This window comes from Thalassophryne amazonica, chromosome 13, assembly GCF_902500255.1.
Source record: "Thalassophryne amazonica chromosome 13, fThaAma1.1, whole genome shotgun sequence".
NCBI classification, from domain to species: domain Eukaryota; kingdom Metazoa; phylum Chordata; class Actinopteri; order Batrachoidiformes; family Batrachoididae; genus Thalassophryne; species Thalassophryne amazonica.
The window spans coordinates 65,639,737-65,711,825 of NC_047115.1; the positions used below are offsets into that span (position 1 = coordinate 65,639,737).

General features: G+C 45.1%; 1 long non-coding RNA gene across 1 annotated transcript; it reads right to left on the reverse strand.

Annotated features, from left to right (window-relative positions):
• Window positions 1-36,922: 36,922 nt before the first annotated feature.
• On the reverse strand, window positions 36,923-55,642 carry LOC117523415. Its single transcript, XR_004564500.1, has 3 exons — window positions 55,418-55,642; window positions 53,911-53,914; window positions 36,923-36,934 (listed from the first exon to the last, which is right to left on the reverse strand). It is a non-coding gene; the product is annotated as an uncharacterized LOC117523415 (long non-coding RNA).
• Window positions 55,643-72,089: the final 16,447 nt, after the last annotated feature.

Genomic DNA, 72,089 nt, shown 5'->3' on the forward strand with positions numbered 1-72,089 from the left:
ACAGAGTTATCCAGTAACATTCACATGCAAACTAGTGGAGCAATCCTCATAGTTACACACTCTTTGTTTGAGCATGTGAGCTTGTCATCAGAGGCTCTCCGTCTGCTCCGTGTGCTTTCAGTGATCGCTGTGCGTAATGGCGCAGGGCGCATTTGGAGCCCAATAGTATGTACTCATTGGAGCACCCAGGGGGCTATTCAGTAACACATCACTCCTGAAAACAATCTTTGGCTTTTCACGTGAGGGTTACCCTACGATTGGCTTTTGAAAACCATGTGACGGTGAACCAATTCCGATTGGACACTCACATTGCACACGTCATCACACAGCTTCTATGAGGAGTACAAAGATGGCCGATGGCTGGCTCGAAAGTCCGCGGAGTTAACTTTTCAGCAAAAAAAGTAACCTTCTATCTCATATCATTAAAAAGTTATTTATAATTTAGTAAAGCTTGGTCTTAGCCATTGTATACGACGGCGTCAGCCCCAGAGGGTTAATATGCAGTAGCCAACCTTGCGTTTCTGTTTCTACTGAGGTCAGCCTGTCAACTACTGGACAACATATGTAGTATGCTTGATTCCTGAGTATTTATCCTCTGTTAACATTGTTGGATTCTCCTTTTGCTGCTGTCCTCACAGACATTGTTGCATTTCTGACTGCTGAACTGGGTGCCAAATTATGCCTGTGTTGCCAGCCACATCAAATGTATCCCCCCCCCCCCCCCCCCCCACACACACACACCAAATGGACACAAATGTGAACAAACTGTTTACTGCCTGGTGTTTGTTCAGTTACAAATAAAGACTGTGTGAACTTGTTTCATCTGTGTTGTTTGTCCAGTTATGCTACAACCATTACACAAGATACTGCAAGGTTATGCAAGAGAAATTGGGCTGTTTTGGCTAACTTAGTAATATGCAGGTCAGAACACAATGTGGGCAGAGAGAGGGCACTACACTCATCAGTAAAAGCTTCCAACATGTTCCCAAAATGGACTGTTTTGGCATCCAAAGCCTTGGCCTCCCTGTATGCTTGCAGATACTCCTGGTTTCTATTAATTTTTAATTACAAGAAAATCTACTATAACAAGCCACACATAATTTCAGACATGCTCACCAATTTAACCCTGAACTGTCAAACAAAAAATCAGAAAATAAAAGCGGCCTGTTTTCTGATCAATTGTATCAGTAAAGTTGACTTTTGTGTTGTTGTTTTTTTCTTTTTTGCAGTGTTTCGAAGAGGCACTGGTGAAAACAATGCAATGTTCATAATTTGAATGGCAAAATTAAGGGTATTTCCTAACATTATTTCCCACATGAGTAATTTAAACGTGTGTTTAGAAGTCCAAATATTACAATGGAGATGGTCATCAGATGTCTGATGAATGAAACAATGGAATTTCTGGTCATTGGATTTCAGTTTCTGAAACAAGAATTGAAAACAAAAAAGACCAATAGTAATTATTTTGTTATTATTCAATTATATAGTTTTTTGTGTTGTTTCTTCTTCTTCTTCGCAGCATTTTCACTACAAATTCCTATGTCTAAAAAAAAAAAAAAATATATATATATATATATATATATATATATATATATATATATATATATATATATATATATATATATATATATATATATATAAAACATTTTAATCAGAGTGCAGCATCAAGTCAACACAATTTCTGAAATATTGATCTGGTCAGTTAAGTAGCAGAGGGGGTGGTAATCAGTTTCAGCTGCTTTGGTGTTAATTTGGTGTCGTCTCGTTGCGCTAGAGGGGCAACAATGAGACGACACCAAAAACAGGAATGATTTGACAGGTGGAGGCCACAGATCTTAACCCCCATATTTTTTACTAATTTTTCACAAGGTTTACATTTGACTCTAGAGGGTCAGTGTCACTACTGGTAGCATGGTGCAGTACCTCGATCCTACAGAGGTTGCACAGGTAGTCCACCTCTTCCAGGATGGCACATCAATATGTGCCATTGCTGGAAGGCTTGTTGTGTCTCTCAGCACAGTCTCAAGGGCATACAGGAGAATCTAGGAGACAGACATTTACTCTAGAAGAGCTGGATAGGGGAGCACATGTGACAGATGTGAAAGGGTTTGGAGATGCCATGGATAATGTTATAGTGCCTGCAACATCAGTCAGCATGACTGGTTTTTAGGTGGGTCAGTGGATGGTCTGGGGAGGCATAGCCATGGAAGGATGCACAGACCTCTACAGTATAGACAACGACACCCTGACTGCCATTAGGTATCAGAATGAAATCCTTGGATCCATTGTCAGAACCTAGACTGGTGCAGTGGGTCCTGGGTTCTTATTGGTTGTATTGATTAGTATTGTATTGTAAAGGACTACCTCAGAACAAGAACAAGAGACATATAAATGAAGCCATAGTGGCTTGTACGTTGCCGGGGTTAACAAGGTCTGCTTCAGTTGTTGAGGAACACTGAGGTTGACACATGGGAAATGGACTACTGGAACAAGACATACATGGACCTGAACTGGTAACATGGAAATGATGAAACTGACGGAGTGCTTCTATGACAGCATACCCAATGAGAGAAGTTACATGCAATGTATATGGGAACTATGAATAAACAAAAGACTGACCTCCACACTGAACAAGAATCAACTGATAGCTAACATCAATAAAAGGAAGCTACTACTGAAACTGGAGATCCAGAGGCTACAGCAGCATGGTACTGAGCAGTGTGAATGCAGGGAGCAGACCCTGGTAGGAAAGAGTAGTGTTAAGGAAGTAGATGAGACCCAAATACCTGCTATGACAGATGCATCGATTGTGCTGAGGATGAAGATTGTGGCCAGACTAAAGCAGACAGCAACACGACCAAGAGTATGGCTCACATACAAAGTCCAATCATAACAGATGCATCCAGACATTAACACAGTTCTACTCACTGTCCACACTACTTGCATTACAGACACCAGTGAGCTCATATACGCTACTGACACGGGATAAGATCAAGATTACCCCCCTGTGTAAATGTGTCCCAGAGACAGTCCAGTACATAGCAACGGGATGCAAGATGCAAGCTGTGACAGTGTACACTGAGAGGCACAGCCAAGTGAGGAATCGCGTATGCATCTGTGGAAGGCACCACCAAAGGTTGTTGAGAACAACAGGGCTAAGGTCCTATGGGATCTCAAATTCCAGACAGACAAGCAGCTGGTGGCCAACCAACCAGACATAGTGGTGGTTAACAAGGGAAGACCGCAGTTGTGATTGATGTGGCACTCCCAGCTGATAGCAACGTCAGAAAGAAGGAGCAAGATAAAATAGAGAAGTACCAAGAGCTGAAGAAGCAACTGGAACAGAGATGGAAGGCAAAGTCCAAAGTCCTAGTGATAATAGTCCTCGTGATAACAGGAGCACTAGGAGCTGTAACCCCCAAATTGGAAGAGTGGCTCCAGCAGATTCCAGGCAAAACATCAGAGGTCTCTGTCCAGAAGAGTGCAGTCCCAGGAACAGCTAAGATACTGCGATGAACGCTTAAACCCCCAGGCCTATGGAAGAGTACCAGAGCTTGAGGAACACACATACTACCATCCCCGGAGGAGGTGAGAGGGAGATTTTATATATATATATATATATATATATATATATATATATATATATATATATATATATATATATATATATATATATATATATATACACACACACACACACACACACACACATTAGGGTTAAAAAAGTATTTAGTCAGTCCCTGATTGTGCAACCTCTCCTACTTAGAAAGATGAGAGAGGTCTGTAATTTTCAACATAGGTACACTTCAATTATGAGAGACAAAATGAGAAAAAAAAAATCCAGAAAATCACATTGTAGGATATTAAAAGAATTTAATTGTAAATTATGGTGGAAAATAAGCATTTGGTCACCCACAAACAAGTAAGATTTCTGGCTCTGACAGACCTGTAACTTCTTCTTTAAGAAGCTCTTCTGTCCTCCACCTGTTACCTGTATTAATGGGATCTGTTTGAACTCATTATCTGTATAAAAGACACCTGTCCACAGCCTCAAACAATCAGACTCCAAACTCAACCATGGCCAAGACCAAAGAGCTGTCGAAGGACACCAGGAAGAAAATTGTAGATGTGCACCAGGATGGGAAGAGTGAATCTATAATAGTCAAGCAGGTTGGTGTGAATAAATCAACTGTGGGAGCAATCGTAAGAAAATGGAAGACATACAAGACAACTGACAATCTCCCTTGATCTAGGGCTCTACGCAAGATGTCATCCCGTGGGGTCAAAATGATCATGAGAACGGTGAACAAAAATCCCAGAACTACACGGAGGGACATGATGAATGACCTGCAGAGAGCTGGGACCAAAGTATCAAAGGCTACACACTACACAGAGAGGGACTCAAATCCTGCAGTGCCAGGCTTGTCCCCCTGTTTAAGCCAGTACATGTCCAGGCTCGTCTGAAGTTTGCCAGAGAGCATATGGGTGATCCAGAAGAGGATTGGGAGAATATCATGTGGTCAGATGAAACCAAAATAGAACATTTTGGTAAAAACTCAACTCGTCGTGTTTGGAGGAAGAAGAATGCTGAGCTGCATCCCAAGAACACCATATCTACTGTGAAGCATGGGGGTGGAAACATCATGCTTTGCAGCTGTTTTTCTACAAAGGGGACAGGACGACTGATCCGTGTTAAGGGAAGAATGAACATGCCACGTAGCATGAGATTTTAAGCCAAAACCTCCTTCCATCAGTGAGAGCACTGAAGATGCAATGTGGCTGGGTCTTCCAGCATGACAATGATCACAAACACATTGCTCAGGCAACAAAGAAGTGGTTTCGTAAAAAGCATTTCAAGGTCCTGGAATGGCCAAGCCAGTCTCCAGATGTCAACCCCATAGAAAATTTGTTGAGAGAGTTGAAAGTCCATGTTGCCCAGCGACAGCCCCAAAACATCACTGATCTAGAGGAGATCTGCATGAAGGAATGGGCCAAAATACCAGCTACAGTGTGTGCAAACCTGGTGAAGACTTACAGGAAACGTTTGACCTCTGTCATTGCCAACAAAGATTATGTTACAAAGTACTGAGTTGAACTTTTGTTATTGACCAAATACTTATTTTCCACCATAATTTACAAATAAATTCTTTAAAAATCCTACAATGTGATTTCCTGGATTTTTTTTTCTCATTTTGTCTCTCATAGTTGAAGTGTACCTATAATGAAAATTACAGACCTCTCTCATCTTTCTAAGCAGAAGAACTTACACAATCAGGGACTGACTAAATACTTTTTTACCCCACTGTGTATATATATATATATACAACTTCAGAATATGGTGGACTGTAACGATGAAGCTATTCTGCTACTGAACAAAGAACACACAAACAAAAGAAGAGGAGAAGCGTCATAATTTCTCTTTCTAGTGCTTCATCCTTTCTCAAACACAAATCATGAGCTCTCCAAAGAAAAAAGGTTGGGAATCACTGATTTTGTGGATGGTTTTGTCAGTAAAATTCTAAAGTCATGATGTTTTTGCTCTATACAACTGCCACACAACATTGGTTTGCCGTATATTGTCTTCTGTTGCCGTTTTACTTCAAAGTTATAAAAACAGTGTTGTAAAGAAAGAAAACTGAAACATAGAATATTTGAATCACATATCCACAAGTAATTTTATGGGTAAAAATGTGACATTTTCTTCTAGACAATAAAAGAAGTTTCAAAAGTGTTGTAAAATTGATTTTTTTTTTTTTTAGAAACATAAATTCAATAAACAGAAGGCTCTTGGACCTTCTTACAATCTGTCTTGCATGACGACTGACCGTGTACTTCTCGTCCTTCTGCACACATATACCATGAATAATAAAAATGAGCTGCAGTGAGGAGAATTTTTTTTTAAATGTTAGTGTTGAAAAGCTTGGAGCAACACATAAGTATTTGTCTACCTGAGATGGACAAAAGACAGATTAATAGTCAGTTATTGGAACGGATCACTTTTATATTGTGTTTAATTCCTTGCATTTAACTAGGCTTTACCATATCAGCTATACAAATAAAAGTGACAGAACAGTGAAACGTACAATGTTAAGTGATGCAGTGTTTCCACCATCTGTTTAACACTGTCACACTGTAACTGCCACAATCATTGTGAGTCTTTAAGTTCTCTTCATCTTTGCTTGTCAAAATGTAATCTGGAAAATTTTGTGTCATCATGCAGAAATTGTTTGCTTTTAGTTTTCTTAAGCCATTGTGACTTGAAATAAAAATGTAAGATACACATTAAAATGTCAGCCCATCTCCACAGTGTGAATGGGTTCAACTGTTTAAAATGTGCAAACTGTTCCTGGACATGTAGTGGTTGGACAATGTGCTATGCATGCATTCATCTAGTCAGAGATACTTTTGTTGTAGTGGGGTGTCACTCTTTTTAAAGTTCAAACTCTCTCCCCAAAGCATCTTCGATCTAAATTCATACAGTGGAAGAAATGAAGTTTTAAGCTTGTTTTTACAGACAAAAAATTCAACCTGCATACACGAAAAACTGGGATTACAACAAAATAGAAAGTTAGCAGGATAATAATGCAATAATAAAGTGATAAGTTTTAAACCCCAAAACCCGCTGGTGGGTTTGAAAGTCATGTTAAATATAAAAAAGAGGGAAAAAATTACACCATTTTTCAAAGCCAGAAACTCTAAAAATGTACATTCTAATTAACGAATAACCCTGTTGTGTCTGATGATTTGCAAACGTTCATGCTGGATATATTGACCTTTACTGGCGACGCGTTAAATGGATATTTGCGACCGTATAACAGCTTGAACATCCGCAAATCATCAGACCCAAGGGGGTTATTGCCATTGTAATTCAATTCCGTCGTTTGCATGGTTTATTTTTCTGTAGGTAATTCGGCCCGCGAGGTTTACCGTGAGGCAGCGTCGCTCCAACAGGGGTCAGGGCACGGAGTGATCCATCAAATGTGAAAATCAATGAAATCCATTAAATGTAAAACGGTAATTCTGTATCAGAATCCAAATCAATACTTTCGTATAGTAGCTTAAATTCACCCATTTTGGCGGCGGCGGCAGTATGCGACTTTCTCTCAGTGTCAGCTAACAGTGCTAACAGCTAACAGTACTAACAGCATGTGCAATATTGTTGCGTGGAAGGCTGGCCTGTCAACAGGAATGACAGCTCATCAGAACACCAGTCAAAATGGTCGAACGGTCAAATATTTTGCCACCGTTACCCCAATATTATAAAGTCTGAAATCCCACATGATTAACCAATCAGATTTGCAGAAAAAATGTATTGGATTAGAATTGTATTTTCACTTCTTTTTTTCTTTTTTTTTTGACAGTCTTTGAATGCTTCCAGCTGGAAAAATAATCAAATATAAGATTAGATATTTGTTTGTACCAGCAAATCTTGCCTTCTTCTTCTACCTAAACTTCTCTCTTATCACATACTTAACATTACTGACACCTAGTGGTGAGAAGTGAAAAACAAAAAAATCATCACAGCCCCTTTCTTTGAATTGAGTACTACTATAAAATAATAATAATTCACAAAGTAACAAGCAGCTCGAGTTGCAGGTAGGTTTTTGCCTTAATGCTTTCTCATGGTATAGGTAAGATTAAAACATTGCTCTTGTAGCACTTTGAGGTGACGTGCTGTGATCTGGTGCAGTATAAATCACATGAACTGAAATCAAATATCAAAGCTGTTCAACTGTCAAGCATATGGAATGGATTGGCAATAATGTATGTACCTGCAGTGTGTCCTTAGTAAGTTTATTAACTAAGAAAATACTAGTATTGGACAAGGACACTTTATTGACAGATAATCAATATTAACTTAGATTGTGATCAGGTCAAAAGATTGATCAGGACATCCCTTGATGACATAAAACTGAGCAAATACAAGTTATTATATTTAATACACTGCATGAGATTAAGGTGACAACTGGCTACACATTTGATGATTTTTTTTTTTTTTTTTTTTTTTTAGAACTAGTGAATGTAAATAAAACAAAATTGTGCAGTAATACATTATGCATTTGGCGACTGACATTCATGGTTCCTATTTGAACATTAGTTTAACTGCAGTACAATGACAGTGAATGTTACCATAATGACATGTAAATTTGTAAAATATTACAGTGACTACACAACATAAACAGGCAAACAGGCAGTGTGTGTGTTTTGTGTAAGTACAGCACATCTAGCCCATAATCCCTTCCCTGTATAAAAGGTTAATCACAGCGTCGAGTGAAGCACCAGAGGACAGTTTGTTCTCTCCATTTCTCTGACATCGACACAAATAAGTGCATATTAATCCAATCTCATCACAGTTCCTGCTCTGAGACTAAGCTCGTTGACAACACTGACTTTTTTTTTTACAAAACTAAGACATGAACTCAACTGCAAATACTTTTTCCACACACGCATTACAAATAATAATAATAATAATAAAAACAGCCTTGTCTGTCTTTGCGTTCATCCTTTTCAGTGTAGCAAAGCTGTTTGTCCCACAGAGTGGCACATTTTAACCATTGAAAACTGTATCTGTTGCTGTAATTAAACAAAAACTGGTCAGGCCACCAACCAATCAATAAAATCCTCTGATAATCGACTGCTGAATTACAGTGAAGGACATTAAAATTTATGCCTTTTCAGAAGTAATATCATCTGGACATCAGGGGCCTCATGTACAAAGAATTGCATTGAATTTCAACTAAAAGTTGGCGTACACCAAAACCCTGAATCAGGCATGAGCACAAATATATTCAGATGTGTCAAACTGTGCGTAGGCATGAATCCACGCACGTTTGGTTTATACATCCCACTGAACGTGGTATCAAGCATGTGTACACGCACCAAACTCCTCCCTGGCCATGCCTCAATCTGAATATGCAAATGTATTCAAATACTCTGGTTGTGTAATGCTGACGGTACAGATCAGGGCGAATCATGAAAACATCGAGCCGACGTCGGGAGGGACACGTGGTCGGGCAGGAATGAATGATCCCGCTGCACATTCGTGCACGAAAGCGTCACAGCGGGAACACAGTGCGAGCAGCTGGAGCATGTGTAACCACTTTGTGCAGGATCTGGGTAGATGGTAAGCAGGGTAGGGAGGGGGTGGGGGGGGTTCTCCTTGTCAAGTCATCAAGGATCAAATAAACATCATTAACAGTAACATGATTTACTTACATTTCAGCAGTTACATTCATTGTTCTTCTAATTTCTATATTCTGCCATGATTTTGTCCTTATATATTCTATGAAATTTATAGACATTTGTACAACATATAATTTCATTATTCAATGCATTCCAAAGCCTAACTCCATCAACAGAGGGACACTTCTGTTTCATAGTAGTACGTGCAAACATAGTCCAAAGATAAAATTTCCTTCTATAGCAAACAGCCTGTGTAAACTGTGGACATCATACTTATATAAGTATGCACTGATTACATGTAAGCCAGGGTACCCTGACTATCGCATCACTGTTATCATGTGTGATCAGAGTATTATGGACATCTGATCACCGACGTGCACACCCACAGCCATGATTACTGATAATAGCCATCAGTCCATGGGGCATTGCAGGGGACCCTGTATGACATACATCAGTCTATATATTCGACAAAATACAGAAACCAGAACTATACTGTACTATACATTCAGGCTGGCTGTGCGAATGTGCCCGACTGTTGAGAGTGCACTCAGACTGTTGACTTTTGACTGTGCCTCGACTTTGGCCAAATTCGGGCTCTAGTGTGACAGGGAGATGCGTCCTGGCATAATTGGGACATTTGGCCAGAATTCGACATGGCCGAATATTTCGTACTGCCCCTCAAACTTTCTCAGAATGGTTTGACTTGTGTTTCATGCTGTACAGATATAATGACTGCAGTCACACTGCGGAACAACTGCACTTCGGCAGCCATGCTGACTGCTCTCAGACTGCTGTCTGATGTTTTCAAATGCACCGCGACACTTCCCGACTGTGGGACAAATTTTCATTCGGACGCCATTTGGGCTCATTCAACCTCCAGTGTGATGGGGTATAAATAACTGCTCATTTGACGCAATCATTCCAGTGGTACCCAGCTTTATTAACTTAGATATAGGGAAAGAACTGCCAGTGTTTGAGGGAGGTTCAAATACTGGGGAAGCACACCCACAGCCAAGCTGGGAATTAAACCTTTGGTCTGAGTAAAAGAAAGAAGAAACACATTCCCCTTAGTAGATGGTGCATTCAACTTCCAGTGATACATCATAACAGCTAAGGTCAGTAAATTCCATTATTTTTAAGGCAAAAAAATTCATGCCCCTTTTTCAACCATTTTTTTGCACGTGTGGTTTTATTAGCCAAGAGTCGCATCACATGGGCTTTTGCCCCTGTCCATTGCCTGTAGAACGGAACAATATGCCATTTATTCTCTTTGCAGGTGGTGAGCCCACATGAAGGTGACACTATGTTGTTTCTTCGGACTGAACACTACCTAGCCCCTGGCTGCTCTAATCTGCTGCGAGCTAACTTTATCCACTGTTGTTTTAATCATCAAGGGATTTTTTTTTTTAATCGCCCATTGTCTAGGGTGGCCTAACCAGGATCTTTGCTCGAGGCAACCCATTTACCCCGATCACTGGATCACACACACCTCTCCACCACAATAAATTGTGACCCAGGTATGTGCCAATTATATGGGTCCATAACCTGGACCTGGATAAAGAACAGAAAATAAATGATTAAATGAATTAAATAGTATTCGTGCTTTCGTAGTTCACAATGTGGTTACTAAATTTTACACCAAATCAGTGTGTTTGCCCAATAATTACACCCACATTGGATGAAGAATTTTCTTTTAAAATTCTATTTTAGGGGAGATTAGAATTTGTGTATTTCCTCTGTAACCAAAACAGTGTCATTATTTTAATTAAAACAAACCATTGGCCACAGCACAATATCACAAGTAGTTTTTAGCCGGTCTAAACAACTCTTTTTCCCCTCATCCACCCCCCTCTGTCTCACTCTATCACTCTGAGCCTCCTGTAGCCTGCATTCCCTGGACTAATCTCCAACACTTCAATGTTTTCAATTAGATTCCAGTTGACATGCATTGGAAGGAGGCACTCCTCCTCGTAATTCAGCCCTCTTTATACCCAATCTATTTTTTAATAAAGGTTCAGAGGAAAACATTAAAGTATTGATCTTTATTTATCGACCAAGGCCCAAAGCATAGTTAAAGTTGACACAAATCAATCAAAATAAATTTAAAATGATGATAGCACATAGGAGGAGCCTCGCTGCCTCATTCACGAGGCAATTAGGATGGCTAGGCAGAAGGAACCCAAGGCAATAGGAGGAGCAGCAACACACTGCTACTGAACGAGCTGCAGAAGTGTTTAGCAGCCCACAGATTAGAGATTTTTGTATTAAATGAGACGACAGAGAGGCAAGGTTAATGAAAGGGCATGACACTTTGAAGCTGCTGTAATCCACTGAAAGCCTTGGTTCACTAAATCATGTGCGCACACTCGCACATGTGCACAACCCTGTGAGGCAGATTCTGGGACATCCTGTGCTCAGCAAAAACAATGAATATTGTTTTTTTTAAGTGACTCCATAATGACAAGTAGATCCTTCAGAGTGCATGAAGTGATTTTAATCTGCCTGATAAATACCAGTGGACACAAGGGGCAAAGGTGCAGGCAAAACAACTTACCTACTGTAGAGGACAGCATGGCATTGTGGGGCAAACCATCAGATGAATTTGCATCTGCTGCTCTTATGTGCACGGATGAGTGCACCTTAATTTAGTGGCATAATTATTTTCACTGTGGCAATTATGTTTTCACCAGCACTCATTGGCTAGTTTGTAAGTTTGCTTAAAATTTGTTTTCATGAATGTTGTTGAAAATGATGGCTGTGAAATGGGAAATAACCTATTTATTTGTTAAAGCGGTATTAAAACAGCAGTCATTTTAAAGATATGAGCTACACTGAAAAAAAATCTGGAGTGATATTTACTTGAAAAAAACCTAGCCAACTTTTTTTCACTCAGAAATTCCAAGTAAATTTTACAAGGAGAATTCTTAAGTGAATTTTACTTGCATATATTAGTTTATCTAAAAGAATAACTCAAGTAACATTTACAAGCAATTGTTAACTAAATATTTTCATTGAATTTTACTCTCTTTTATTCATAAAAAGTAAAACTTTTCAGTTGTTCCCACAGCAGATCCAATTTGCATCTGCATGTGGATTTGGCACAAATTCTACACTGGATGCCCTTTCTGACGCACCTCTACATTACATGGAGAAATGCGGCAGGGTTTGAACCGAGAACCGTTTGCACTGAAACCAAGTGCACTAACCACTTCTGCCTACTATGGATTATTAAAAATACTTAAATTTGTCAGGCAGTGAGACAAAAGAAATTCTGTTTAGAAAAAAGATGCATCAAGATGCATCAATGGTTGTTTTATAATAGACACATTCATGAACTAATGAGCCGAGTGAAAACAAGGGCAGCCAAAGGGACTTAAAACTCAGTGCAGGGGTGGTGGACAAGCGATTAGTGCACTTGGTTTTAGTGCAGATGGTTCTCAGTTCAAAGCCCACCCCTGCCACATTTCTCCATGTAATGTGGAGGTGCGTCAGGAAGGGCATCCAGTGTAGAATTTGTGCCAAACGACATGCAGATCCAAACTGGATCTGCTGTGGCAACCTTGAGTGAAAACAAGGGGAACATCTCAAAAGTTTTACTTTTTATGAATAAAGACAGAGTAAAATTCAATGAAAATATTCAATTGATAATTGCTAGTAAATGTTATTTGAGTTATTCTTTTAGAAAAACTAATATATGCAAGTAAAATTTACTTAAGAATTCTTGTAAAATTTACTTGGAATTTCTGAGTGAAAAAACTTTCCTAAGTTTTTCAAGTAAATATTGCTCCAAATTTTTCAGTGTATGTTAGCATGTAGTTATCAGACCTAGATACTAAAGGTACCTTGAGCCTTGCCCGAATTTGATCCGTGCACTAGTACGTAGTCTGCCATGCCAGAGAGTAAACTCATTATAATCTCATTCTAACCCATTGTAAACCATTGTAAACTGTGCGCGGTTTCATGCAAGTGTGCAAAGAAAATTTTGAAATGTCTAAAATCTCTGGCATGCATTAATTATGTGAACTTCACATGATCATTGCGCTAACAATTCAAAAACGCAGAGTGTCCGTGCAAGTCACTGCGTCAGCGCACCGCATCACAGCGCAGCTCATCTGAACGATTACAATGAGATATTAAAATTGTCATAAACATAATTTTACAGATAAAGTGGTCCCTCGCTATAACGCGGTTCATCTTTCACGGCCTCGCAGTTTCGCGAATTTTTTTAGTGCAATTTTGCATGCTTTTTATTTAACAGCGCATTGTGTTCTGCGTCCTTATCAGGCACCGGTCAGCATCACCGCGATTGCTCTCACTGCCTCTGATGCACTTACTGAGTCTGCAGGCTTGGTAAATGCAGCAGCGGGCCACTCACACCACCCTCCTGTCTGCTGTGCGGAGCTGCGCCAAATCTGGCAACAGGTCCAGAGACTATGCGGATGTTGACCGCAGCCGCAGAGCTCCGTGGCCACCTAGAGAGAGGACTTGGATTCTTTGTGGGTCCTGTATCCATACCTCTGGAGGTAGTGAGTGAAGGGGGAGTTCTGCGTGTGTCTGTTTAATCTTAATAATCTTCTTGCCCAGAAGAAAAATGAGAGAAAAGTAAGAAAATGTTACTGCCTGTTTGAGAAAAGTGTATAAAATGTGTAGTGAGGGGTTTTACAGCCTTAAAACATCTATAATAATTGCAAAAAATAGCGCTGACTACTTTGCGGATTTCGCTTATCGCGGGTTATTTTTAGAACGTAAATCCCGCGATAAACAAGAGACCACTGTACTCATAAGAAGAAATGAAAATGCAACTATTTTACCAAGCCATTACAATATAATATTATAAATACTTACCTTTCAGACGATTCCAAATGCGTTTTCCATGTCATGAAGTGCATGTGTGTACTGTAAAAAATGTCAAAAATTCCTCTGTAATTCTGGAAGCGATTAGAGGTAGTCTCATCAGTCAAATTCTGAGAGCAAATGATTAATCCGCTATGAAATAATTATTTTATATAATGCAGCGTCCAGCGGCACAAAGCACAGCATCCAGCGGAACACAACTGATCGCAGTGGCACGACAAATTGCGTGGCAGTGCGGGGGTTAAATTAAATGCATGCAAGTGTCAAGGTGCCTTAACCAGTTCCAGTAATGACAGAAGGTCTATGATACGAGTGGCCTGGTTTTGATGGTGGGCAACAGTGAGCTGCGCAGACAGAAAAAAAAAAAAAATCTATTTGGGGGGTGTCCAAGTGTACAAAGCAATTTAAGTGCAAAACCATGCACTGAGTGAAAAATGGTTAGATTTACCATCTTGAAAACCTACAAAACATTCCATAATTCTTAGTTGGGGTATTCAGGTGAATGGGCAAACTTTAAAGTCTCTAATTTATTTCACGGTAAGCACTTTGGATGGTGATATAGTCCAAACATAACAGCACCCAGTGAGAGTCACATTTGTCCTACCCTTTGAACCGGACAGTAAATGTGAGTGAAAGGATTTCTGGTGCATTAAAGGATTAGTGCCATAAGTTGATAGAGAGGTCCCTAGGACAATGGCCACCAAAGCATGCTGAGATCTGACCTGCAGCACGGTTGTTTTTGTTGTCCTTTTCATGTTTACTCTAATTTTGATTTATGGTTGTTTTCAGTTCACTTTCATCATGTGTTTTATGCATTTAATGTCACCTATCTCAGAAATGCAATCACTTTTTTTAAATCCCTCCTCCAGCTCAATGCCCCCCCCCCCCACCCCTCCTACTGAGAGGCTCAGTAGGAGGGGTCTGGTTAGGTTTAAAACTCCAGCTTTTGTTGACTTCTGTTCATTCTTCTCTACAAGAGTCAGACAGAAGTCAGACTTCCAGAGCAAGAATTTTAGCTGAGGAAGCTTCTGCGATTTGAAGCGAAACGTCCTCGCGTCAAGCAACCCAGTCTAGTCGAAGATTCAAGCTTCTCTACTAAAGTTTCCTGGCTTTTTTTTTTTTGTTTGTTTTTTGCTCATAGTTACGACAGTTGTTCTGGTGGAGGGTTGGCACAATCTTTACAACGAATGCCCTTTGTGATGCAGCTCTAGTTATACAGGGACAAATGAGCAGCTCCTACAGCTCCTAAGTGGTCTCCCAGTAAGTAATAATGAGGACTTATTCGGCCCAACTTCTGAGAGCTGATGGGATCAGGTGTGCACAGAATTGCATGTGTTCCCCTGGACTGGAGTTTTCCCCGGTGAAAGAGAGGGTTGTCTCAATGTGACTTTGTGTCCCAGAGAGGAGTCTGACTGTTTGTACATACGCACCAAACGGCAGTTCAGAGTACCCAGCCTTCTTGGAGACTTAATGGAATCCTGGAACAGATCCCTGATGGGGATTCCTTAGTTCTACTGGGAGAGTTTAGTGTTCAAATCATCAATGATGGTGAAAGTTGGAGGGGAGTGATTGGGAGGAACAGCTGCTGAGGGCTTCAGTGACTTTAGGGTTGGCATATTTTTGCTTCATTTCCATGTACTGAAAATGTAATGGAGATATAGGAAAGGGCAACTTCAGACAGAAGCACTGAAGTACACACTTTCCCATTCAACGGAATGGGAAACGTTTGACTGGTAATGATCCTGTAAAACATATATATATATATATATACGAGGTCTGTCAATAAAGTATCGTACCTTTTTACTTTTTTTTTAAACTATATGGATTTCATTCATATGTTTTTACGTCAGACAAGCTTGAACCCTCGTGCACATGCATGAGTTTTTCCATGCCTGTCGGTGACGTCATTCGCCTGTGAGCACTCCTTGTGGAAGGAGTGGTCCCGCCCCACTTGACAGACCTTGTATATACACACCAGGCCTTTATGTGGCACTGTAATTCTCCCACAAAAAACAAGAGAAGAAGATCTGGAGCTGGCGCATACAAAGTCAAACTTAGAGTCGAGTCACACTGAATCATGTCATAAATTGACTAAACTACAAAAGAATGATGACAGTAAATTCTGTCAATATAAATACCGTGAAATAATGGACACATTTCAGGCGCAATATCCGAGACACCTGACAGAGAAAGACATGACGTCTTGCGGTGGGGGTTAAGGTCAAGGTTACAGAGGTGAGGCTATAACGTCATTTTTTTCATAAAAGTTTTGTATTGGTTGTACACACAAAAACATAAAGGCACCATTTTTGACATTTAACAACTCTGGGTCCCATTTCCAAAAAGTAACGTTTTTGGGCTCTGAAAACACAGGTTCCTTTTGGACAAACACCAGTACAATACAAAACTTGTGTGGATACATCTAACTAAACTCATCTCCGTGTGTACAGACACTGTGGCATGTATTCTGATAACAATGTCTAAAGGGTGGACTAACCGCAATAAGACAAATACATGTCAGAAAGGTTTCTGTGCTCAACTTGAGTTGTGTAAAGTTGCGACTTCAGTACTTTTAGCATCGAGGTCTTTAATTACACTGCAGATTTTATTGTGCACTCCCACATCTCATTCTCCAAGTGTGCTGTAGTATATGATAATGACTATCCTGTCATCCTGCTCTTAATCATGTTTTACCACAAACACCCTCCATTCCCTTTAACCCAAATCCCCATCTGTGACAGAATCTCAACAGATGTGCATTTGAAGCCGGCTGTACATTCTACTGAGAAGAGAAAGTTTAGTGACACCGACAGCAGACTGCCTTTTTTTATTGATCTGTGCATGAGTCAGGTGTGAATTTTTTGTTTTAAAAAGATCTTTTGGTTCTACTGGCTGACTGGTACAGAGATGACCACCTTGAACAGTTTAGCACAGGTTTTCAGGTTTTGAGATGAAGAGCTCAAATGATGATGAGCACTCCTCATAACACTGATGATTAAAGAAAAGCCTCAGAGGGGTAATATATACTGTATATTGGGAAACAGTGTCATAACGTCATTCATATACTCAAAGCCAGTCAGATTTCTTGCCAAGTCAAGGGATGGATACATGCGCATTTCCAAGTCAGTAAATACTGTATGTCTTGGACTTCATTTACATCACATACACACACACACACACACACACACACACACTCATCGTCAACCGCTTAGTCCAATTAAGGGTCGCGGGGGTCTGGAGCCTATCCCAGCAGTCATACAGCATTAGGTGGGGTACACCCAGGACAGGATGCCAGTCTGTCACAGGGCCACAAACAGACAAACACACACATCCACACCCACCCGCACACCTACGGACATTTAAAAATTCCAATCCACCTAACCACTTCTTTGGATGCGGGAGGAAACTGGAGCACCCAGAGGAATCCCACGCAAACACAGGGAGAACATGCAAACTCCACACAGAAAGGCCACAGGCGGGAATTGAACCCATTACCTTCTCGCTGTGAGGCAACAGTGCTAACCACTAAGCCATCGTGCTGCCCGTCATTTACATCAATCATTATAAAATACTGTACAACTAAAAGTTTAAAAAATGGCTTGGCCACTTTTTTTCTTATTTTGCTCATCTTTTTTCTGTTCAAAATACTTTACCTTTTGATGGCATGATGGTTACTTCTCTGATTGATTCATTATTCTTCAATGAGCTACAGACTCATTTCTGGAAAGTGACTTTTGATTCCTCATACTTTGGAAATAAAATTAATTGAAGCAGGGGGCATTGTAAATCAACCACAGTGGAACTGAATACATTAAAATGTAAATGTGTAAAATTAACATTGAAGCCATCAAAATACATGACTTCAATAGCTGTTTGAAACAAAATATTTTTTGTTAAAAATATACTGGTCACTCACTCACACACACACCCATCTTCAACTGCTTAGTCCAATTAAGGGTTGCGGGGGAGTGGAGCATATCCCGACAGTCACAGAGTGTGAGGCAGGATACATCACAGACAGGACACCAGTTTGTCGCAGGGCCACATATAGACAAATAAACACATTCACACCCGCATGCACACCTATGGACAATTTAAAGTTTCCAATCCACCTAACCTGTGTGTCTTTGGATGTGGAGGAGCACCTGGAGAGAACCCACGCAAAGACGGGGAGATCACGCAAACTCCACACAGAAAGGCCACAGGTGGGAATCGAACCCATGACCTTCTCGCTGTGAGGCAACAGTGCTAACCACTAAGTCACCGTGCTGCCCGTATACTGGTCAATTGTTCAAAAATCAGTCTACTTGAATTACCCGAATAGCTAACTGGAAGAAAATTAGTCGACTAGTCATGTGCTAGCTCATTGTCAATGATTACTATACTAGTTATCCCAGCCCTAGTTATTTGGATAGATTGCACGATGTTCACTGTGACTTGACTTTAATGACTGTTTAATGTTTAGTAGTTTCTTGGTACAAACAGAAAAACAGAATACGTTTCAGATGTACACAGTTTGCTGTAGGTTTCTGACAGATGAACTCTATTTTAACAGTATTTTAAGTCACAACTGATTACAATCTCCGGTCACAGGAAAAACACAAATGAATACACCAGTTTTGCAGTATTCCTCATTGTCGGATATGCAAAATCACTATCTGTTATATTCACCATGCAAACCATCTCCTTAGCTCTATAGTGAACCTCAGATGCTCTTGAACCTTTCATGGCTGGCACCTGATATTTTTTACTTCAGGGCCTACATTTCTGTGGCTATTTTCACTTCTTTTCTTTCTTTTCATAATGCTGCCCACTTTCTTCACCAAGGAACCTCCGGTGAGCCAGGCATTTCAGCCTGGGCGAGATATTAATGAGTTTACAAGGACCTTCCCGATCTAATTATGTCGAGCAACTGCTGTCTCTTACTGGGCCATGGCTCCCAGGGGAGAACACAAATCTACCAGGCAAGCAAAAACTCGCCTACTTTTGACAAAACACTCGACATGCGTGGGTACAAATAACGTTGGGTATCCTTCATTACCACCGCAGCGATGTCGTCGGAGAGATTAATATCGCCGCCCAGCGTCGCCACCCCAAATTTAACCTGGAAAAATACTCGACTTTGGCATTAAGACAACGGCTATTAGCGAGGGGAGGGTTGCTGAAGCAAAGAAAGGAAGCTCAGCATCCTCAGGGAGAGATCATGTAAGAGAGTTCCATATACAGCAAGTACAATTAAAATGATTGGATGTGACCTTTGTATAAACTGAACTATTTAACATGTTCATGAAAGTTTCTCTCCACCGTGCTTGACATTTGAACAGCCTCAGCAATGACATCAGAAAGTGCAAACTCTAAGAAGACCTAAAATGAGGATCTAACTAAGCCTGATTTTTGCAGATAGGAACAAGGTGGAAATGTGGGAGTCTTTATGTCTTAAAGTAAATTTCTGGTACACAGAACTCTGTTTGTAAACATCAGTTGAAATAGGATTTGTAAGCCCTTCAAGCACATTGTAGATCAGTTTCCATAAAATGAAAAGGGATGTGGGTTCAATCCATGATTACCCCTGTGTGTAGACATATCTTTGTGTAGCCACTGAACTCCAATCTGCATGACCATGGGGCACATTACCATCACATGCCAATGCTAGAAAGAGGTGGGAAAAGAATGTAGGGAAACAAGGAGTGAAGCCTTTCTTGGTGCAAGGTAGGTATAGGTTGATGGTGGCTGATGTATTGCAGGTTGATTTTGAGTCAATATCCAAAAGCATTTTTCACACACTAACTGTAATTCACCTCTCTCTGGTACATGAGGCGATAAGGTGCTGATGATATATTGCAAGCTGTGGTGTGGAGAATCACGGGTTTGATACCTAATGAGGGTGAGTGTTGATGCATGTCCCTTCTCCTGTTTTCTGTCTGAGTTTCACTGTGCTATCAAATAAAGTAGTAAGTCCTATATTGGCCCCAAGGTCCACTGGTGCTAGTGCTTATCTCCAGAATGTGGAGTCTATGACTCCTTCTGTCTCTTCAATGGGACATCCTTGCAAGGCCAGTACCGATTTACAGCTGGTTGGACTAGGGCAATGCAGATGAAGTGTCTTAGGTTTCAATTATGATAAACTGGATTTAACACTATAAGAAAGATGACATGACACCATCTGTCAAAAAAAAAAAAAAAAAAAAATCAGTGTAGTGTGGGTGAATGAATGAATGGGTGAAAATGGATATGTTGCTGTCTTTATTTTGTTATTTTATATTTAATTTGGTACAGTAATATACAGTGACAGTATGTTCACTCAGTATGGGACATTAGATATCTTCACTCGTGCGTTGCCCATGGGGATCCATGGGCTTTAGTTTGGGTAGTGTTTATAAAATAGGTAGCTGACATTTTTCAAGGGTTGTGATAAATTATGCCAAGTTTCTATAATGAGTTGGAATATGAGTCCATATTGTTTTTCAATCCTTGGCCATCAGCAGTTTTCAGAAGAAGAACACTTTTATTTCCTGTTAATTATGTAGTTTTTAATGTTGATTTGCTCTCTTTATATATTTTTTTTAGGTTCTTGTTATCATATACACACTATTATCAGAATTATTGTTATTATTATTGTTATTATTATCATCATCAGTATGATTATTATTAGTATTTTATATTATTATTACTTCTATTTTGTCATTTGAAATGGACCACAATGGAAATAACTGCTTTCACTTTCTTGTGCATCCATGTATTTTAATGTATTTACAATTATGTTATGTACTTACATTGGACTTACTAAATAACATCACGCATGCACACATGGTGTGTGAGCCCAGAATGCAATTCTAAACATCCATTGTTAAGTGTTGTTGGCTAATATCCATAGTTTCTCCAAAAATACTAGTCTTATCAATGTTCCATTTTGGCAGTGTTCATCCTTGAACCAAAATACATAAACATACCAAACAGCAAATGTCAGCTCTGTCCAGTTTGTCCTTGACCGAAGTTATACACATGCATGCATGTATGCAGAGCTTTTTGTCTTTTTCACATTCTGCTTCAAGCAGGTGTTTTTATTTTTACACACCCACAAACAGAGCACTACTCTTCTTACTCATGATAATGGCAACATAACACTTAACTAAACTGACTACACCAATTGAACTACAAAAGTACAATAAATCAATCACACTAACAACACTGTTAAACTAACATGAACCACAATAACATTTAAAACCCCAAAAACCCTGAACTCCCATGGGGCATTGCAGCACAACGTCCATTGTTCACTGTTGTTAGATAATATTACTAATTTCTCCAAAAATATTAGTCCTATAAAATTTCTGTTTTCGCAGAATTCATCCTTGACCCAAAATACAGAAGCATACCAAATGGCGAATGTCAGCTCTCCCCAGCTTCTCAGTGATCGAAGCCATATACATGCATGCATACATGCACAGAGTCCACTTGGCTATTACAATATAGATGTTGGACATTTATTACACACCATTTTTTTGTTATATGATGCTACTTTTGTGACCCAAAGATCTTGGTAAGCCCATTTCTAACATCAAAACAGTTCATCCACATGACTTAAAATACTATTTTTTACAAAAGATTTTTTATGAAGAATTTCTGAAAATGCTTTTCTATTTTCATATTTAAAGTTTAATTGCATCTGGAATCTCTGTCCTAGACACATTCAGATAACTAAGATTGTTCTGAACATTTTAATATGCAGCACATCTGTATTGTATTATATGTAAGTTCCTTAAAATCAAAATTACTAAGGGTAGTAAGTAAGGTAACATCAAGAAAATGCCCTTTGGGGTCTAAGGGTTAAAACATTACTTTAAAATATTCTTAATGTACCCTATATATACAGCTAGTACTGCACTCAAATTTCCCCTGTGCCTGTGACTTTGACTTTTTTGTTCTCAAAATGAAATCACTTTTACCTTGGCTAACTCCCAAGGATTCCACCAAGTATAGTTCAAATCAAATCAGAAGTCTTTGTGTTCTTTTGTGCACATGCATAAATGGACGCATAGAGCAGAAAGCAATTCCTCTACATGTGGTAGCAGTGCATGTGGGTGTAATAATATCCAGATATGATCTTCCATTACTCATGTCACAGAATTAAAAAAAAAAAAAAATCAATTTCAGGTCCAAATTAATGCTCGTAGAAGCAGAATTACTATGTGCACATACAGAAATGTGGAAATGTTTATCATGAAGGCATAATCACATGGAACTATCGAAATATAAACATTTTTCTACAATATGACCCTTATAACCTATGAAAGCAAAATCTATGTAGAGCAATCTTTTCATATTTTGTGCATTTATAGATTTTGACTCAAGTCATTGCTATACAACACTTCTGAAGTCTGAAGCAGTTAATGCAGTTTAACTGTAAGGTTCAGCTTGTTAAAAAGATGCATTATATTTTCCATACTATAAACAACAGATGCATGAGTCCATTTTTTGCTTGTAATCCACTGCTCGTGTCAACTCCACACTTTGTGCAAATCATCTGCAGAAGAGAAAAGTGGGTCCAAAGCAGAGCAAGGCCCACTCACACTCAATGGTAACCTTTTGTATTTCCACTCACACGTACACACTTAGAGGACACCACAAAAGACACACACACGTGTATCTGTGTCTCTCGCAGCCAGAAATAAGACACTTGACATTGCACTGATGGCAGTGATCCTGTGTATTGTGACGGTGAGGGGTATAATGGCCATTTACATGTATATTTCCAGAGAAAGAGAGATAGAGAGAGGTAAGCAATAAGTAAACTTCATCTCTGCGGCACATATTGTATTTGTTGGCTGTATCTCCAGTGTAGGCCAATAGACAGCAACAGATTTATTTATTTAACTTTTTGAAACATGTATAATCTTTCACTTTTGGGCACAAATACATCCAAAAGATCAACCTGAATATGTCGCGACTAGGGCTGGGTATCAATCAAAAATTTTCAACACTGGTACCAATTCCAATACCTTCACTACGATACCAGTTCCTGAACTGGTACTTTTTTCGATACCAATTGTATAAGATCAATTCTAACAAAAGGAAAAAAACATTATACATAGTACAAATCTTGAGTTGTATTTTTCAGCTTTGGTCATTTTCCACTCCAAGCAGTTTTATTACAGAAAAAAATAAACAACAAATCATTTGCAGTGCAAAAGAACACTTGAAAACACTGTAGTTTTTGTCAAAAGCAGTTCCTTTTTGACATTTTGGCATGAATATCTCTCCATACCTTTGAGCTGAACTCATCCAGCTGCTGCAGGTCAGAGCAGGACGTCTCATTTTGGGAGGAAAAAACATTTTGATCGATTGCAGTTTGTTGTTTGTATTACAACATTTGTAAAGAGGTGTCATTTGATTTAAACAGTGATTCGCTTTGAAGTTATTAATTCCGACCTGAGTCTATCTTTCTAACATGACGGCAGAGAGCAGTGCAGCGTTTAGTGCTGTGAGAACCAAACAGAGGACGATTCTCGTTTCTTTCTCGAAACAAGACAGGAGTCCCAGTTAGTGACTTTAATCTGCACAAAAGTGACTCATGATTGACATATTTTAATGGGTCTGAGAGGGGTTAAGAAGCAGTTTTGCCGCTTCTGAAAGGCAGCGAAGCAAAGAACCAAAGCAGCGGGTCGGAACAGTGCTTCATTGCTTCAAGGTTCAAAGCGATGCATCTTGTTGGTACTCTCAGATGAAGCGGAGTGCGGTGGTGGAGATTTTGAATCAGGCTCCTCGTGCTCTGTAACGTCCACAGGCGGACTTGAATGCTGAGAGGAGGACAGCTGCGGACCACTCTTCTTGCACCTGATTAACCTCTGGGTACTGAAATTTGGCATCAAATGACGAGGAATATTTTGATACTTGGTACTACCGAAGCATTTCGGTCAGTGCCACAAAACAACCGAACTTCGGTACCCAGCCCTAGCAGTGACACCATTATCTCTCTCAAGCAGGGAGCTGCTCAACAGGCATGAGTGTCTGATGGCCCTATGTCCAGTACCCACGGGCTAAAACACCGAATGTAAATCCTCTCCCGACATGTTCAAGTTCTTACTGTCTTACAGAGTTTCTTAACTGAGCACAAAAGTGGGCTCAGCATGCAAAATGGTTGGGTTTGTCTGCATCATTATTCATGGGTGTTTTGTTGGCATATCATGAAATCAACAAAACAGAGTGCCTTGGTGAAAGTCATGGAGAGGACTCCAGTGATGAAATGGTCTATGTGTACATGACAAGCATGTTTCAGCTGGCAAAAAGGACATAACACCAGATGCTGCAGTGACTGCTGTTTTTTTTCCACCTCATTGATTATTGCATCTTTTCACTTCTGTTACTCCACTGTTTGAAGAGTGTTCTTTGAGGTCGATCTCACCTATGCACTCACTGGTTGCAGCACATTCCGAGATAAATTAAGAGTTGCTCGCTTGTTGTGCATTCTCTATTTGTGTTGTGATGCAGTTGGAGTGATTTTTCTTTGTTTGTTATATGGTTGGAGTGCATGATTAGCGTTTTTAAGAGCATTTTTTTATCAAGCCAAGGTTGCCAGGCAGCTTAATTTGTCAGAAGATATATATTTCCATTCAACATTCCTTAAAATCCACCATTTTTCAATTTGGTGTCATGTTCCTATTATGCACTGTTTCACTTCATTTGCAGAGTAAATGTAAATAAGAGGTAAACTTATGTCAGTGAAGAGCTGTTTAAATCCTGTACAGGTCCAGATCAACATGTATCAAAAGCTTAATTATTCTTCATTCTTAAGCTCCTGATCTTGCCTTTGGCCTTTGATCTCTGACCCCAGTTGCTTTGATCCTGCAATCAGTTTTGCTGATTAGTTCAGACATTAAATCTTGGGACCCTTTGACTTTGATTTAGACTACAGATTCAAAGCAGTAGAGAAAAACAGACCAAAGAAAAACCCCTCCCTCAAAGATCTAAGATCACTGATGAGTGGATGAATAGGATTAATCTATCCACTCTAATCTATCTGAAGTTACCCAAAATAAAATACTTAAAACATGTTAGTAAATTATTTAATTCAAAATCTGGCATAGGGGTGCACCCCCCCCCCACCCCAACTTTTCATGGACCAAAAAATAAAATTCCCTGCCGAAAAGAAGCTGTTTTATGACAGTTTGAATATCAGATAAAACCAATGAATCTGTATCAAAGCTGACAAAGATTAGTCAAATAAACCCAGATATAAAAGTGCCAATGACAGCATAACCTCCTTGGTGAAGTTCCTAGAGAGACAAGAAGGGGCACTCAGAGAGTGCAACGCCTGTTTCAAGCGTTTGGCATAGAATCGGTTTGGAAGTACGCCCTGTTGCTGCACTTCACTGTCTTCACCACACCGTGGCACTAACTTGGGTCCTGGATGGCAACAACCAAGGCAGACATTGGGTCCATTCCCATAGCCATTTGGAGACTCATATCCTTATAAGACAAAAGCACAGGAGAGCACCATGTGTGTTGTCTTTGGAGGATGGCAGCTAGTGTAGTGCTAAGTTGCTGTGTCCACTGTACAGCAGCACCAAAGTGGCCCATCTTTTCATCCGGCATAAAATCATACAAATTAATTCTTTATGATTCAGTGATACCATAATATGTGGATCTTTTAACCACTTTACATTTGACTAACATGCAATCCTTCCACCATGTACAGTCCAATCCAATTTTGAGTCAAGATATTCACTTTAAACTGTTTAAGTTAAACAGTTGTGACTTTACTTTTGACCTTTCATAGTAAAACACTGTCAAATTGCCATGTGACACATAGAAGAGTGATGTCCATATTAGTGTTTAATAGTAACCATAGAATAGTTCTATTAAATATTATGAATATAAGCACTGGGCCCAAATTTTGTCTTTGGTCTATGACCTTGACTCTTAACTAATGTTTTCCAAAATCCAGTCACTTTGTCCTGAGTTAGGTCCAGCTTGGTTTAAAAATCTTTGAATTTTGTCAAACACAGATGAGCAGAAAGACACACAGGACCAAAAACAGTTCCTCTGCATTTGCTCTCACATGCACACATAAAAATTAGTGATTGGGGAAAAGCTCGGGAAAAATATGAGTCATCAAACCCAGTGCAGGAGACCAAGCCCAGTGGTCAGAGGTCAAAAGTGAGCGATCAGCATCACAGGTCAGCCATCAGAGGAAAGGGTGAGTGATCGGGTTCAAAGGTCATCACACAGGGCGGGATCAAAGGTCATCACTCAAGGTCTTAAAACGTTGCACCGGCCATGCAAGAAATAGCCCTCGCACAAAAAAAAACAAAGAAAAACTGGAGATAAACGGAAAATGTCAACGAACTTGAAAACAAAGTTGGACCAATTTTCTGTTGTGTTCGAGCAGCAGCAGAAATGTCAGATATTTCAGTACTTCTACTCATAAAACCTAAGTTTCCTGCATGGATAAATTATTAGAATGAAGTGACAAATTAAAAATAAGAACAAACACCAAAATAGCTCCTTAAACATCTGTTAAAGTGCATAAAACATGTTGTGCAGTTGCTTTGATTCATTCTTTCTTTTGGCACCAAACTTTAAAACTGTCAGAATCCAGCAGATGACATTCGTATAACTTGATCCAGACTGATTTACGAGGCACAACAGGAGGACGGGAACAGACAGCAGACGCAAGAGTCTCATTTGTTTATCACAAATGAATTTGACCAAGCATCAAAGTAAAAAAAAAGAAAACGAAAAACAAAGAAAGAAAAAACTATGTGATTTGCATTTAACTTTCACTAAAGTAGACATACCAGGAGAGAGACAAGAGAAAGGTTACTGCTGGCCACTCACTTTTTTCTTTCTTTCTTTTTTTTTGGTCATGCCTCAATAATAGATGTTTTAAAGTTTAAGTGCAGCCAGAGGGCTGTGAGCCCGGCTGTTCATTAAGTCAGTGAACGCCACAGAGCGCCATTTACATCTCCATCTCTGAATGTCTGTTCTGTCTGAGCAATTACACCAACTCTAGTGGTGGATTACACGCAGAAAAGAAGAGGCCGGAAAACTGGAGGAGAAAGGAAGAGAAGAGAGAGGATCAAGAGTCAGGGAAAAAAATTATAATGGAAAGAAAAATAAGAAGAAACTACTCTTGTAACGCTCTCGCATGCTTGCGTTTCAGAACTCCAGGCAACATTTAACCACCATGAGATACCAGCAGCCCACAAGAAAACACGACAGCTGCAGCATCAGTTGCCGCACGCTCGATCTGAAACCGAAACAATCAGTTGCTTTTGTTCCCACAACAGGGGAGGGTAGAGAGGATCTAGCCCTCGGCGACATATGTGTTCCATCATGCTTGTCACAACAACACATTTCATCCGCTAAAATACACTCGATCAAACAATAAATCCGCCACAACGCCGAGAGCGCACAAATTTGTTTACAGTCGAAGTGATGTCTCACAAAGACGCTCAAAGTTAGACAGCATGCACGATGTCGGATAACACTGGTACTGTTAGGAAGACTTCTTTCAGTTCTAATCCCTGAGTGACTATTTATAAACAGGGTGGAAGATGTACTGAGGAAATATTTGACGGATTCACCAATTTGATAGAGCAGATAGGTTCATGAGATAGATGGTACAGAATCTGGGGTTAAACACTGGCCCCATGAGCCTCAGGCCCTCTTTAAGACTTCTTCTTGAACAAGAATGTGTATCATCATGTGATTATGCCAGTATTAGAATACAATAAATAATTATCATGTTCCCAATATAGTCAACACCTTGAATAGGCACCTATGTGCTGGATGGATCATACATAGACAAACCCTGATGAGCCCTCAAAATGCAAGTGATACATGTCATCGTGTAAATGCAATCATATTAGAATCAAACTGCCACACCATGTTCCCCAGATAGTCCTTCACCAAAGGTGGGATCAAGGTCATGTTCAATATCAAAGGTCACTCTAACATTATTATTGTCCAATTTGGATCAACCGTGTGGACAGTGTTCCTCAGGAAGTATTTTATCAATCAAGTTCACAAGGTCATGGTCAAGGGCAGCGGTCACATTCTACAGTCACTTCATGAATTAAAAAAACACTACTACGCCAACGTTGTTCTGGTGTCATATTGATCAAACATGCACACGATGTTCCTCAGGTGGACCTCCATCAAAGATCTGCTCAAGATGATGTTCAAGCTCAAAGGACAATTCTATGATCATGAAGGATTTTATGAAAATTCTTACTCCTAATTGACAAAATGGGGCAGTATGAACTAGAACATCATTAATGCTCTGTGTCATGATTTGGATGAATGATGTTCTTCACTTATCTTGCTGCATCAATCATCTGACAGCAACACATAACTCCCTGTCCATAAGTCCTTGTTAATTACAGTTTTAAATATTGGTGTTTTATTATTATTATTATTATTATTATCATCATCATCATCATCACAGCGTAAAGCAGAGTTGGGCCTAAATACCTTTAAAGCAATCCATTACAATTACTATTGTTTTCAGAAAATTAGTCCAGTAAAAAGTAGACAGAGGTCAGTAAAAATTACCTCACCCTCACCATAACTACTGTATACTGGTAAGTTGAACAAAGAATAATTTAAACATTGAAGATGGATTTAGTAAATATTAATATCTTGGATAACTGCAGAAATCTATGCAAACTGTTGATTAAACAAAAAAATTTGTCAACATCCACCAAAAGGTAATTGTGAAAGTGCAAAGTTGGACTTGTGAATGTATACACATTTGCACAAAGGTCATTTATAAAACCACAGCATGCATATGCACCAGCTCATAAATCTGAAGCCAATCTGCATTTTTCTCCCTTTGCATATATACAGTGTTTTAGTCTTAAATCTGCAAAGAGTTTAATGAATCAGGTTTCTGTCAGACTCTTTCTCCACCCATTTAATCATGTTTATATAGCCAGCTGTATGAGGAAAACATATTAGAGATTAAATTCTGTTCAGTTAACTTCACTAAATTCACGGATAATCCATATATTTTGTAAAAAATTATGTTGTTATGTTATGTATATTTTCTTGCACACTTCATTTTTATATTTCTATCATGCTGATTCAGTGGTTATGATGTTCTCCGGATTGTGCAGCAGTCACAGTAGCAGGGCCAAAGTGATGCCATGTGGTGATATTGTTGTCAGTACAAATGGTCTTGGGCCATGTCATCATTCATTCATGCTGCTGCTGTTGTGTTGACGTCCATCCATCCATCCATCCATCCATCCATCCATCCATCCATCCATCCATCCATCCATCCATTTTCTTCTGCTTTATCCGGAGTCGGGTCACGGGGGCAGCAGCTCAAGCAAAGCCGCCCAGACGTCCCGATCCACACACACCTCCTCCAGCTCCTCCGGGGGAACCCCAAGGTGTTCCCAAGCCGGCCGAGAGATGTAGTCCCTCCAGCGTGTCCTGGGTCTTCCCCGGGGCCTCCTCCCAGTGGGACGTGCCCGGAACACCTCTCCAGCGAGGCGTCCAGGGGGCATCCAGAAAAGATGCCCGAGCCACCTCAACTGACTCCTTTCGACGTGGAGGAGCAGCGGCTCAACTCCGAGCTCCTCCCGAGTGACCGAGCTCCTCACCCTATCTCTAAGGGAGCGCCCAGCCACCCTGCGGAGGAAACTCATCTCGGCCGCTTGTACTCGCGATCTCGTTCTTTCGGTCATGAGCCAAATCTCATGACCATAGGTGAGGATCGGAACGTAGATCGATCGGTAAATCGAGAGCTTTGCCCCCCTACTCAGCTCTCTCTTCACCACGACGGTCCGATACAGCGACCGCATCACTGTAGATGCACCGATCCGTCTATCGATCTCACGCTCCATCCGTCCCTCATTTGTGAACAAGACCCCGAGATACTTAAACTCCTCCACTTGAGGCAAGGACACTCCACCGACCTGAAGAGGGCAAAGCACCTTTTTCCGGTCGAGAACCATGGCCTCGGATTTGGAGGTGCTGATTTTCATCCCGGACGCTTCACACTCGGCTGCAAACCGCCCCAGTGCACGCTGAAGGTCCTGATTTGATGAAGCCAACAGAACCGCATCGTCCGCAAACAGCAGAGACGAGATTCTGTGGTTCCCAAACCAGACCCCCTCTACACCCTGGCTGCGCCTAGAAATTCTGTCCATAAAAATAATGAACAGAACCGGTGACAAAGGGCAGCCCTGGCGGAGGCCAACGTGCACTGGAAACAGGTTTGACTTACTACCGGCAATGCGAACCAAGCTCCTGCTGTGTTTGTACAGGGACCGAATAGCCCTTAGCAAAGGACCCCAGACCCCGTACTCCCGGAGCACTCCCCACAGGGTGCGCCGAGGAACACGGTCGAATGCCTTCTCCAGATCCACAAAACACATGTAGACTGGTTGGGCAAACTCCCATGAACCCTCGAGCACCCAATGGAGCATGTAGAGCTGGTCCAGTGTGCCGCGACCAGGACGAAAACCACACTGCTCCTCCTGAATCCGAGGTTCGACCATCGGTCGAATTCTCCTCTCCAGTACTCTGGAATAGACCTTACCGGGGAGGCTGAGGAGTGTGATCCCCCTATAGTTGGAACACACCCTCCGGTCCCCCTTCTTAAACAGAGGGACCACCACCCCGGTCTGCCAATCCAGAGGCACTGTCCCCGATCAGCACACGATGTTGCAGAGGCGTGTCAGCCAAGACAGCCCCACAACATCCAGAGACTTAAGGTACTCAGGACGGATTTCATCCACCCCAGGAGCCCTGCCACCGAGGAGCTTTCTAACCACCTCGGTGACTTCGGCCTGGGTAATGGATGAGTCCGCCTCTGAGTTCCCAGTCTCTGCTTCCTCTTCGGAAGACGTGACGATGGGATTGAGGAGATCCTCGAAGTACTCCTTCCACCGCCCGACAACATCCCCAGTCAGGGTCAACAGCTCCCCACCCGCACCGTAAACAGTGCTGGTGGGGAGGGGCTGGACGCACACTGTTGACGTCACAATCCTGAAACAGTCTAAATGTGAGCATGGAGTTACACAAGCTCCTGCTGTGGAATTCCACTAATGGCATGACAGACGTCCTGTCAGCTCTACCATTGCTAGAATTTGTGTCAAGAAAATGCAACCTGATATGTGGAAACTATGCAAGATATTTAAATGTGAATAAGATTGGACAATGAGTGAAAATCATTCAAATGATGATACAAGCATCAAATATATGAATAATTTCCTGAAACCTCTTATTCAGGAAAAAAAAAGTTTGCCACCTCCACTTTCTAGCTGGTCACCACCTATGACTGTCAAAGGTTACACTTCTATACAAAAAAAAAAAAGGTTATGGAGGTGAGCTATTTATTTTTTTAATCAATTACAATGACTTCATATTGAATATGAAACTCATGTTGGTTTTTATGAGGCTGTGGCGTAAATTATTCTTTTATTCTTTTAAATTATTATCATTTCTGGGAAATATTTCAATATATGTACAATGTTCTTAGGAAATTTATTATATTACTATATTTGTTATGTGGGCCGCTGAAGAGGAGGTACTGCTGGCCCACCACCACCAGAGGATGCCCTGCTTGGAGTGCGGGCTCCAATCACGAGAGGGCGCCGGACCCAGAAGAAGTGACAGCTGTCATTCATCCCCTGCACCAGCTGTCACTCGTTCATCATCATCACCATCTTAAAAGCCGGACCGCGACTCCACCTCCTCGCCGAGAAATCGACTACCGAGAGGTACTTTCTCTGCTGACTAACACGTTGTGTAGGATTCTGAACTTCTGTTGCAGCCGGTATCCTGTGGTGTTCACCCTTATCTGGGAAGTGGCGTGGAGCGTGACGACGACAACCGCGCTACAGATAAGTGGTCACACTAGGAGCTGCACGAGTGTGTGATTCGGAGGTGGAGGTTCTCCTCCTAACTGTGTACAGACTGTAGACCACTGAGTGTAAGGATTTACACTCATTCATCTTGTCTCTGCTTTCTGCCAGCAGTACCAGGGTCGACAGCCGAAGACAGAGGTCACCTGGGGATTCGGGACTTGGCGGCTCCGGTGTTCTTCAGACCGTTGGTGGTGGAGGCCGTGTGGGACGCGGCCTCTCTCTCGTCGGGGTCTTCTATCTTCGAGCCTGCCCACACGTCACCTGGTGTTAATTGACTTGCAATTTCTGTATATTTAGTTGTGTATTGTCACAACAGTAAATTGTTACCTTTTGGCTTACTCATTGTCCGTTCATTTGCGCCCCCTGTTGTGGGTCCGTGCTACGACACCTTCCCAACAGGATTTCTCGGCCAATCGTCATGGATTCCGAGGGGCGTCAGCTCGAGCGTGAACGGCCAATGGCAGAGCCAGGAGCGCAGGCGTCAGCGGGAGGCGTGTTGGGTGAGCTGCAGCAGATCTTAACCGCCTTCACGGCTCGGTTGGATTTAGTGACCGAGCAGAATGTCCTCCTTAATCGGAGAGTGGAGGCTCTCGCCGCCAGGGTGGAAGCGCACGATCAGGGCGCTGCTGCAGCTCCTCCTCTGGCTGGTCCTGGGCCTGAATCAGACGTACCACTGGTCGTTCAACAAACCCCCCCACCATCCCCTGAAGCTTACATAAGCCCTCCGGAACCGTACGGGGGCTGTGTTGAGACGTGCGCGGACTTCCTCATGCAGTGTTCGCTCGTCTTTTCACAGCGCCCTGTCATGTACGCATCAGATGCTAGCCGGGTAGCTTATGTTATTAATCTGCTTCGAGGAGAGGCACGCGCATGGGCTACGGCGCTTTGGGAGCAGAACTCACGGCTCCTAACGTCTTATACTGGGTTTGTACGGGAGTTCAAACAAGTGTTTGATCATCCTAACAGAGGCGAGACTGCTTCAAACGTGCTGCTGTCGATAAGACAGGGGCGCCGTAGCGCAGCCGAGTATGCAGTCGACTTCCGCATCGCGGCAGCGAGGTCCGGCTGGAATAACATTGCGCTCCGCGCCGCCTTCGTAAATGGACTGTCTCCGGTCCTCAAGGAGCACCTACTGGCTAAGGAGGAACCGCGGGATTTTGACGGGCTTGTCGATTTGGTTATACGCTTAGACAACCGTTTGAATGGGCATCGTCGGGAGCAGGCCGGGGGGCGTGACCGGGTACGAGCCGTCCCTCCCCCTTCCGGTTCCGATAAGACGTTGTCCCCACGCTTCACTGCCAGAGGGCCCCATGGGGCTACAGCTCCCCCTGCTGAGGAGGCTATGGACACGAGCAGGGCCAAAGTAAGATTAACTGACAGACAAAGGAGACTGGCCCGCGGGGAGTGTTTTGTCTGCGGCTCTTGTGAGCACATGCAGAGGGACTGCCCTGAACGGTCAAACTACAACGCCCGTCCTTAGAATCTGGGCTAAGGGTGGGCCATAACACACACGCGGAGAGACCCCGCAGATCGGCACGAATCCCAGTAACAATCCTTTGTGAGGAGTTAACCCTTCACGCCCCAGCACTGATAGACACGGGGTCAGAGGGGAATCTGCTGGACAGCAGATGGGCAAGGGAAGTAGGGCTCCCTCTGGTGGCTCTGCCGGCACCATTGCAGGTGCGAGCACTAGATGGCACCCTGCTTCCATTAATCACACATCAGACACAACCAGTGACATTGGTTGTGTCTGGGAATCACAGGGAGGAGATAGTGTTCCATGTAACACCATCTACCTCCCGAGTGATTTTGGGCTTTCCATGGATGGTGAAGCACAATCCCCGGGTTGATTGGCCGTCCGGGGTTGTGACGCAGTGGAGCGAAACCTGCCACCGGGAGTGTTTAGGATCCTCGGTTCCCCCCGGCACTACAGCTAATGAGGAGGTCAAAGTTCCCCCCAATCTATCGGCGGTGCCAGAGGAGTACCATGATCTTGCTGACGTTTTCAGCAAAGATCTGGCGCTCACTCTTCCTCCGCACCGGCCGTATGATTGTGCCATCGATTTAGTCCCGGGCGTTGAGTACCCGTCCAGTAGGTTGTACAACCTCTCACGTCCGGAACGCGAATCAATGGAGACCTACATCCGGGACTCCTTAGCTGCCGGGCTGATCCGGAACTCCACCTCCCCGATGGGTGCTGGTTTCTTTTTTGTGGGCAAGAAAGACGGCGGACTCCGTCCATGCATTGATTACAGAGGGCTGAACGAGATCACGGTTCGCAACCGATACCCGTTACCTCTGTTGGATTCAGTGTTCACGCCCCTGCATGGAGCCCAAATCTTTACAAAATTGGATCTTAGAAATGCGTACCACCTGGTTCGGATCCGGAAGGGAGACGAATGGAAGACGGCATTCAACACCCCTTTAGGTCACTTCGAGTACCTGGTCATGCCGTTCGGCCTCACTAACGCCCCCGCGACGTTCCAAGCTTTGGTAAACGACGTCTTGCGGGACTTCCTGCATCGGTTCGTCTTCGTATATCTGGACGACATACTCATCTTTTCTCCGGACCCTGAGACCCATGTCCAGCATGTACGTCAGGTCCTACAGCGGTTGTTGGAGAACCGGCTGTTTGTGAAGGGCGAGAAGTGCGAGTTCCACCGCACTTCTTTGTCCTTCCTGGGGTTCATCATCTCCTCCAACTCCGTCGCCCCTGATCCGGCTAAGGTTGCGGCGGTGAGAGATTGGCCCCAACCAACAAGCCGCAGGAAACTACAGCAGTTCCTCGGCTTTGCAAATTTTTACAGGAGGTTCATCAAAGGTTACAGTCAGGTAGTTAGCCCCCTGACTGCCCTGACCTCCACCAAGGTCCCCTTTGCCTGGTCGGATCGGTGCGAAGCCGCGTTCCAGGAGTTGAAATGCCGGTTCTCGACTGCGCCAGTTCTGGTGCAGCCTGATCCTGATCGCCAGTACGTAGTAGAAGTGGACGCCTCTGACTCAGGGATAGGAGCCGTGCTGTCCCAGAGCGTGGAGGCTGATAAAGTTCTCCATCCTTGTGCCTTTTATTCCCGCAGGTTGACCCCAGCTGAACGGAACTATGACGTTGGCAATCGGGAACTTCTTGCGGTGAAGGAGGCTCTTGAAGAGTGGAGACACCTGCTGGAGGGGGCTTCGTTGCCCTTCACGGTTTTCACTGACCATCGGAACCTGGAGTACATCCGGACCGCCAAGCGGCTGAACCCCAGGCAAGCCCGCTGGTCTCTGTTCTTCGGGCGCTTTGACTTCCGGATTACATATCGCCCCGGGACCAAGAACCAAAAATCAGACGCCTTGTCCCGGGTGCACGAAGAAGAAGCCAAAGCGGGGCTGTCGAACCCCACCGAGACCATCATCCCCGAGTCCACTGTCGTGGCCGCCCTTACCTGGGACGTGGAGAAGACCGTCCGGGAGGCCCTGACCAGGAGCCCGGACCCGGGGACTGGCCCCAAGGACAGACTGTACGTCCCACCAGAGGCAAGAGCTGCCGTATTGGACTTCTGTCACGGGTCCAAGCTCTCCTGTCATCCCGGGGTGCGTAGGACCGTGGCAGTAGTCCAGCAGCGCTTCTGGTGGGCGTCCCTGGAAACCGACGTCCGGGACTACATCCAGGCCTGTACCATCTGCGCCAGGGGCAAGGCAGACCATCGGAGGACGACGGGCCTCCTCCAACCCCTGCCGGTGCCTCATCGCCCCTGGTCTCACATCGGCCTGGATTTCATCACGGGCCTCCCGCCGTCCCAGGGCAACACCATAATCCTCACGATAGTGGACCGGTTCTCCAAGGCGGCCCACTTCGTGGCCCTCCCGAAGCTCCCGACAGCCCAGGAGACAGCAGACCTCCTGGTTCACCACGTCTTGCGGCTGCATGGGATACCGTCGGACATCGTCTCGGATCGTGGTCCCCAGTTCTCTTCACAGGTATGGAAGAGTTTCTGCAAGGAGCTGGGGGCCACCGTGAGTCTCTCGTCCGGGTACCACCCCCAGACCAACGGCCAGGCAGAGCGGGCAAACCAGGAGTTGGAGCAGGCCCTGCGGTGTGTCACCTCCGCACATCCGGCGGCCTGGAGTCACCATCTGGCCTGGATCGAGTATGCCCACAACAGCCAGGTTTCGTCTGCTACCGGCCTCTCCCCTTTTGAGGTGTGTTTGGGGTACCAGCCCCCATTATTCCCGCTGGTGGAGGGAGAGGTCGGTGTGCCCTCGGTCCAGGCCCACCTTCGGAGATGTCGCCGGGTGTGGCGGACCGTCCGCTCTGCCCTGTTGAAGGCCCGGACGAGGGCCAAGTCCCATGCAGACCGCCGACGGTCCCCGGCCCCCACGTTCCAGCCCGGGCAGGAGGTGTGGCTCTCGACCAAGGACATCCCCCTCTGTGTGGACTCCCCCAAATTGAAAGACAGATACATCGGACCCTTCCCAATCCTCAAAATCATCAACCCGGCCGCAGTGAAGCTCCGACTCCCAGCTTCACTGCGGATCCACCCGGTATTCCACGTGTCCCGTATAAAGCCACACCACACCTCGCCCCTCTGTGCACCTGGACCTACGCCGCCTCCTGCCCGGCTCATCGACGGGGAACCTGCTTGGACGGTCCGCAGGCTCCTGGACGTCCGTCGTAAGGGCCGGGGGTTCCAATATCTGGTGGACTGGGAGGGGTATGGACCTGAGGAACGCTCCTGGGTGAAGAGGGGCTTCATCCTGGACCCGGCCCTCCTGGCCGAGTTCTACAGCCGACACCCGGACAAGCCCGGTCGGGCGCCAGGGGGCGCCCGTTGAGGGGGGGGTCCTGTTATGTGGGCCGCTGAAGAGGAGGTACTGCTGGCCCACCACCACCAGAGGGCGCCCTGCTTGGAGTGCGGGCTCCAAGCACGAGAGGGCGCCGGACCCAGAAGAAGTGACAGCTGTCATTCATCCCCTGCACCAGCTGTCACTCGTTCATCATCATCACCATCTTAAAAGCCGGACCGCGACTCCACCTCCTCGCCGAGAAATCGACTACCGAGAGGTACTTTCTCTGCTGACTAACACGTTGTGTAGGATTCTGAACTTCTGTTGCAGCCGGTATCCTGTGGTGTTCACCCTTATCTGGGAAGTGGCGTGGAGCGTGACGACGACAACCGCGCTACAGATAAGTGGTCACACTAGGAGCTGCACGAGTGTGTGATTCGGAGGTGGAGGTTCTCCTCCTAACTGTGTACAGACTGTAGACCACTGAGTGTAAGGATTTACACTCATTCATCTTGTCTCTGCTTTCTGCCAGCAGTACCAGGGTCGACAGCCGAAGACAGAGGTCACCTGGGGATTCGGGACTTGGCGGCTCCGGTGTTCTTCAGACCGTTGGTGGTGGAGGCCGTGTGGGACGCGGCCTCTCTCTCGTCGGGGTCTTCTATCTTCGAGCCTGCCCACACGTCACCTGGTGTTAATTGACTTGCAATTTCTGTATATTTAGTTGTGTATTGTCACAACAGTAAATTGTTACCTTTTGGCTTACTCATTGTCCGTTCATTTGCGCCCCCTGTTGTGGGTCCGTGCTACGACACCTTCCCAACAATATTCTCGTAGCATGTTGCTGAACAGGGGTGTAGTATTAGAGGTAGCATTTTTATTTCAGCAGTAAGCCAAATCTTCAAATGGTCTACTGGCACTAGCCCTCATCCCATCCCAACTGTCACATATTGCTCCAAAAAGTTGTGACTACCCAGCAACTGCAGAGCTGCCAACCATCCCATATTAGGCGGTATTTACTCCCGTGTCCCGCGTCCCACATGAGTGTGTGCCCATTAGTCTCGCAGTTGTGTGGGTCCGGGCACGCCCCCAGACCCCCTAAGTTACGCTTTGCGATGTTGGTGCTCACGGCACCACGTGAATGTCCAGCATTGGTACCTTCAAATGTTGGCAGGTATGCAACTGCCATGCTCCAGAAAACTGTACTGACTTGTAGACTAAACTAGGTAAGAATACCATGATTATGCAGTCTGTACTGTGTGAAGGAGCATGTTCGTCCCCAACCTTAAAAATGTGCATGAACATGCAGATGCTCCAAGAAGTAATGGAAAAATTCAAACTAAAGTGTGTTAGGGAAAAAAGCCTCATATAGACTTGAAAAGTAGAAACAGAGATAAATGCACATAAATGCATATCAAGATCAGTCAGATTAAGCAGCTTGAATGACAGTTCCACAGAATATCTTTATTCAAGGTCATCAGGTCACCATTGCCAACTCCGTATATGTGTACAATGTTCTCTCTCAATTTTTACAGAATGCAACAGATTTCATAGTCACCATTGGTTGTCATCTGGAAAAAAGGCAGCCATCTTGGATTTTTAAGTAGCTCAAGAGCTTTCAGAACAAGTGACCTTGAACCATCATTCATGCATATTTTGATGCTTGCACCATGATTTGAATGGTTCTGCCCAAACAAAGAGTTATAAATGGAGAGTGGCCTTTTATTGTGGCCAGCCTAAGGCACACCTGTGCAATAGTCACGCTGTCTAATCAGCATCTTGATATGCCACACCTGTGAGGTGGTATGGTTTATCTCAGCAAAGGACAAGTGCTCAATAAGACAGATTTAGACAAATTTGTGATCAATATTTGAACGAAATAGGTTTTTTGTGTATATAGAAAATGTTTAAGATCTTTTGAGTTTAGCTCATGAAAAATGGGAGCAAAAATGAAAGTGTTGCGTTTATATTTTTGTTCAGTACTAAGTCTGTTTTGAACTGTTGCTCAGTATACAAAGAACATTTTAATATTGTCAAACTGTACTGGCGGACAGGTCCAGTGTGGGAGCATGAGCTGTATCCGCAACACTACAGAACCAACTTGGACCCCTGGATGGTAACCATCCAGGCACACAACTGGTCTTTCCACACTTTTCAAAAGTAACCATCTATCTGCCACAGTCAAGTGTGGGCGTCTCCTTAGCCTCAGGTACACTGACAGGCTAAGTGACTGAATGTTTCACAACTGCATAATAAAATTATTCCTCTTTGTCTACACAAGCAAAATAATCTCGGCTTCGTATTACACACTATAATAATTGATGGAATGTAACTAATGGATGAAACAAAATGTTGCTTTAATCTAAATGTTCACTATATTGATGCACTTTGCCACACCACAAAATTCACTTGTACGTGTTGTCTCTCAACTTCCCTGTATGTCTGAGCACATTCCCAACTCCCATTTGGAAATGTTTCTGCATTAAAATAGTACATTGCTTTGAAAAACAACCCTATTTAAAGAGAGTTTGTCTTTGTGAGCATAGCATCATGCTAAAAACCCTATTTTCACTGAGAACGGCCACCCTATCACAAACTCTACAGGGGGTCCACATTAGAGGTAATGCCATCCACAGTTTAGCCCTCCACTCCTCATTCTTCCATCTCTCCTCTAATGAACTCCCACTGAATTACCACTTCACTGACGCCCTGCCTTTTTATGATTCTATTTGTTTATCTATGTCTGATTTCCTCTCTTGTCTTCCTCCACACCCGGGCATGCACCGGCTCTTTAATTTTATTGGCCGCCGTTAGCGGGCAGCGAGTCGAGCCGTTTGGCTCAGAACGGCGACGACGCCGTCAGATAACCACCTCTCCACCCGTCGGTGAGATTAGCAGATTACGGTCCTCATCAGTCAGGGGGGACCCCCGTCGCGGAAGACGCTTTCGCAGGCTGTGTCCAAATCACACAAACATCTCTGGAAGGCATTCTGCAGTAATTGAATGCACAATAATTTCCCTCCATTAATACATCACATCTCATAATGCAGCTTACGCATGAAATGTCCACATTATCTGGTGCCTTTTTCTGCTAATGTCTTTGCTCTTCAACAATAAATTTAATATGAAGAGTGAAGGAGAATGGTTGAAACTGTTCAGGCTGCAAAAGCTTTTTTTATGGCTTCCAACAAGTAGCGGTGGCCTTGGTGTCCACTAGACCTAAGTTCTGAAAGTGAAAGACACTTGACAAACAAGGTCATTTGAAGCTACGTGTACTGCGCATCCAGAAAGTATTCACAGCGCTTCACGTTTTCCACATTTTATGTTACAGTCTTATGCCAAAATGGAGTAAATTCATTTCATTATCGCCTGACAGAGTTTGATCGGGTGTCGCAGACTGAACGGTCCGTTCCTAAAAATATGTCCACCTTTTGCATCAGCACATGCGTCATTTCGGACCACAGCAGAATGTCTGAGATGGAGACTCTTCAACCAAAGCAATCAAATGGATTAACGGGATTATTAACCATCAGATAACAAGGTAAAACCTCTTATTTCATTCTGAAGTCAGTTTTAAGCAGAAATGAGGCCTTTTTAAACAGAAACTCTGTGAAATTTTGTGACAAAGTGAATGCATCAGCTAGCAGCTCGTCTAGCCACGGCACTCTGATCGCTTCTGTCACCTTTTATAATGAAATAATGCTGAATTTATGTGGAAATTATTATTGTACAAAAGCTTCAGATATCTGTCGCTGAGACAGATGATGTCTGGAGTGCAGTTTGAAGCAGAAACGAGGTGTTAATCCATGAATCACGTCATGAACCACGTCACAGGGGGGACTGATTTTTAGGGAGACCGTTTGGTCGGCAACACCGGATCTGATCTGGATTGTGGATTTTGTGGGCATATGAATTTAATAATGAAAAGCCCATTTGGTGTACATTTTGCATTATATCTCAATTAAAAGTGCATCAATCACTCTCATTTGTGACAATGAGGTGTAAACTGGCACTCAGTGAACAGACGCAGGGTGCCTTGACACTTGCAGGAATTTGACCGCGCACGTGCATGCAATCTGCGGTGCAGGAGAGTCAACTTGTTGTAAACCATTGTAAACTGTTGAAAACTGTGCGCGGGTTCGTGCAAGTGCACAAAGAAAATTTTGAAAAGTTCAAAATCTCCATCCCGCATTAATTATGTGAACTCCACGTGAGGATTGCGCAAACAATTAAAAAACACTGAGTGTGAGTGCGAGTGATTGCGTCAGCGCACCGCATCACAGCGCAGCTCATCTGATCAATTATAATGAGATGTTAAATCTATCATAAACATACTTTTACAGCTACTCATACGAAGGAATGAATATGCAACTGTTTTACCAAACCATTACAATGTAAACATTACAAATAATTACCTTTTAGATTATTCCAACTGTGTTCTCCACCTCATGAAGCACGGGAGAGAGGAAAAAAAAGCTGCTGCTGAAATGGTCCTCTGTGATTCCAGAAGCAATTAGAGGTTTTGTCATCAGCCAAACTCTGAGAGAAAATGATTAATCCGCTACAACATAATTATTTTGTATATGCAGTGCCCAGTGGAACAAAGTGTGACACCCAACTGGGAACACAACAGGTGGCATTGTCATGACAAATTGCGCGGAAGTGCAGAGCCAAAATGCGTGCAAATGTCAATGTACCTTAAGTTTGATCCACTTCGGTGCACAGCCTGTAGAAACATCTGAAGGATGATCAGTGGAAACAAGATATACCTGAGCTCAATTTTGAATACTTATGTACAAGTGATTTTTTTTGTTTTCAATAAATGTGCAAAAATAAAATAAAAAACTTTTTTTCACATTGTTATTATGGGGTATTGTGTGTAGAATTCTGAGGCAAAATGAGAGTCTATAAGAGTCTATGATGATTGATATTCCCACTGCTTTTTACTTTCATACTTTTCAGGACAAAATATTATAATATTAAAATCAAAATATTACCCTATCCTTCTCCTCCCATAAATCTATTCCCGTGCCACACTTCTTACTAGATGCACACCATCACAATCTGACTTTTTCAACACATCCTTGGCCCTTTTCTACACTGAATGGCCAAATTAGTTTTCTAAAGACTTCATATACCACAATATGTGCTGTGCATATACAAACACATGCAGAATAAACTCTCAGTTGGCACTCATAGATGATGTTACCATGGTTTTCCAGCCTAGCGAACTCTATGTGTGCATGCTCTCGTCTGCGCACACTCACCTTTAGCGCTTTCCCTTCAACAACCTGCAAAAATGCAGAGATAAGTGGTTGAACAATAACACATTAACTCTTGGAGTGAATAGCGGTTATGTTTGTGCAGTGAGCTTACAGACAATAAATCGGGTGTTTGAGGTGCCAAAGAGATAAAGGGGAAAAGCTGAAAAATATGTGGTAAAGTGCCTGAATAATGACCTTTCCAAATTTAAAACTGTTATGTTACACTTTAAAATACTTCAGAGACCTAAAGTGCAAAGATAAAGTTAAAGAATGAGTGTTACCAGTCAAACATGAAGTCAACATGTACAGATGAGGACAAAATTGTTAGCCGTCCTATGAAATTTGATGTTTTCTTCAAAATTTTCCCAATTTCTTTTGTAACACATTCAGGAATTTTAAACAGTATTTCTAAACATCCTAGTTTTTGTTGTTGCTGTTGGATGCTTGGATTATTTTACTTTTACTCTCTGATGGTGAAGCTGCCACTGAATATGTATTGGACTTTATTTAAAAATGGTAAATAGACTGCATTTACATAGTGCTTTTCCATCTGTATTGGATGCTCAAAGCGCTCAAATGCCTCACATTGTCAGGAAAGATGACTTTAAGCTTGCTTTCAGCTTGTTTTCATCTAGGAATATAATACGTGCCATGGAATTAATATACATGCTGTTGGATTAAACTGCACAGTGTTTGGTACCTTCCAGGAGTAAGTGAGGTCATACCGGACTTTTCCATTGCAAATGGGGAGGCCCACGGAATGAACTCGGTGGTGAAGACGAGGGAATATGTCTAAGAATGATTCTAACATGACAAGTATGATCAATGGAGTATTAATGTGTTAAATTAAGAGTTGATTAGAAAAAGTATGTTACGAATAAGTGAAATTAATGATTATATGAGTTGTTTTTCATAAAGAGTGTAGAGTCAGAGAAAAAGAGGAAGTGAAGAAGATGTCGCAAGTAGGGCAAGAAAAGCTGATGTTAAACAACTGATCAAATGATTAAGATGTTGGTAAAATATGAAATAAATAATAAGGAATGAGAATGTTTGTATATGATCATATGAATTGTTTTTATGTGAAAGAGAGTTGTAATGAAATGATTGAATATGATTGATGTGATTCTAAAGAAATGATTTAAAAGAACGAATTCTCAGAAAAGCTGAAGTGTTAACAGAAAAGAGGAACTTGAGAAATAAGTTACTGGTAGGGGCTGCGGAGATTTCCAGTAAAGCAGAAGGAGAAGGGAGGAGGTTTTGAGTCAACAGCTGTTGTGTGGGCCGCCAGAAGAGGAGGTACTGCTGGCCCACCACCAGAGGGCGCCCTGCCTGAAGTGCGGGCTTCAGGCACGAGAGGGCGCTGCCGCCACAGGACACAGCCGGGAGTGACAGCTGTCACTCATTAACTCCTGACAGCTGTCACTCATTAACTCCTGACAGCTGTCACTCATTAACTCCTGACAGCTGTCACTCATTCTTCATCATCGCACTCCATAAAACCCAGACGTCATCTCCACCTCATCGCCAAGATATCGTACTTCATTGGAGGTAATATCCTCAGCCTTTGTGGTATTTTCTGAATCTGTCTATTGTGAGTGTTTGCAGGAGTACCGGTCCTTCGTTTGTGGAGGCTGTGCAGGACGGCACTCTTTTTCCTCTGAGGGACCGCTGCAACACATATTGAGTGAGAGGGGAGGTGGCATTCCCACCGTTGTTGTTACTGGGTGTGCACACACCTACACTTGACTGTCTTTGTTCTCGCCAGCAGTACCAGATCCGACAGTCGGGGACGGTGATCACCTGGGAATTCAGGACTTGGCGGCTCTAGTATTCACCAGGTCAGTGGCGGCGGAAATCGTGTGGTTCCGGCTCTTCTCAGGACAGACGTCTTCTATCCTCAAGCCTGCCCACACGTCACCTTTGTGAATTGACTGTAATTATATTCTGAGATTGTCTGTATTTCGTTGTGCACATTTCACAACATTAAATTGTTACTTTTTGGCTCATCTATTGGCCGTTCATTTGCGCCCCCTGTTGTGGGTCCGTGTCACTACACTTCACAACAGGATATCTCGGCCAGCGTCATGGACTCCGAGGGGCGTCACCCGGCTGTTGAACGACCAATGGGAGAGCAGGGAGCGCAGGCGTCTGCAGGAGGCGTGATTGGTGAGCTGCAGCACATTCTCACCGCCTTTACGGCTCGATTGGATCAAATGACCGAGCAAAACATCCTCCTGAACCACAGGGTGGAGGCTGTCTCTGCGCAGGTGGCGGCGAGCGCTCAGGGCGCTGCTGCAGCTCCTCCTCCTGCCGACCCTGTGCAGGATATGAACGTTCCAGTGGTGGTTCAACAACCCCTCCCACCATCCCCTGAAGCATACATAAGCCCTCCTGAGCCATACGGAGGTTGTGTGGAGACGTGCGCGGACTTTCTCATGCAGTGTTCGCTCTACTTCGCACAACGTCCCGTCATGTACGCGTCAGATGCTAGTAAAATAGCTTATGTGATTGCTCTGCTTCGGGGTAAGGCACACGCCTGGGCTACGGCGCTCTGGGAACAGAACTCACGGTTGTTATCAGCATACACTGGGTTTGTGGGGGAGTTCAGAACAGTGTTTGATCACCCTAACAGAGGAGAGACCGCTTCAACAATGCTGCTGTCAATGCGACAGGGGCGCCGGTGTGCAGCCGAATATGCAGTCGACTTCCGCATTGCGGCTGCGAGGTCCGGCTGGAATAACGTTGCGCTCCGCGCCGCCTTCATAAACGGACTGTCGTTGGTCCTGAAGGAGCATCTGGTAGCTAAGGAGGAACTGCGGGATTTAGATGGGCTTATCGATCTCGTTATACGGTTAGACAGTCGGTTGGAGGAACGCCGTCGGGAGCAAGGCGAAGGACGTGGCCGGATACGCGCCGCCCCTCTCCCTTCCGGGTTCGAAAAGGGGCCGCCCTCCCCACGCTCCACAGCTGCAGCGCTCTGTGGGGCAACAGCTCCCCCTGCTGACGTTGTTAGGGAAACGCACAGGGCCAAAATGAGGAGGCTGATCCACGGGGAGTGTTTTCTCTGCAGCTCAAAGGAGCACACACAGAAAAACTGCCCCAAACGGCCACAACAACAACCACCCTCAGAGACTGGGCTAAGGGGGGGTCAAAACATTCACATGAGACACACACAGATTGCCACACGACTCCCAGTTACAATCCTGAGCGGGGATTTAACCCTTCAAACCCCAGCACTGGTGGACACGGGGTCAGAAGGGAATCTGCTAGACAGCAGATGGGCAAGGGAGGTAGGGCTCCCTCTGGTGGCGCTTCCTTCACCATTGCAGGTGCAGGCACTAGATGGCACCCTCCTCCCTTTAATCACATACAAGACACAACCAGTAACTCTGGTGGTGTCTGGAAACCATCGGGAGGAGATTGAGTTTTTTGTAACTCCTTCTACCTCCCGCGTGATTTTGGGCTTCCCATGGATGTTGAAGCACAATCCCCGGATTGATTGGCCATCTGGGGTGGTGGTTCAGTGGAGCGAAACCTGCCATCGGGTGTGTTTAGGATCCTCGGTTCCTCCCGGTTTACAGGCTAAGGAGGAGGTCAAAGTCCCTCCCAATCTGACGGCAGTGCCGGTTGAGTACCACGATCTTGCTGACATCTTCAGCAAGGATCTGGCACTCACCCTTCCCCCGCACCGTCCGTACGATTGTGCCATTGATTTGGTTCCAGGTGCTGACTTCCTGTCCAGCAGGCTGTACAACCTCTCACGACCTGAGCGCGAATCAATGGAGACCTACATCCGGGACTCATTAGCTGCCGGGCTGATCCGGAACTCCACCTCCCCGATAGGGGCAGGTTTCTTTTTTGTGGGCAAGAAAGATGGCGGACTCCGTCCATGCATTGATTACAGGGGGCTGAATGAGATTACGGTTCACAACCGATACCCGTTGCCATTGTTGGATTCCGTGTTCACCCCCCTGCATGGAGCCAAAATCTTTACTAAGCTGGATCTTAGAAATGCGTATCACCTGGTTCGGATCCGGAAGGGAGACGAATGGAAGACGGCATTTAACACCCCGTTAGGTCACTTTGAGTACCTGGTCATGCCGTTCGGCCTCACCCAACGCCCCCGCGACGTTCCAAGCCTTGGTTAACGACGTCTTGCGGGACTTCCTGCACCGATTCGTCTTCGTATATCTGGACGATATTCTCATCTTTCTCCGGATCCTGAGACCCATGTCCAGCATGTACATCGGGTCCTGCAGCGGTTATTAGAGAACCGACTGTTTTGTGAAGGGCGAGAAGTGCGAGTTTCACCGCACGTCTTTGTCCTTCCTGGGGTTTATCGTCTCCTCTAACTCCGTCGCCCTGATCCGGCCAAGGTTGCGGCGGTGAGAGAATGGCCCCAACCAACAAGCCGTAGGAAGCTGCAACAGTTCCTCGGCTTCGCTAATTTCTATAGGAGGTTCATTAAGGGCTACAGTCAGGTAGTTAGCCCCCTGACAGCCCTGACCTCTCCAAAGTCCCCTTCACCTGGTCGGATCGGTGCGAAGCCGCGTTCAAGGAGTTGAAAGACGGTTCTCTACTGCGCCAGTTTTGGTGCAGCCCGACCCTAGCCGCCAGTTCGTGGTTGAAGTGGACGCCTCTGACTCAGGGATAGGAGCGTGCTATCCCAGAGCAGAGAGACCGATAAGGTTCTTCACCCGTGTGCCTACTTTCTCGCAGGTTGACCCCAGCTGAACGGAACTATGACGTCGGCAATCGAGAACTCCTTGCGGTGAAAGAGGCTCTTGAGGAGTGGAGACACCTGTTGGAGGGAGCGTCTGTACCGTTCACGGTTTTCACTGACCATCGGAACCTGGAGTATATCAGGACCGCCAAGCGGCTGAACCCCAGGCAAGCCCGCTGGTCACTGTTCTTCGGACGTTTTGACTTCCGGATCACCTATCGCCCCGGGACCAAGAACCAGAGATCGGATGCCTTGTCCCGGGTACACGAAGACGAAGTCAAAACGGTGCTGTCGGATCCACCGGTGCCCATCATTCCGGAGTCCACTATCGTGGCAACCCTCACCTGGGACGTGGAGAAGACCGTCCGGGAGGCCCTGGCACGCAGCCCGGACCCCGGAACCGGTCCGAAGAACCGTCTATACGTCCCACCAGAGGCCAGAGCTGCAGTCTTGGACTTCTGTCACGGTTCCAAGCTCTCCTGTCATCCAGGGGTGCGAAGGACCATGGCAGTTGTCCGGCAGCGCTTCTGGTGGGCGTCTATGGAGGCCGACGTCCAGGAGTACATCCAGGCCTGCACCACCTGTGCCAGGGGCAAGGCAGACCACAAGAGGTCCCAAGGGCTTCTCCAGCCACTTCCTGTGCCTCATCGCCCCTGGTCCCACATCGGCCTGGATTGTGTCACGGGCCTCCCGCCGTCCCAGGGCAACACCACCATCTTCACGATAGTGGACCGATTCTCCAAGGCAGCCCACTTCGTGGCCCTCCCGAAGCTCCCAACAGCCCAGGAGACAGCAGACCTCCTGGTCCACCACGTCGTCCGTCTGCATGGGATACCCACCAACATCGTCTCTGATCGTGGTCCCCAGTTCTCCTCACACATCTGGAGGAGCTTCTGCCGGGAACTGGGGGCCACTGTGAGCCTCTCATCCGGGTATCACCCGCAGACCAATGGACAGGCAGAACGGCCAATCAGGAATTGGAGCAAGCCCTGCGCTGCGTAACGTCCACACAACCGACGGCCTGGAGTGAACATCTGGACTGGATCGAGTATGCACATAACAGCCAGGTGTCCTCTGCCACGGCCTCTCCCCGTTTGAGGTGTGTTTGGGGTATCAGCCCCCATTGTTTCCCGTGGTGGAGGGAGAGGTCGGTGTTGCCCTCGGTCCAGGCCCACCTGCGGAAGTGCCGTCGGGTGTGGCGCTCCGCCCGTTCTGCCTTGTTGAAGGCTCCGGACGAGGGCGAAGACCCATGTGGACCGCCGGCGATCCCCGGCCCCTGCTACCAGCCCGGGCAGGAGGTGTGGCTGTCCACGAAGGACACTCCCCCTCCAAGTGGACTCCCCTAAGTTGAAGGACCGTTACATTGGACCATTCAAGATCCTCAAAATCCTCAGTCCTGCCGCAGTGAAGCTCCGACTCCCAGCTTCACTGCGGATCCACCCGGTTTTTCATGTGTCCAGAATCAAGCCTCACCACACCTCACCCCTCTGTGCTCCCGGTCCGGCTCCGCCTCCTGCCCGGATCATTGACGGGGAGCGGCTTGGACAGTGCGCCGGCTCCTGGACGTCCGTCGAATGGGCCAGGGGTTCCAGTATTTGGTGGACTGGGAGGGGTATGGACCCGAAGAACGCTCCTGGGTGAAGAGGAGCTTCATCTGGATCCGGCCCTCCTGGCCGATTTCTACGTCGCCAGCCGGACAAGCCTGGTCAGGCGCCAGGAGGCGCCATTGAGGGGGGGGGATCCTGTTGTGTGGGCCGTCAGAAGAGGAGGTACTGCTGGCCCACCACCAGAGGGCGCCCTGCCTGAAGTGTGGGCTTCAGGCACGAGAGGGCGCTGCCGCCACAGACACAGCGGGAGTGACAGCTGTCACTCATTAACTCCTGACAGCTGTCACTCATTCTTCATCATCGCCTCCATAAAACCCAGACGTCATCTCCACCTCATCGCGAGATATCGTACTTCATTGGAGGTAATATCCTCAGCCTTTGTGGTATTTTCTGAATCTGTCTATTGTGAGTGTTTGCAGGAGTACCGGTCCTTCGTTTGTGGAGGCTGTGCAGGACGGCACTCTTTTTCCTCTGAGGGACCGCTGCAACACATATTGAGTGAGAGGTGGAGGTGGCATTCCCACCGTTGTTGTTACTGGGTGTGCACACACCTACACTTGACTGTCTTTGTTCTCGCCAGCTAGTACCAGATCCGACAGTCGGGGACGGTGATCACCTGGGAATTCGGGACTTGGCGGGCTCAGTATTCACCAGGTTCAGTGGCGGCGGAAATCGTGTGGTTTCCGGCTCTTCTCAGGACAGACGTCTTCTATCCTCGAGCCTGCCCACATGTCACCTTTTGTGAATTGACTGTAATTATATTCTGAGAATGTCTGTATTTCGTTGTGCACATTTCACAACATTAATTGTTACTTTTTGGCTCATATATTGGCCGTTCATTTGCGCCCCCTGTTGTGGTTCCGTGTCACTACACTTTCACAACAACAGCGTCCCCATGGTAACCAAGATCATCTGAGGACGACTGGAATCAAGAACATATACGAGGGCTGTCCGTAAAGTATAGGTCCTTTTATTTTTTTCAAAATCTATATGGATTTCATTCATATGTTTTTTACGTCAGACATGCTTGCACCCTCGTGCGCATGCGTGAGTTTTTCCATGCCTGTCGGTGACGTCATTCGCCTGTGAGCACTCCTTGTGGGAGGAGTCGTCCAGCCCCTCGCTGGAATTCCTTTGTCGAGAAGTTGCTGAGAGACTGGCGCTTGTTTGATCAAATTTTCTAAACCTGTGAGACACATCGAAGTGGACACGGTTCTAAAAATTAAGCTGGTTTTCAGTGAAAATTTTAACTGCTGATGAGAGATTTTGAGGTGATTCTGTCGCTTTAAGGACTTTTCACGGTGCGAGACGTCGCGCAGCGCTCTCAGGCAGCGTCATCAGCCTGTTTCAAGCTTAAAAACCTCCACATTTCAGGCTCTATTGATCCAGGACGTCGTGAGAGAACAGAGAAGTTTCAGAGAAGTCGGTTTCAGCATTTTATCCGGATATTCCACTGTTAAAGGAGATTTTTTTTAATGAAAGACGTGCAGACGGGTCCGCACGTCGGGACGCAGCCGACGCGGCGCGGCGGGCACAGGAAAACACCTCTGTGTTGATAACCATAGAGGTGTTTTTCCTGTGGCGGAGCGTCGCGGCGGCTGCGAGCCGACGCTGCAATTCCCGCACGTCTTTCATTAAAAAATCTCCTTTAACAGTGGAATATCCGGATAAAATGCTGAAACCGACTTCTTCTGAAACTTCTCTGTTCTCTCACGACGTCCTGGATCAATAAAGCCTGTAATGTGGAGGTTTTAAGCTTGAAACAGGCTGATGACGCGGCCTGAGAGCGCTGCGCGATGTCTCGCACCGTGAAAAGTCCTTAAAGCGACAGAATCACCTCAAAATCTCTCATCAGCTGTTAAAATTTTCACTGAAAGACAGCTTAATTTTCGAACCATGTCCACTTCGATGTGTCTCACAGGTTTAGAAAAAATTTTGATCAAACAAAGCGCCAGTCTCTCAGCAACTTCTCAGACAAAGGAATTCCGACGAGGGGCTGGACGACTCTCCACAAGGAGTGCTCACAGGCGAATGACGTCACCGACAGGCGTGGAAAAACTCACGCATGCGCACGAGGGTGCAAGCATGTCTGACGTAAAAAATATGAATGAAATCCATATAGTTTTTGAAAAAATAAAAAGGACCTATACTTTACGGACAGCCCTCGTATAACCTGTTGAAACAGGATTGGATTATTGATGCTTCTTAAGGTGTAAAAAGTTAGGTTTATTAGGTGTACAACATCAAAAGGCTCTAAAAGGTTAGTCTGGTTTTTAATGAAAAACACATCCTGGGGACTCGCTGTACGTCACTAAATTTAAAATCTAGCAACATTCCAAGAGCCCTGATCCATAAGAGGAGGGCTGCCGTTAACGGGCGTGGCCGGTTCATATCCTGGTTCCTGAGAAGGCTATTCGACCGGGGTGCGAGATCAGCTTCAGCGGGGTGGACGTCCGGATGGAGGCAGTGAGCAGCTAGACGAATCTCCTCGCCACCAGCTTGAACAGCCTTTGTGCAGCCCTGTCGGGTAATACCCGTGGAGACAAAGGTCAGACCCCAGAGACGGAGAGCTGGTTTACACAAACACACTCATCGGAGGGTGAGCATGTGTCGTGTATCTAAAAGCGGGATCTGACAACATTCACCCAGATGTGAGGGTGCTGCCATACAAGATACTCACTACACACCGGGTGCAACGACCTTGCCCAAGGGCCCTTAGTGATTTTCCAGTCATGCTGCGATTAGAACCGACGATCCTCTGGTCTCAAGCCCAACGCTTTAACCACTAGACCATCATCCCCATCAGTACATCAGTTATGAAGAAATACAAACGGTATGGCACTCTGTGGTAAATCTTCATGGAGTAGACAGTTCTCAAAAACTGAGTGACTGTGCAAGAAGGAGAAGAGTGAGGAAAGCCACCAAGACACCCAGACAACCCAGAAAAAAATTATAGGCTTATGGCTGTGATTGAAGAAATTGTGCACAGTGCAAATTTTGGAGTTTTTTGTTTGGAGTTGCAAAAGGAAGGGCATCCAGTGTAAAACTGGTACCAAATCAATATGCAAAACCACCGTGGAGCTACTGTGGCCACACTGAGTAAAACGAGGGAGAGGTCAGAAGGATTTACTAATCATGACAAATTCACCAGCTGGAGAAGGCCTACACTTCACCTGGCAGTGGCAGACAAATAGTTACTTTTGAGAGGTGGGATAAACCGGTTGTCTACTTGGGTGGTAGCCAATCAAGGACAGAGTCTGGGAGCACGCCCTGGATACCACATCCACCACACAATGGAACCACCTCGGGTCCTTGATGGCAACCACCCAGGCAGACAACCAATCCATCCCCACCTCTTTAAAGTAACCATCTATCATCAAAATGTAATAGCTGATGTTCTCTCACAATTCAAGTGATACTTCTCATCCAAGTTTGCCTAAGTATATTTGAAACAAAGTCATTCCTGCAGTACCTGAAGATCTTAAGAAAGCCATCCAGATTTGCCTTAGGTCACTGGTTAGCGTCCAAGTCACACAACCATATGCAGATGGACCTTTGTCCTGCAAGGATATCTGCATCATCTTAATGGTATAATCCAGCTGGGATTCATACTAGACCAATATGACAAGGGGAAAAAAGGAAAAACAAATAGTTTGAGAATATATAACTTTGCTCCAATTTAGGCTTCCCCTTCTCAGGCTGTGTCCCACAAAGTTCTAGCTTTGAAAGATGGAGCAAGCCGAACCAGCCATTGTGAAATGAGATGATCTGCCCCACGGAGCATTTTTGCTGTTGCATCATTATCTTTTTTGTGATAGTCTAGTGGTTAAAGTGTTGGGCTTGAGACCAGAGGATCCTCAGTTCAAATCCCTGCCTGACTGGAAAATCACTAAGGGCCCTTGGGCAAGGTCCTTAATCCCCTATTGCTCCTGGTGTGTAGTGAGCGCCTTGTATGGCAGCACCCTCATATCGGGGTGAATGTCAGGCATTATTTGTAAAGCGTTTTGAGCATCTGATGCAGATGAAAAAGCGCTATATAAATGCAGTCCAATTACCATTTACCATTTTTCTTTGTTGCCGGCAAGCTTGACAGTTGTACAAGACAAGCAAACATATTGGACATAACCCGTATTTAGTAATCATTTTTCAATACTTATTTAAACTTTACATGTAAACATTACTCATTTACTTATATAAAGCCTGAAAGTGTGCTTTTCTTTTTAAATCCACTAATCATTTTATCTTTAAAAAAAGTTGCGCAATGACTCAGGGGATTGTTTGTGCCGCAAAGGATACACCTGTTGTAGCCTTTGTTTTCAAGGGGAAGAAGGCTGCATACCAAGGACCCTTAAAAAATAAGACCACTGAATTGCGCCACTTATGACGAATGTGATCAATAAATCAGTACTGATCGGTATATCTCTTCTTTATATGGTGTATTTGGATTTGGATTTATATTTGCAAACGTTCTTTTTTTTCCACTTTTGATACTCTGTGTGCTTCTTACCCTGGGTGCTGCTATACAATGCTGCAAGAACCTCAATTTCCCTGAGGGAGTCTTGCCAAGGGATTAATAAAGTTCTGTCCAATCTAATCCAAATGCACCCTTAGACACATCCCATTTGTACATTAGATCCTATATCACTGTATTTACTCTGATGTACTCTGATGTATACATCTTTGCAGTTGTTAAGAATTAAACCATCCATTTTACTGACTAAAGTACCGTAACATATTTAGTTTATTATGAAATTTGTTCAGCATTGTCTTCTCATGATGGCATCCCACAGTTTTCAGTGTCCAGTGCATTCACTGGACACTTTCAGTCTGTTATCAAAATTGCTGTAATTATTCTCACATTTAGTGAGCATCAGACTAGTCATTATATTTCATATTGTAGTGCCTTGCACAGTTCTGCATCAAAATAAGTAGTTTAGATTTCCATCATGTTTCCTCTCTTGTTTGTCTCAAATCATATTTATTGTACAATAGGATTGGTTACATTCCATCTCAAATATACAAAAACAGTTGCCCGAGAGAAGGCTTTTCACAACCCGCCATCCTTTACGATGATATTCATGAAACACCTCGAATTGTGTGAGAGAAAATGATCACGTTGCAAATATCAGCCCGGATATCATAACGTCTGTGTGAAATATGCCCCAAGAAACTAATATCAGCTCCTGAATAACGAGTCTGAGCTTTTCCCATCATCTGTAAACATCAGTGTTGACCCTAAACAGTAATTAACTCAATTCCTGTCATGTATCATCAGATATAAAGCAGTCAACATTGATGTTGATGTGCAACACTAACTTTTCTGAAGTGTCAAGATCCCAGACCACAGATGCATCGCATGTGCAATAAAGGGACAAAAAGGAACAGAAAAAACTGACAGGACTCACGTCATGTACAATGGAGTGGAATTTGAAGATTGTAAAATGGTCCAGTAAAAGTGGAACGGCATAAAAAAGAGAACGGATATATTTGTAGTCAGTATTCTTCAGCATGGCCCAAGTAGAGGGTCACCCCTTTGAGTCTGGTCTGCTTGAGGTTTCTTCCTCAAATCATCAGAGGGAGATTTTTTCTTATCACTGTCACCTGTGTGCTTGCTCTGGGGGTTGGTAAGATTAGACCTTCCTTGTGTGAAGCGCCTTGAGGCAACTTTCTTGTGATTTGGCACTATATCAATAAAAAAGTTGGCGAATGTGTTTGACTGAATGTGCAGAAGCACACACTGGATTATTCCCATTCATTCACTGCAGTTTTGCCCATCTGATTTATCAACGCGCATTTGTGCATGTTCAGGCATATGTTTGTGTGACTGTGCATGTGCATTGTTTATATGCGTGGCAAACATGTGCTTGACTACGCTCATGGAAGCGCACCGCCCTGCGGATGACACTCAGAATGCATTATAACCATTAATGAAAAAGTTAATGGGGCATTCTCCAACATATCAGTTTACATTTTGACTATTTGGGTGCACAAATGATGTCTGGGCGGCCCCGGCCAGTGCCACTCTGCTCACAAACAGAGGTCTAATGTGTTTTTGTGGACATCAAATGTTGTGAATAACAAAGCATCCACTGAATGCAAATCAGATGACTCTTCATTGGCCGTGAGCAACAGTGCCTGTATTGGAACTTCCACCCACAGACACAACAGTAAGGAGAAACAAAGAAAAGACCAGTTTCACGCTTTAGAATTGTACTATAACAGACCATTTTAATATGAAGCTCCATGCAAACCATACATCTACGTATGCAAAACACGCTACTATAGGTGCAGCTGCACTGCCACATGAGGAAAGGTTTACTGTCATTGACATTATGGACAATGTTGTGAGCTTTGAAGAATCAATGAATATACTAATTGAAATATTTGAGAAACTGAGGGAGAAATTGCAGTATCTTGGTGTGTGATTGGCCTGCATCAAAACAAAGAAAAGCTCGGGAAAAATATGAGTCATCAAACCCAGTGCAGGAGACCAAGCCCAGTGGTCAGAGGTCAAAAGTGAGCGATCAGCATCACAGGTCAGCCATCAGAGGAAAGGGTGAGTGATCGGGTTCAAAGGTCATCACACAGGGCGGGATCAAAGGTCATCACTCAAGGTCTTAAAACGTTGCACCGGCCATGCAAGAAATAGCCCTCGCACAAAAAAAAACAAAGAAAAACTGGAGATAAACGGAAAATGTCAACGAACTTGAAAACAAAGTTGGACCAATTTTCTGTTGTGTTCGAGCAGCAGCAGAAATGTCAGATATTTCAGTACTTCTACTCATAAAACCTAAGTTTCCTGCATGGATAAATTATTAGAATGAAGTGACAAATTAAAAATAAGAACAAACACCAAAATAGCTCCTTAAACATCTGTTAAAGTGCATAAAACATGTTGTGCAGTTGCTTTGATTCATTCTTTCTTTTGGCACCAAACTTTAAAACTGTCAGAATCCAGCAGATGACATTCGTATAACTTGATCCAGACTGATTTACGAGGCACAACAGGAGGACGGGAACAGACAGCAGACGCAAGAGTCTCATTTGTTTATCACAAATGAATTTGACCAAGCATCAAAGTAAAAAAAAAGAAAACGAAAAACAAAGAAAGAAAAAACTATGTGATTTGCATTTAACTTTCACTAAAGTAGACATACCAGGAGAGAGACAAGAGAAAGGTTACTGCTGGCCACTCACTTTTTTCTTTCTTTCTTTTTTTTTGGTCATGCCTCAATAATAGATGTTTTAAAGTTTAAGTGCAGCCAGAGGGCTGTGAGCCCGGCTGTTCATTAAGTCAGTGAACGCCACAGAGCGCCATTTACATCTCCATCTCTGAATGTCTGTTCTGTCTGAGCAATTACACCAACTCTAGTGGTGGATTACACGCAGAAAAGAAGAGGCCGAAAACTGGAGGAGAAAGGAAGAGAAGAGAGAGGATCAAGAGTCAGGGAAAAAAATTATAATGGAAAGAAAAATAAGAAGAAACTACTCTTGTAACGCTCTCGCATGCTTGCGTTTCAGAACTCCAGGCAACATTTAACCACCATGAGATACCAGCAGCCCACAAGAAAACACGACAGCTGCAGCATCAGTTGCCGCACGCTCGATCTGAAACCGAAACAATCAGTTGCTTTTGTTCCCACAACAGGGGAGGGTAGAGAGGATCTAGCCCTCGGCGACATATGTGTTCCATCATGCTTGTCACAACAACACATTTCATCCGCTAAAATACACTCGATCAAACAATAAATCCGCCACAACGCCGAGAGCGCACAAATTTGTTTACAGTCGAAGTGATGTCTCACAAAGACGCTCAAAGTTAGACAGCATGCACGATGTCGGATAACACTGGTACTGTTAGGAAGACTTCTTTCAGTTCTAATCCCTGAGTGACTATTTATAAACAGGGTGGAAGATGTACTGAGGAAATATTTGACGGATTCACCAATTTGATAGAGCAGATAGGTTCATGAGATAGATGGTACAGAATCTGGGGTTAAACACTGGCCCCATGAGCCTCAGGCCCTCTTTAAGACTTCTTCTTGAACAAGAATGTGTAATCATGTGATTATGCCAGTATTAGAATACAATAAATAATTATCATGTTCCCAATATAGTCAACACCTTGAATAGGCACCTATGTGCTGGATGGATCATACATAGACAAACCCTGATGAGCCCTCAAAATGCAAGTGATACATGTCATCGTGTAAATGCAATCATATTAGAATCAAACTGCCACACCATGTTCCCCAGATAGTCCTTCACCAAAGGTGGGATCAAGGTCATGTTCAATATCAAAGGTCACTCTAACATTATTATTGTCCAATTTGGATCAACCGTGTGGACAGTGTTCCTCAGGAAGTATTTTATCAATCAAGTTCACAAGGTCATGGTCAAGGGCAGCGGTCACATTCTACAGTCACTTCATGAATTAAAAAAACACTACTACGCCAACGTTGTTCTGGTGTCATATTGATCAAACATGCACACGATGTTCCTCAGGTGGACCTCCATCAAAGATCTGCTCAAGATGATGTTCAAGCTCAAAGGACAATTCTATGATCATGAAGGATTTTATGAAAATTCTTACTCCTAATTGACAAAATGGGGCAGTATGAACTAGAACATCATTAATGCTCTGTGTCATGATTTGGATGAATGATGTTCTTCACTTATCTTGCTGCATCAATCATCTGACAGCAACACATAACTCCCTGTCCATAAGTCCTTGTTAATTACAGTTTTAAATATTGGTGTTTATTATTATTATTATTATTATTATCATCATCATCATCATCACAGCGTAAAGCAGAGTTGGGCCTAAATACCTTTAAAGCAATCCATTACAATTACTATTGTTTTCAGAAAATTAGTCCAGTAAAAAGTAGACAGAGGTCAGTAAAAATTACCTCACCCTCACCATAACTACTGTATACTGGTAAGTTGAACAAAGAATAATTTAAACATTGAAGATGGATTTAGTAAATATTAATATCTTGGATAACTGCAGAAATCTATGCAAACTGTTGATTAAACAAAAAAATTTGTCAACATCCACCAAAAGGTAATTGTGAAAGTGCAAAGTTGGACTTGTGAATGTATACACATTTGCACAAAGGTCATTTATAAAACCACAGCATGCATATGCACCAGCTCATAAATCTGAAGCCAATCTGCATTTTTCTCCCTTTGCATATATACAGTGTTTTAGTCTTAAATCTGCAAAGAGTTTAATGAATCAGGTTTCTGTCAGACTCTTTCTCCACCCATTTAATCATGTTTATATAGCCAGCTGTATGAGGAAAACATATTAGAGATTAAATTCTGTTCAGTTAACTTCACTAAATTCACGGATAATCCATATATTTTGTAAAAAATTATGTTGTTATGTTATGTATATTTTCTTGCACACTTCATTTTTATATTTCTATCATGCTGATTCAGTGGTTATGATGTTCTCCGGATTGTGCAGCAGTCACAGTAGCAGGGCCAAAGTGATGCCATGTGGTGATATTGTTGTCAGTACAAATGGTCTTGGGCCATGTCATCATTCATTCATGCTGCTGCTGTTGTGTTGACGTCCATCCATCCATCCATCCATCCATCCATCCATCCATCCATCCATCCATCCATCCATTTTCTTCTGCTTTATCCGGAGTCGGGTCACGGGGGCAGCAGCTCAAGCAAAGCCGCCCAGACGTCCCGATCCACACACACCTCCTCCAGCTCCTCCGGGGGAACCCCAAGGTGTTCCCAAGCCGGCCGAGAGATGTAGTCCCTCCAGCGTGTCCTGGGTCTTCCCGGGGCCTCCTCCCAGTGGGACGTGCCCGGAACACCTCTCCAGCGAGGCGTCCAGGGGGCATCCAGAAAAGATGCCCGAGCCACCTCAACTGACTCCTTTCGACGTGGAGGAGCAGCGGCTCAACTCCGAGCTCCTCCCGAGTGACCGAGCTCCTCACCCTATCTCTAAGGGAGCGCCCAGCCACCCTGCGGAGGAAACTCATCTCGGCCGCTTGTACTCGCGATCTCGTTCTTTCGGTCATGAGCCAAATCTCATGACCATAGGTGAGGATCGGAACGTAGATCGATCGGTAAATCGAGAGCTTTGCCCCCCTACTCAGCTCTCTCTTCACCACGACGGTCCGATACAGCGACCGCATCACTGTAGATGCACCGATCCGTCTATCGATCTCACGCTCCATCCGTCCCTCATTTGTGAACAAGACCCCGAGATACTTAAACTCCTCCACTTGAGGCAAGGACACTCCACCGACCTGAAGAGGGCAAAGCACCTTTTTCCGGTCGAGAACCATGGCCTCGGATTTGGAGGTGCTGATTTTCATCCCGGACGCTTCACACTCGGCTGCAAACCGCCCCAGTGCACGCTGAAGGTCCTGATTTGATGAAGCCAACAGAACCGCATCGTCCGCAAACAGCAGAGACGAGATTCTGTGGTTCCCAAACCAGACCCCCTCTACACCCTGGCTGCGCCTAGAAATTCTGTCCATAAAAATAATGAACAGAACCGGTGACAAAGGGCAGCCCTGGCGGAGGCCAACGTGCACTGGAAACAGGTTTGACTTACTACCGGCAATGCGAACCAAGCTCCTGCTGTGTTTGTACAGGGACCGAATAGCCCTTAGCAAAGGACCCCAGACCCCGTACTCCCGGAGCACTCCCCACAGGGTGCGCCGAGGAACACGGTCGAATGCCTTCTCCAGATCCACAAAACACATGTAGACTGGTTGGGCAAACTCCCATGAACCCTCGAGCACCCAATGGAGCATGTAGAGCTGGTCCAGTGTGCCGCGACCAGGACGAAAACCACACTGCTCCTCCTGAATCCGAGGTTCGACCATCGGTCGAATTCTCCTCTCCAGTACTCTGGAATAGACCTTACCGGGGAGGCTGAGGAGTGTGATCCCCCTATAGTTGGAACACACCCTCCGGTCCCCCTTCTTAAACAGAGGACCACCACCCCGGTCTGCCAATCCAGAGGCACTGTCCCCGATCAGCACACGATGTTGCAGAGGCGTGTCAGCCAAGACAGCCCCACAACATCCAGAGACTTAAGGTACTCAGGACGGATTTCATCCACCCCAGGAGCCCTGCCACCGAGGAGCTTTCTAACCACCTCGGTGACTTCGGCCTGGGTAATGGATGAGTCCGCCTCTGAGTTCCCAGTCTCTGCTTCCTCTTCGGAAGACGTGACGATGGGATTGAGGAGATCCTCGAAGTACTCCTTCCACCGCCCGACAACATCCCCAGTCAGGGTCAACAGCTCCCCACCCGCACCGTAAACAGTGCTGGTGGGGAGGGGCTGGACGCACACTGTTGACGTCACAATCCTGAAACAGTCTAAATGTGAGCATGGAGTTACACAAGCTCCTGCTGTGGAATTCCACTAATGGCATGACAGACTGTCAGCTCTACCATTGCTAGAATTTGTGTCAAGAAAATGCAACCTGATATGTGGAAACTATGCAAGATATTTAAATGTGAATAAGATTGGACAATGAGTGAAAATCATTCAAATGATGATACAAGCATCAAATATATGAATAATTTCCTGAAACCTCTTATTCAGGAAAAAAAAGTTTGCCACCTCCACTTTCTAGCTGGTCACCACCTATGACTGTCAAAGGTTACACTTCTATACAAAAAAAAAAAGGTTATGGAGGTGAGCTATTTATTTTTTTAATCAATTACAATGACTTCATATTGAATATGAAACTCATGTTGGTTTTTATGAGGCTGTGGCGTAAATTATTCTTTTATTCTTTTAAATTATTATCATTTCTGGGAAATATTTCAATATATGTACAATGTTCTTAGGAAATTTATTATATTACTATATTTGTTATGTGGGCCGCTGAAGAGGAGGTACTGCTGGCCCACCACCACCAGAGGATGCCCTGCTTGGAGTGCGGGCTCCAATCACGAGAGGGCGCCGGACCCAGAAGAAGTGACAGCTGTCATTCATCCCCTGCACCAGCTGTCACTCGTTCATCATCATCACCATCTTAAAAGCCGGACCGCGACTCCACCTCCTCGCCGAGAAATCGACTACCGAGAGGTACTTTCTCTGCTGACTAACACGTTGTGTAGGATTCTGAACTTCTGTTGCAGCCGGTATCCTGTGGTGTTCACCCTTATCTGGGAAGTGGCGTGGAGCGTGACGACGACAACCGCGCTACAGATAAGTGGTCACACTAGGAGCTGCACGAGTGTGTGATTCGGAGGTGGAGGTTCTCCTCCTAACTGTGTACAGACTGTAGACCACTGAGTGTAAGGATTTACACTCATTCATCTTGTCTCTGCTTTCTGCCAGCAGTACCAGGGTCGACAGCCGAAGACAGAGGTCACCTGGGGATTCGGGACTTGGCGGCTCCGGTGTTCTTCAGACCGTTGGTGGTGGAGGCCGTGTGGGACGCGGCCTCTCTCTCGTCGGGGTCTTCTATCTTCGAGCCTGCCCACACGTCACCTGGTGTTAATTGACTTGCAATTTCTGTATATTTAGTTGTGTATTGTCACAACAGTAAATTGTTACCTTTTGGCTTACTCATTGTCCGTTCATTTGCGCCCCCTGTTGTGGGTCCGTGCTACGACACCTTCCCAACAGGATTTCTCGGCCAATCGTCATGGATTCCGAGGGGCGTCAGCTCGAGCGTGAACGGCCAATGGCAGAGCCAGGAGCGCAGGCGTCAGCGGGAGGCGTGTTGGGTGAGCTGCAGCAGATCTTAACCGCCTTCACGGCTCGGTTGGATTTAGTGACCGAGCAGAATGTCCTCCTTAATCGGAGAGTGGAGGCTCTCGCCGCCAGGGTGGAAGCGCACGATCAGGGCGCTGCTGCAGCTCCTCCTCTGGCTGGTCCTGGGCCTGAATCAGACGTACCACTGGTCGTTCAACAAACCCCCCCACCATCCCCTGAAGCTTACATAAGCCCTCCGGAACCGTACGGGGGCTGTGTTGAGACGTGCGCGGACTTCCTCATGCAGTGTTCGCTCGTCTTTTCACAGCGCCCTGTCATGTACGCATCAGATGCTAGCCGGGTAGCTTATGTTATTAATCTGCTTCGAGGAGAGGCACGCGCATGGGCTACGGCGCTTTGGGAGCAGAACTCACGGCTCCTAACGTCTTATACTGGGTTTGTACGGGAGTTCAAACAAGTGTTTGATCATCCTAACAGAGGCGAGACTGCTTCAAACGTGCTGCTGTCGATAAGACAGGGGCGCCGTAGCGCAGCCGAGTATGCAGTCGACTTCCGCATCGCGGCAGCGAGGTCCGGCTGGAATAACATTGCGCTCCGCGCCGCCTTCGTAAATGGACTGTCTCCGGTCCTCAAGGAGCACCTACTGGCTAAGGAGGAACCGCGGGATTTTGACGGGCTTGTCGATTTGGTTATACGCTTAGACAACCGTTTGAATGGGCATCGTCGGGAGCAGGCCGGGGGGGCGTGACCGGGTACGAGCCGTCCCTCCCCCTTCCGGTTCCGATAAGACGTTGTCCCCACGCTTCACTGCCAGAGGGCCCCTGGGGCTACAGCTCCCCCTGCTGAGGAGGCTATGGACACGAGCAGGGCCCAAAGTAAAGATTAACTGACAGACAAAGGAAGACTGGGCCCGCGGGGAGTGTTTTGTCTGCGGCTCTTGTGAGCACATGCAGAGGGACTGCCCTGAACGGTCAACTACAACGCCCGTCCTTAGAATCTGGGCTAAGGGTGGGCCATAACACACACGCGAGAGACCCCGCAGATCGGCACGAATCCCAGTAACAATCCTTTGTGAGGAGTTAACCCTTCACGCCCCAGCACTGATAGACACGGGGTCAGAGGGGAATCTGCTGGACAGCAGATGGGCAAGGGAAGTAGGGGCTCCCTCTGGTGGTCTCTGCCGGCACCATTGCAGGTGCGAGCACTAGATGGCAACCCCTGCTTCCATTAATCACACATCAGACACAACCAGTGACATTGGTTGTGTCTGGGAATCACAGGGAGGAGATAGTGTTCCATGTAACACCATCTACCTCCCGAGTGATTTTGGGCTTTCCATGGATGTGAAGCACAATCCCCGGGTTGATTGGCCGTCCGGGGTTGTGACGCAGTGGAGCGAAACCTGCCACCGGGAGTGTTTAGGATCCTCGGTTCCCCCCGGCACTACAGCTAATGAGGAGGTCAAAGTTCCCCCCAATCTATCGGCGGTGCCAGAGGAGTACCATGATCTTGCTGACGTTTTCAGCAAGATCTGGCGCTCACTCTTCCTCCGCACCGGCCGTATGATTGTGCCATCGATTTAGTCCCCGGCGTTGAGTACCCGTCCAGTAGGTTGGTACAACCTATCACGTCCGGACGCAATCAATGGAGACCTACATCCGGGACTCCTTAGCTTCCGGCTGATCCGGAACTCCACCTCCCCGAGGGTGCTGGTTTCTTTTTGGTGGGCAAGAAAGACGGGCGGACTCCGTCCATGCATTGATTACAGAGGGCTGAACGAGATCACGGTTCCGGCAACCGATACCCCGTTACCTCTGTTGGATTCAGTGTTCACGCACCCTGCATGGAGCCCAAATCTTTACAAAATTGGATCTTAGAAATGCGTACCACCTGGTTCGGATCCGGAAGGGAGACAGAATGGAAGACGGCTTCAACACCCTTTAGGGTCACTTTCGAGTACCTGGTCATGCCGTTCGGCCTCACTAACGCCCCCAGCGACGTTCCAAGCTTTGGTAAACCGACGTGCTTGCGGGACTTCCTGCATCGGTTCGTCTCGTATATCTGGACGACATACTCATCTTTTCTCCGGACCCTGAGACCCATGTCCAGCATGTACGTCAGGTCCTACAGCTGTTGTTGGAGAACCGGCTGTTTGTGAAGGGCGAGAAGTGCGAGTTCCACCGCACGTCTTTGTCCTTCCTGGGGTTCATCATCTCCTCCAACTCCGTCGCCCCTGATCCGGCTAAGGTTGCGGCGGTGAGAGATTGGCCCCAACCAACAAGCCGGCAGGAAACTACAGCAGTTCCTCGGCTTTGCAAATTTTACAGGATGTTCTCAAAGGTTACAGTCAGGTAGTTAGCCCCCTGACTGCCCGGACCTCGCACCAAGGTCCCCTTGTGCCTGGTTCGGATCGGTGCGAAGCCGCGTTCCAGGAGTTGAAATGCCGGTTCTCGACTGCGCCAGTTCTGGTGCAGCCTGATCCTGATCGCCAGTACGTAGTAGAAGATGGACGCCTCTGACTCAGGGATAGGAGCCGTGCTGTCCCAGAGCGTGGAGGCTGATAAAGTTCCTCCATCCCTTGTGCCTTTTATTCCCGCAGGGTTGACCCCAGCTGAACGGAACTATGACGTTGCAATCGGGAACTTCTTGCGGTGAAGGAAGGGCTCTTGAAGAGTGGAGGACCACCTGCTGGAGGGGCTTCGTTGCCCTTCACGGTTTTCACTGACCATCGGAACCTGGAGTCAATCCGGACCGCCAAGCGGTCTGAACCCCAGGCAAGCCCGCTGGTCTCTGTTCTTCGGGCGCTTTGACTTCCGGATTACATATCGCCCCCGGGACCAAGAACCAAAAATCAGACGCCTTGTCCCGGGTGCACGAAGAAGAAGCCAAAGCGGGCTTGCGAACCCACCGAGACCATCATCCCCGAGTCCACTGTCGTGGCCGCCCTTACCTGGACGTGGAGAAGGACCGTCCGTGAGCCCTGACCAGGAGCCCGACCCGGGGACTGGCCCCAAGGACAGACTGTACGTCCCACCAGAGGCAAGAGCTGCCGTATTGGACTTCTGTCACGGGTCCAGCTCTCCTGTCATCCCGGGGTGCTAGGACCGTGGCAGTAGTCCAGCAGCGCTTCTGGTGGGCGTCCCTGGAAACCGACGTCCGGGACTACATCCAGGCCTGTACCATCTGCGCCAGGGGCAAGGCAGACCATCGGAGGACGACGGGCCTCCTCCAACCCCTGCCGGTGCCGTCATCGCCCCTGGTCTCACATCGGCCGGGATTCATCACGGGCCTCCCGCCGTCCCAGGGCACACCATAATCCTCACGATAGTGGACCGGTTCTCCAAGGCGGCCCACTTCGTGGCCCTCCCGAAGCTCCCGACAGCCCAGGAGACAGCAGACCTCCTGGTTCACCACGTCTTGCGGCTGCATGGGATACCGTCGGACATCGTCTCGGATCGTGGTCCCCAGTTCTCTTCACAGGTATGGAAGGAGTTTCTGCAAGGAGCTGGGGGCCACCGTGAGTCTCTCGTCCGGTACCACCCCCAGACCAACGGCCAGGCAGAGCGGCAAACCAGGAGTTGGAGCAGGCCCTGCGGTGTGTCACCTCCGCACATCCGGCGGCCTGGAGTCACCATCTGGCCTGGATCGAGTATGCCCACAACAGCCAGGTTTCGTCGCTACCGGCCTCTTCCCTTTTGAGGTGTGTTGGGGGTACCAGCCCCCTTATTCCCGCTGTTGGAGGGAGAGGTCGGTGTGCCCTCGGTCCAGGCCCACCTTCGGAGATGTCGCCGGGTGTGGCGGGACCGTCCGCTTCGCCCTGTTGAAGGCCAGGACGAGGGCCAAGTCCCATGCAGACCGCCGACGGTCCCCGGCCCCCACGTTCCAGCCCGGGCAGGAGGTGTGGCTCTCGACCAAGGACATCCCCCTCTGTGTGGACTCCCCCAAATTGAAAAGACAGATACATCGGACCCTTCCCAATCCTCAAAATCATCAACCCGGCCGCAGTGAAGCTCCGACTCCCAGCTTCACTGCGGATCCACCCGGTATTCCACGTGTCCCGTATAAAGCCACACCACACCTCGCCCCTCTGTGCACCTGGACCTACGCCGCCTCCTGCCGGCTCATCGACGGGGAACCTGCTTGGACGGTCCGCAGGCTCCTGGACGTCCGTCGTAAGGGCCGGGGGTTCCAATATCTGGTGGACTGGGAGGGTATGGACCTGAGAACGCTCCTTGGTTGAAGAGGGGGCTTCATCCTGGACCCGGCCCTCCTGGCCGAGTTCTACAGCCGACACCCGGACAAGCCCGGTCGGGCGCCAGGGGGCGCCCGTTGAGTGGGGGGTTCCTGTTATGTGGGCCGCTGAATGATGAGGTACTGCTGGCCCACCACCACCAGAGGGCGCCCTGCTTGGAGTGCGGGCTCCAAGCACGAGAGGGCGCCGGACCCAGAAGAAGTGACAGCTGTCATTCATCCCTGCACCAGCTGTCACTCGTTCATCATCATCACCATCTTAAAAGCCGTACCGCGACTCCACCTCCTCGCCGAGAAATCGACTACCGAGAGGTACTTTCTCTGCTGACTAACACGTTGTGTAGGATTCTGAACTTCTGTTGCAGCCGGTATCCTGTGGTGTTCACCCTTATCTGGGAAGTGGCGTGGAGCGTGACGACGACAACCGCGCTACAGATAAGTGGTCACACTAGGAGCTGCAACAAGTGTGTGATTCGGAGGTGGAGTTCTCCTCCTAACTGTGTACAGACTGTAGACCACTGAGTGTAAGGATTTACACTCATTCATCTTGTCTCTGCTTTCTGCCAGCAGTACCAGGGTCGACAGCCGAAGACAGAGGGTCACCTGGGGATTCGGGACTTGGCGGCTCCGGTGTTCTTCAGACCGTGGGTGGTGGAGGCCGTGTGGGACGCGGCCTCTCTCTCGTCGGGGTCTTCTATCTTCGAGCCTGCCCACACGTCACCTGGTGTTAATTGACTTGCAATTTCTGTATATTTAGTTGTGTATTGTCACAACAGTAAATTGTTACCTTTTGGCTTACTCATTGTCCGTTCATTTGCGCCCCTGTTGTGGGTCCGTGCTACGACACCTTCCCAACAATATTCTCGTAGCATGTTGCTGAACAGGGGTGTAGTATTAGAGGTAGCATTTTTATTTCAGCAGTAAGCCAAATCTTCAAATGGTCTACTGGCACTAGCCCTCATCCCATCCCAACTGTCACATATTGCTCCAAAAAGTTGTGACTACCCAGCAACTGCAGAGCTGCCAACCATCCCATATTAGGCGGTATTTACTCCCGTGTCCCGCGTCCCACATGAGTGTGTGCCCATTAGTCTCGCAGTTGTGTGGGTCCGGGCATGCCCCCAGACCCCCTAAGTTACGCTTTGCGATGTTGGTGCTCACGGCACCACTGTGAATGTCCAGCATTGGTACCTTCAAATGTTGGCAGGTATGCAACTGCCATGCTCCAGAAAACTGTACTGACTTGTAGACTAAACTAGGTAAGAATACCATGATTATGCAGTCTGTACTGTGTGAAGGAGCATGTTCGTCCCCAACCTTAAAAATGTGCATGAACATGCAGATGCTCCAAGAAGTAATGGAAAAATTCAAACTAAAGTGTGTTAGGGAAAAAAGCCTCATATAGACTTGAAAAGTAGAAACAGAGATAAATGCACATAAATGCATATCAAGATCAGTCAGATTAAGCAGCTTGAATGACAGTTCCACAGAATATCTTTATTCAAGGTCATCAGGTCACCATTGCCAACTCCGTATATGTGTACAATGTTCTCTCTCAATTTTTACAGAATGCAACAGATTTCATAGTCACCATTGTTGTCATCTGGAAAAAAGGCAGCCATCTTGGATTTTTAAGTAGCTCAAGAGCTTTCAGAACAAGTGACCTTGAACCATCATTCATGCATATTTTGATGCTTGCACCATGATTTGAATGGTTCTGCCCAAACAAAGAGTTATAAATGGAGAGTGGCCTTTTATTGTGGCCAGCCTAAGGCACACCTGTGCAATAGTCACGCTGTCTAATCAGCATCTTGATATGCCACACCTGTGAGGTGGTATGGTTTATCTCAGCAAAGGACAAGTGCTCAATAAGACAGATTTAGACAAATTTGTGATCAATATTTGAACGAAATAGGTTTTTTTGTGTATATAGAAAATGTTTAAGATCTTTTGAGTTTAGCTCATGAAAAATGGGAGCAAAAATGAAGTGTTGCGTTTATATTTTTGTTCAGTACTAAGTCTGTTTTGAACTGTTGCTCAGTATACAAAGAACATTTTAATATTGTCAAACTGTACTGGCGGACAGGTCCAGTGTGGGAGCATGAGCTGTATCCGCAACACTACAGAACCAACTTGGACCCCTGGATGGTAACCATCCAGGCACACAACTGGTCTTTCCACACTTTTCAAAAGTAACCATCTATCTGCCACAGTCAAGTGTGGGCGTCTCCTTAGCCTCAGGTACACTGACAGGCTAAGTGACTGAATGTTTCACAACTGCATAATAAAATTATTCCTCTTTGTCTACACAAGCAAAATAATCTCGGCTTCGTATTACACACTATAATAATTGATGGAATGTAACTAATGGATGAAACAAAATGTTGCTTTAATCTAAATGTTCACTATATTGATGCACTTTGCCACACCACAAAATTCACTTGTACGTGTTGTCTCTCAACTTCCCTGTATGTCTGAGCACATTCCCAACTCCCATTTGGAAATGTTTCTGCATTAAAATAGTACATGCTTTGAAAAACAACCCTATTTAAAGAGAGTTTGTCTTTGTGAGCATAGCATCATGCTAAAAACCCTATTTTCACTGAGAACGGCCACCCTATCACAAACTCTACAGGGGGTCCACATTAGAGGTAATGCCATCCACAGTTTAGCCCTCCACTCCTCATTCTTCCATCTCTCCTCTAATGAACTCCCACTGAATTACCACTTCACTGACGCCCTGCCTTTTATGATTCTATTTGTTTATCTATGTCTGATTTCCTCTCTTGTCTTCCTCCACACCCGGGCATGCACCGGCTCTTTAATTTTATTGGCCGCCGTTAGCGGGCAGCGAGTCGAGCCGTTTGGCTCAGAACGGCGACGACGCCGTCAGATAACCACCTCTCCACCCATCGGTGAGATTAGCAGATTACGGTCCTCATCAGTCAGGGGGGACCCCCGTCGCGGAAGACGCTTTCGCAGGCTGTGTCCAAATCACACAAACATCTCTGGAAGGCATTCTGCAGTAATTGAATGCACAATAATTTCCCTCCATTAATACATCACATCTCATAATGCAGCTTACGCATGAAATGTCCACATTATCTGGGTGCCTTTTTCTGCTAATGTCTTTGCTCTTCAACAATAAATTTAATATGACGAGTGAAGGAGAATGGTTGAAACTGTTCAGGCTGCAAAAGCTTTTTTATGGCTTCCAACAAGTAGCGGGGGCCTTGGTGTCCACTAGACCTAAGTTCTGAAAGTGAAAGACACTTGACAAACAAGGTCATTTGAAGCTACGTGTACTGCGCATCCAGAAAGTATTCACAGCGCTTCACGTTTTCCACATTTTATGTTACAGTCTTATGCCAAAATGGAGTAATTCATTTCATTATCGCCTGACAGAGTTTGATCGGGTGTCGCAGACTGAACGGTCCGTTCCTAAAATATGTCCACCTTTTGCATCAGCACATGCGTCATTTCGGACCACAGCAGAATGTCTGGATGGAGACTCTTCAACCAAAGCAATCAAATGGATTAACGGGATTATTAACCATCAGATAACAAGGTAAAACCTCTTATTTCATTCTGAAGTCAGTTTAAAGCAGAATGAGGCCTTTTAACAGAAACTCTGTGAAATTTTGTGACAAAGTGAATGCATCAGCTAGCAGCTCGTCTAGCCACGGCACTCTGATCGCTTCTGTCACCTTTTATATAATGAAATAATGCTGAATTTATGTGGAAATTATTATTGTACAAAAGCTTCAGATATCTGTCGCTGAGACAGATGATGTCTGGAGTGCAGTTTGAAGCAGAAACGAGGTGTTAATTCCATGAATCACGTCATGAACCACGTCACAGGGGGGACTGATTTTTAGGGAGACCGTTTGGTCGGCAACACCGGATCTGATCTGGATTGTGGATTTTGTGGGCATATGAATTTAATAATGAAAAGCCCATTTGGTGTACATTTGGCATTATATCTCAATTAAAAGTGCAGTCAATCACTCTCATTTGTGACAATGAGGTGTAAACTGGCACTCAGTGAACAGACGCAGGGTGCCTTGACACTTGCAGGAATTTGACCGCGCACGTGCATGCAATCTGCGGTGCAGGAGAGTCACTTGTTGTAAACCATTGTAAACTGTTGAAAACTGTGCGCGGGTTCGTGCAAGTGCACAAAGAAAATTTGAAAAGTTCAAAATCTCCATCCCGCATTAATTATGTGAACTCCACGTGAGGATTGCGCAAACAATTAAAAAACACTGAGGGTGAGTGCGAGTGATTGCGTCAGCGCACCGCATCACAGCGCAGCTCATCTGATCAATTATAATGAGATGTTAAAATCTATCATAAACATACTTTTACAGCTACTCATACGAAGGAATGAATATGCAACTGTTTTAAACCAAACCATTACAATGTAAACATTACAAATAATTACCTTTTAGATTATTCCAACGGTGTTCTCCACCTCATGAAGCACGGGAGAGAGGAAAAAAAAAGCTGCTGCTGAATGGTCCTCTGTGATTCCAGAAGCAATTAGAGGTTTTGTCATCAGCCAAACTCTGAGAGAAAATGATTAATCCGCTACAACAACATAATATTTTGTATATGCAGTGCCCAGTGGAACAAAGTGTGACACCCAACTGGGAACACAACAGGTGGCATTGTCATGACAAATTGCGCGGAAGTGCAGAGCCAAAATGCGTGCAAATGTCAATGTACCTTAAGTTTGATCCACTTCGGTGCACAGCCTGTAGAAACATCTGAAGGATGAGCAGTGGAAACAAGATATACCTGAGCTCAATTTTGAATACTTAGTACAAGTGATTTTTTTGTTTTCAATAATGTGCAAAAATAAATAAAAAACTTTTTTCACATGTTATTATTGGGTATTGTGTGGTAGAATTCTGAGGCAAATGAGAGTCTATAGAGTCTATGATGATTGATATTCCCACTGCTTTTTACTTTCATACTTTTCAGGACAAAATATTATAATATTAAAATCAAAATATTACCCTATCCTTCTCCTCCCATAAATCTATTCCCGTGCCACACTTCTTACTAGATGCACACCATCACAATCTGACTTTTTCAACACATCCTTGGCCCTTTTCTACACTGAATGGCCAAATTAGTTTTCTAAAGACTTCATATACCACAATATGTGCTGTGCATATACAAACACATGCAGAATAAACTCTCAGTTGGCACTCATAGATGATGTTACCATGGTTTTCCAGCCTAGCGAACTCTATGTGTGCATGCTCTCGTCTGCGCACACTCACCTTTAGGCGCTTTCCCCTTCAACAACCTGCAAAAATGCAGAGATAAGTGGTTGAACATAACACATTAACTCTTGGAGTGAATAGCGGTTATGTTTGTGCAGTGAGCTTACAGACATAAATCGGGTGTTTGAGGTGCCAAAGAGATAAAGGGGAAAAGCTGAAAAATATGTGGTAAAGTGCCTGAATAATGACCTTCCAAATTTAAAACTGTTATGTTACACTTTAAAATACTTCAGAGACCTAAAGTGCAAAGATAAAGTTAAAGAATGAGTGTTACCAGTCAAACATGAAGTCAACATGTACAGATGAGGACAAAATTGTTAGCCGTCCTATGAAATTTGATGTTTCTTCAAAATTTCCCCATTTCTTTTGTAACACATTCAGGAATTTTAAACAGTATTTCTAAACATCCTAGTTTTTGTTGTTGCTGTTGGATGCTTGGATTATTTACTTTTACTCTCTGATGGTGAAGCTGCCACTGAATATGTATTGGACTTTATTTAAAATTGGTAAATAGACTGCATTTACATAGTGCTTTTCCATCTGTATTGGATGCTCAAAGCGCTCAAATGCCTCACATTGTCAGGAAAGATGACTTTAAGCTTGCTTTCAGCTTGTTTTCATCTAGGAATATAATACGTGCCATGGAATTAATATACATGCTGTTGGATTAAACTGCACAGTGTTTGGTACCTTCCAGGAGTAAGTGAGGTCATACCGGACTTTTCCATTGCAAATGGGGAGGCCCACGGAATGAACTCGGTGGTGAAGACGAGGGAATATGTCTAAGAATGATTCTAACATGACAAGTATGATCAAATGGAGTATTAATGTGTTAAAATTAAGAGTTGATTAGAAAAAGTATGTTACGAATAAGTGAAATTAATGATTATATGAGTTGTTTTTCATAAAGAGTGTAGAGTCAGAGAAAAAGAGGAAGTGAAGAAGATGTCGCAAGTAGGGCAAGAAAAGCTGATGTTAAACAACTGATCAAATGATTAAGATGTTGGTAAAATATGAAATAAATAATAAGGAATGAGAATGTTTGTATATGATCATATGAATTGTTTTTATGTGAAAGAGAGTTGTAATGAAATGATTGAATATGATTGATGTGATTCTAAAGAAATGATTTAAAAGAACGAATTCTCAGAAAAGCTGAAGTGTTAACAGAAAAGAGGAACTTGAGAAATAAGTTACTGGTAGGGGCTGCGGAGATTTCCAGTAAAGCAGAAGGAGAAGGGAGGAGGTTTTGAGTCAACAGCTGTTGTGTGGGCCGCCAGAAGAGGAGGTACTGCTGGCCCACCACCAGAGGGCGCCCTGCCTGAAGTGCGGGCTTCAGGCACGAGAGGGCGCTGCCGCCACAGACACAGCCGGGAGTGACAGCTGTCACTCATTAACTCCTGACAGCTGTCACTCATTAACTCCTGACAGCTGTCACTCATTAACTCCTGACAGCTGTCACTCATTCTTCATCATCGCACTCCATAAAACCCAGACGTCATCTCCACCTCATCGCCAAGATATCGTACTTCATTGGAGGTAATATCCTCAGCCT